Source organism: Idiotropiscis lumnitzeri, chromosome 17 (genome assembly GCF_059441095.1).
Source record: "Idiotropiscis lumnitzeri isolate Australia: NSW breed Sydney's pygmy pipehorse chromosome 17, RoL_Ilum_1.0, whole genome shotgun sequence".
NCBI classification, from domain to species: Eukaryota; Metazoa; Chordata; class Actinopteri; order Syngnathiformes; family Syngnathidae; genus Idiotropiscis; species Idiotropiscis lumnitzeri.
Window position 1 is genome coordinate 4,160,638 of NC_142407.1, and position 61,425 is coordinate 4,222,062.

Genomic DNA, 61,425 nt, shown 5'->3' on the forward strand with positions numbered 1-61,425 from the left:
GCGGGTGTCTGCTCATACGGTGTGGATGCGGAGTAGCTTCCCGCCGCCGCGTAAGCTCCGGATGTATCGTACGCTCCCGCCGCCCCGTAGCCTCCCGATGCATCGTAGGCGGCCGAGGCGTTGTAGTTGTCGGAGTAGCTCTTCGACGCTGCGTTGTAGCTGGCGGGGGAGTCATAGGTGCCTGGTGGTCCGTAGTCTTGGGTGGCTGTGTAAGCCGGTGGTGCCGTGTACGTCCCAGGGGGCGGCGGGACTGAGCTGGAGGAATATGTGGTGGCTGGTGGTGGAGGGGGCGGAGGAGGATTGGTGTAGGCGTACTGGAGGTATTGGTACTGCTGCTGGTATTGTTGTTGGTACTGTTGGTACTGATGCATCTGCTGGTAATATTCTGTGTAGGACCTGCAGTTATAATTCAACAAGGATGCATCAGAAAGAAGCAAGAAAAGTTTCAATTGGCATTCTTTTTTTAACACTTTGGTTCAAATCAAACAATGTTGATAAAAGTCATAAAAGTCAAGATATTTCCTATAAAGGGTATTCCACGGCACCAGGGCTGTGGTATAAAATTTAGGCAACTGACACCATAACGTAACGCGTAAACGCGCTTGTGCATAAAAAGTGGACAGATGTTCAGTCTACGGTTACAGGCCCGATGTGATAATTTTTTGGGAGTCAATACGCAAATCTGTGCCTGGTTGTTTACCTAGCAACAGGATCTGTCCCTTCAGCAGCTGCAGCGGCGGGGTCTTCGGCTACCCCGGGCGGCGTCGGCAGAAGAGCTCGTCGTTTGGTACGATTCTGAGTGAAGGAACCGGGAGACGGGTCCGGAAGTAATGGCGTCCGGTTTCCTCTGATTGGGCTGCGGTCCCTCTCCGTATCTGAAGTTCCTGTGGTTGTCGTCGTGGTTGCTGTTGTATTTGATGCTGCTGTTGTTTTTCTCCCTGCCTGCTGCTCGGCCAGAACCTGACCCAAAGAAAAAAAGTCAAACACTAAAAAAAATTAAAAAAAATAAAAACAACAAAAGGTTTGTACGGTTCTGAAGTTTCTAAATCTAAGACCTTCTGTCCCTCCTGGAAGAACTTGGCTCTTGCGGCCTCAAAAAGTGTTGTCGGATCTGGCGTGCTCTGAGCCTCGTACTCCTCAGCAGCTGTGGGTGCAACTGTGTGATTGGCTATGTCCTGGTACACTTGGTCGGCAACGGATCCGTACACCTGGCTGGCGAGAGCGCCATATATGACGCCGTCAGCGCCTTTCGAACTTGTAATGCCTTTCAGGGCGGCATAGGTGGGATCAAAAGATGTGGTGTTGTAGAATGAGTTATGAACGCTTTGTTGAACCTGCAAAGGGAGATAGGGGAAAAAAATGTAACTGCAGACTCACTGCTGCTTTCCGGAATTTCAGGTCTCGTGTTTTCTTAACTGTAAATTACCAATAACATGGCTCACAAGAGGGTGAAAAGAAGCCCTGCTACTGTTATTAAGAAGCATTGGAACATGAATGCGGTTGTTAGCTTAACTGTCCGCTTCTGCATTGCCGGAGTTGCACTACAAGGAAGTGTGAGAGCTACAAGGCACACACTTGCCCGCACCATTTAAAGACAAAACACACCATTGTACTACAGTGTTTTTGTGTCAATTACGCTGCATAAAACCAGACCATATTTTACATGCTCTTTTAAAATGCAGTAAAGTGAAACCCCGCTACTTCGCGGTTCACCTTTCGCGGGTTCAGTGCTTCGCGTGTCTAAAAAATATTCGGGGGCATTGTAGTTTCTCCGAGCGGCACAAGGGGGCGCTGAAGCGGTTAGACGGCCGGCGTGCGCCGAAGAGGAGAGTGGACGAAGAAGAGAGTGGACGAAGAAGAGCAGGTTCCCCCGGGCACGATTGGTGGCGACGTTTCGCGCGGTTCGGACCGTATCAGAGCTCCGGCCGGCGTGCGTGGCAGTTAAACCGTAGATGAGCACCTTCCCCGGGCACGGGCGGTGCCAAACGGCCCCTAAGTTTAACCGAATGGGAGCTGCCGAGGAGGAGGGCATGCTCGCGTCACAGTAAGCCGAAGAGGAGCACCTTCCCCGGGCACGGGCGGAGCGCGAGGCTGTCAGTTATGAATGAATAAATAAATAAATAAATGAAGAATGCCACCTTTAATTTCACTGTCATGATCCGTGCCTGTCATGCCGCGAGTGTTTTTGTTTTTTCAGCTGTGTGGGCGTTCCTCCAGCGATAGTCTCGCGCCATGCCGTCAGCTGCTGCGAGACGCGCTGATTACACTGACTATATTGTGATTATAATAAATATTGTAACGTTGTATAATAAATCAGGCCAATTTGTCCATCAGCGAACGCTTTTATTATTAAGCCAAAAACGGCTGCTGTTGGCCGCAACCACGCCGATCAGAGAGAGAGAGCAACACAACGACAACAACATAACGTTCACTCCCCTGCTGCCTTCACAGCCTCCACAGAAAAGAGGAAAACACAGAAGCCTTGAACCATTTACAAAGTCGCTACACTATCTTTGTATCTTTGTCTGCTGGAGGATCATAACATTCACAGGGCACACCGGACGGCGTACCAGCAGGTAAAAGTCGAAGTAATTAAATAAATACAAAAAGAAGTAATTGAATAAATACAAAAATAATGGCTGGGGAATAAAAACACAAGTTTTAATAATAATTTGTTTTTTTTTTGTTATAACATGAATTTCACTCTCTCTCTCTCTCTACCCATATATATATATATATATATATATTTTTTTTTTTTTTTAAGCATTTTTGAAGGTGTGCCGCTACTTCTCACCTATATATATTTATATATATGGGTGTGAAGTATATATATACGGTGTTTTTTTTTTTTTAAGGTGCGACGCTACTTCGCGGATTTTCAGTTTTTGCGGGTGGTCTCTGTCCCCATTAACCGCGATAACCGGGGGTTCACTGTATATCAAATTTAAATATTTGGCACAATAATCAATACAATACAAAGAAAATTTGGCTGTGTGAATGTTGCATTAAAAATTTAGATTTTGCACCAGGCTAGCCCACACAAACAGATTGGTGTCAATTTTAGCAAAATGCAATTATATTTGCAATAATCACAAGCTAGCTATATTGAAGCTATTGAACGGCTTTTGTAAAGTTTTGTTAGTGGTTCCTTTATGTACTGTACTACTCAATTGATGAAGTCAAATTGCACTTCAGGCATAACTTTAACCATTTCCCTACTCTGCAAGAATGAGTGGACACTCTAGTTGTGTTTTCTGCACGGCTCTACCTTCTTTTAGGGGCCAAAAAGCACATTAGGCTCAGCAATAATTAACATTTCAAATGATATTGACTATATGAAATGTTAGCATGGTTTATTAATATACCATTCCATTCGTAATATTCACATACTTGTATTGGAAGTCCGGCGGCAGCTGCTGCAGCTGCCGCGAGCACAGCAGCGTGACTCTGGTGATGCTCCATGGAGCCGGCTGGCCGCGGAAGCAGACCCTCTCTACCACCTGCAAGGAAGAAAAGAGCATGATGGTGTCTGGTGCTTTTATTTGCAGCATTGTTTCAAAACCTTACATGCATACATAGATAAATAAATACAAATAAAAAGTTACACACCGACTGAATTCCCGGAAGTCATAAGCTGGTTGACCAACGGTTGAGCTTTGGAGAGCTCTACAGCCAGCTGACGGCCTTTGAAAATGGTCCCGTTAAGTGCGTCGATGGCTGCCATGGCCTCCTCTTTCCTTTCCATATGCACAAATGCATAGCCCACATTTGAACATAATCGGGCTGTAGGAGACAAAGAACGCTGTTAGTGATCAGAAGAAAACAGATCAAACGTGATGATCTTCACTGCAGGCCAAGTACCCAATTCCAATTAATAGCCTGCACCCGCTTTTTAAGAAACTATTTCCTTCAATCGTAATTGTGTTACTTGAACCTGTGTTACAGGCAGCGTATACAGGCTAATATTTTTCTATACATAAAAAAGCACACTAATGAATACCCGACATACAGTAATCCCTCGTTTTCCACAGGACTGGAACCACCCAGCAAAAAGTGAAAAACAGCTAAGGAGACACTCACATTTTAAATGATTATTTTCATTTAACTACATTGAAGTTTTACAAAGCTGACAAGATCAGATAATTAATCTCTTCAAAGCAACATGTCTTTTTGCAATACAGCTGTAATTTTTCTTTCTTTTTTTTTTTTTTATTTTGGAAAAAAAAACGTGAAGCACTGAATCCACAAAAAGTCAAGCACTACGTGGCGAGGGTTTACTGTATTTACGAAACTGATTAGAATTCTTTGCATTTGGATAATTGTGGATGTCACCTTTGACTTTGTCACAATCTAACACTCTCCCAAATGTAGAGAAGAGGCTGTGCAAGTCATCGGCAGAGCATGTCGCACTCAGGTTCCCCACAAACACTTTAGTGGAGTTAGGGGGACGTGCGCGTGACTCCTCCACCACGAGGGGTCTGCCTCGGTACTCCTTCCCATCAAGATGCCGGATGGCCCTGTGGGGAAAAAAAGAGGGAAACATGCTATTAATCCCTTATCTCACAGGTGTCAAACTCCAGTCCTTGAGGTCAATGTCCTTAGTCATCAATCTACTTCCATTGTGCAGTTCCCCCTCGCTGTTAAGTAACGGTTCTTCGTCCGTGTTTGGGCAGATAGGGTGGAGAAGATCTAAAGCCACTTCAAGCATTGGCCGAGGCACTATCATGTCAAAGCCAAAAGGTAAATAGAACTTTACTTTTAGTTCAGATTAGCTTTAGCTAATGACGATATGGTCATGCATCTCAGTATAAGCGCATCAGGATGGCCGAGTGGTCTAAGGCGCCGCGTTCAGGACCCAGTCTCCCCAGGAGGCCTGGGTTCGAATCTCGAATTTCCCCATTGTGGGACTAATAAAGGGCAAATTATTATTATTATTATTATCAACTGCTACCTCCACTTCCGAACATACAAAAAAAAACGATTGCGGTCTTTAAGTAGCATAGTGGCCGTGGTGAAGCACATTTGCCTGACGAGTGAGGCTTAGGGTTTGAGTCTATGCTTCAAGGTGATAGTACCTGTCAGCGGCTCCCTCTCCCTTCAGGGTAACAAAAGCATACTGTCTGAGCAAGGAGCAGGTGTTGATCTCCCCGTAAGGTGCAAAGAGCTTGTTGATCTCGTCTTGGGTTGCATCAAGCGGAAGGTTGCCCACAAACAACTTGACGTTGTCGCTGCTCATCTCTGTAACAACCAGACATCTGTAAGCAGAACATGGGGTACATGTCATCAATGTAGAAATGGTGGATTAATAAATTGGATGAGGGGTGCCCATTTTGTCGACCATCCATCCTCACTATAACATTTGTCATGTGACGAACACGCAAGACAACCAATCCAACACATTTTCTGACAGACAAGTCAGCCTGTATGTTCACAGTGCCAGCAGCTGGAAAATTTAAGAAAGCTAATAAAATGCCCTATTAGCTTAATTTATTTCTACTAAATTTATGAAAACGTGTTTCGGGTGCTGAAACAAGAGGCCCAAAACCTACCACATCAATATGGAACGGAAGGAGAACAACAATATCATATATGAAGCAAGTTTGCCTTATCTGCAAGTCTAGAATTGCTTTTCATCATAAGGAAAAATGGGGAAATGGGTTGGATTCTGACTAATTAGCGTGGGGGTGCGCAAGACGGTCTGTGTAGTCTCTACAATGTAGAGCATAGTGTAGCGTGCTGCTTTTATGAAACAAACTAAAAGTTTCTGTGTTCTTAAAAAAAAAAAAAAAAAAAAAAAAAAAAACATTACACCTCCTACAATGTGACTATTGCGCATGCGCCCATCGCAATCGCGATGTTAAAACCGCATATCGTGCAGGCCTAGTAGACATTAGTATAACAAGACAAAATTATAAGATGTATTGTTCATCATAGGTTCGTGGAGCTAGACAAGGCAAATCAACATATACTGTACATAGTATGAATGAATGTACCGTATTTATTACAATTGTGGCTGTTGTGAAATGCGCTATACAAATCAAGTTGTATTGTATTCAAGTAACTTTCTGCGGTGAGCTTCTGAGGACTGAAACCATTAACACTCAATGACATATTAGAAACAAAATGATTTAGGGCAATTTAAGTGAATTAATATTTAGTTGTTTTATTTTTCAAGATTTAATGTCAATGAACAATGTCAGCGTTCAAGATACGCATAAATTACAGTAATTTACGACCATATTAAATATACTTCATAGAAGGACCGCCACAGTTAAACGTAGCTCTGTTTATTTTTTTAGGGTAGTACTTGGTATACAAAAGTTTGAGAACCACTTCAATCGGCTACAGTTAATGACTGCCGGTTCCATTCGGCTAAAACAACGATGACGTTTATTACTGCTACGTAGGATTATTTCAAAACAAAAATACCCAAAGTTGAATCAGAGGGAGTTGACTTGGGCTAACAGGTACATTAGCTAAGCAAATAACCCCGCTAGCTTCACGTCATCGAGACAAATGTGGGCCAAATATGCAAGTGAGTGGGTGCGCACACTGAAAACCCTTACTTGCGTCAAACGGGGGGCATAGTAATAAAAGCAGTAAGGAGAAGGAAGTAAGGCCGGCGACGCGACGGCTGGTAGCGACATCTTGTCGGAGTTGGCTAACGTTAGCTAAACTAGCTTAGGTCTCCTAGCTGGATCACAACGTCAGGGGACTACATGAGGCTCTTTTGTGTGTTTTGTCCTAAATTGAACCACAAAAGTAAAATACACAATTCGGATTTGCGTGAACAAATTCCACAATAACGCAAATTTCTCACGAACAACGCGGGAATAGCAACGATTTTAGCTTAGCATTTAGCTGACAGAGTGCTTACCCAACGCGGTCCCGCAGCTGTATTTCAAATTGCACATCCGGCTTGGTTTTCTTTCGGGCGACAGGGGGCGCACTTTCGCCATAAAACAGGACCGTTCTTACGTATTTCTCAACACAAAAAAAGAAGGCTAAAATTAATACAAATGAAATAAATTACAGTAACATGTTGTAAGTTGACTTGTTAGTTTATTGTTTTGTCATGCGTCCTCAAGACAAACCAATTAAAAAAATAGCGTGTCTGACTCGGAAACGGAATGCAGTTACGTCACAATTAACGTGCGACAACATGTATTTAAGAAACATTTCATTAAAATATATTTCAACCCACAGCGTACGGCAATCACAGTCTCTCTACATTTCAATATTACAGTCAGTTATTTTATGTAAGTGTTGTAAATCCAGTCCACGAATGTTTACAGGTAATCAGGTGAGAGGGGAGGAGCTACCGAAGTCGAAGAAGGAAATGAAGTGGAAAAGGAAGGGAGGAAGTCGAAGCAGGGAAAAAAAGAGAAGACAGCTCTGGACTTGGGAACCCACGTTATGACAGGCCACAGTGTTACTTTCTTTTGGAAGTTTCTAATAATAATTAATATTAATAAAAATAGGAACATGTGTTATCCAAAGCAACTAGAACGGGTGAAAGTGGCAATCAGGTAAAAGAATTGCTTTGTGAGTAAGTTTGAAGCGTACCTTAGATAATGATGTTGAAATATGAACTCGATACATGCCTCACTCATGTTAAATAATGCATTGTACTGTAATATTATTTTGCCTTGTATGTGTCTGCGTGAGTGTACACCGTATTTTCGCATTTCCACAGCTCCCCATAACTGTCTGCACTTGAACCAAGTCTGAACTTGCTGACACGGTCCAGGATTTATCACACAGGTGTGTGCAGTGTTTCCTGTTGTAAAAGTTAGTGTTGCCGCTGGTTGAGTTTGTATCAACTACACTTGCTGCACTTGGGGGAATTTATTCAAAACTGAAATATTGGACAATTGGATATGACATCAAAAGTCAAATTAAGTTGACCTCTGAAGGTTTTTCTCAAATTTTACCTGAAAGCCCAATACATGGAAGTGATTTCTTGATTTTTGTAGATGGCACAACAAGAGGAGCCTCTTTATGATTTCCCGGAGCCCAGCCAAGGGTCAGCGTGCAAATTGACCGGCCACCAACGAGGAGGCGGGTCTCTGAGGAATGTCAGCGTCCTGGACCGTCTCTTGTTGACGGTGCCCGTCTGGCTGCAGTTGTCAATAAACCCTGCCACCGCCTTGCACATTCTGCAGAGGGAACCTCCTGGGGTCAGACACTAAGAAAAAAAACAGCCGTTTGTTTGGCTTTTTTCGCCTCTCTTTTTGCAGTGGACATTACAGTCATGTGTTGCCTTGCAGACATTCCTGGTGCGAAAGTCTCGCACATCCCAGAGAAATGTGTTGTGCGTGCGCCTGGTAGATGACAGCGTGCCGTCATTTGTGCAACAGTTTGGCATCAGGGAGGAACATTCGAGTAAGTCTTGATAATTTCGTCATTTGATAGACTTCCAAGTTGTTCTTCTAAACATTTTTAAAAAATATTATAGATGATCAATGGAATCAATAAGCTGCAGTAATATTTGTCCTTTTTCCACAGAGGATAAAGAATATATACCTGTGAGTTTTGTTATAGTGTGTTTGTACATATGTTGCTCCACCATTTGTGTTTAAATGGTTATAAATAACACCACAACACTGATGCTGTTAATTAGCGTTAGCAGTGTTGGGGGGGACACAGGAAGTGCTCTATGGCTACTTTACACTTTCTGGGGCAATTTTGTCAGAAATGTATTACTTTAGGGGTTTTTCCACCACATAGTGCACTTGAGATATTGATCACCGATCACTTGTCAATCTCAGCTCTGTCTCTGGACACATCAGCGATCAGTTTTCCAGATCTTCCGAGGCTTGTTTCATTCTATTGTGTCAGCAGGTAAAGATACTTTTACACACATTCTATCATGCTATATGTTGTGTTATATGGTCAGTATAACTCATGATACTTTTGTAACAGAGATGTATTACCCTTTCCTCTGGAACTTCCTGAGGCCATCGCTAAGGCAACCTCTCACAAAGAGCTGGAGTCCATCTCTCACATGGGAATAGGTTGGTTTCTCAAAAAATATATTATCATCAATGTAAATTTACGAGTTAAACGTTTAGGGTCTTTTTTTTTTAAGCTGCTTTATTAAGGCCTTCTTTGGCTCACCGTGTTTATTATTCTCCTATTGAATTAATTGCCTTTTTAAGGATCTCAATATGTCCCAAGATAACTTGAGTGCATGCAGCCTGGTGAAAATCTATGTATCCCAAAAAACTCTCCCCAAAACATTCAGTAGGAAGTTAGAAAAAAAGAGTGTCGCCCTTTTCAATGATTAGCTTGGTATTGGGTGGACCTATCTATCGTAACAGGATGCATAAAAAAAGTATAACGAACCCTTCCCCCATATTGAACAGGAAGTCAGTCATTTTGTTTTAAAGTAGTCATTTTGGGCGCAAACTCCAAGAAAAAGGGCCCTGGAAAGCTAAACAAATAAAAAAATAAATTGATCATGGCACCTGTTTCACCAAGCGACATGAAATTCTGTTGACATGTCGATCATAAGGGGATGCATGAAGAAGTCTGTAACCATGTACTATATTGAGCAGGAAGGAAGTCATTTTGTTTTAAAGCAGCAATTACATTATAAGGAGATCATTGAATAAAAAGGGGGCCTGGGACATGAGGGGAAAATATAGCCCACATATTAGTTGCACATTTTGAGATGAAAGTTGGTCGATATGTCTATCAGAACAGGATACATGAAAATGTATCAAGGACCCATGGCCTGACAGGAAGTCAGCCCTTTTGTCATTTGGCGGGTAAATTCTATGAAAAAGAGGCCTGGAAAGTATTCAATCTGTTTTGCCCTAGCACTATATTGCATCAATCAACATGAAATTCTGTTGACGTGCTTATCACAGTCAAAAAAGTCTCAAGGACCCATTTCCCATATCGAATAATAAGAATGCCGCCATTTTGTTTTGAAGCAGCTATTTTAAGGGGAAAAAATCATAAAGGGGCTTTGAAAGTTAGGAAAAAAAGTAGCGCTCGACACCAGTTCCACAGATTACATGAAATCTGGTGGACGTCGTGTCATCCTCTACACCGCTTATCCTGTAGAGGGTGACGCGGAACATTGGTAGACATTTCAGTTATAACCTTTTGCAATTTCTGTGACTAAGCACCCATCATCATGCCAACAACTCAAATCCTACAACAAAACAGTCAAACTGGCAAGAATGTCTTATTTTTCAAATCTCATTACAATTAATAAAAACAACCCTAGATATCTCTTCTCCACCTTCAATTTTTTAACCGGCTCTCATTTTAAAAAGTCCTCACAGACATCAACAGACGCAGGAGGTCTTCCCCACACTAGTGGTGAAGACCCTTCTGAAGAAGAGCAATTCAGACCCCAGTGTTTTAAATAATTACAGACCTGTACCCAACTTACCATTTTTAAGTAATAAAAAATGTTTTTTCTACAGTTAAGTTATTTTTTAAATACAAATAATGTTTAAGAATAATGTTTTAGAGAAATTTCAATCTGGTTTTAGAATGAACCACAGTACAGAGACAGCTCTTTTAAGGATTTTAAATGATTTCAGGTGCTTTGCAGATGCAAAAAACTCACAGTCTTGGTGCTATTGGATTTAAGTGCAACTTTTGACACAGTACATCACCACATTTTATTAAATAGACTTAAAAACCTAGTGGGCATCTCTGGTACTGCTTTTAACTGGTTTTATTCCTATCTTACAGACAGACGTTTCTTTGTAAGTGTGGATACATGTTCCTCCAAAACCCATGAAATTAAATGTGGGGTTCCCCAAGGTTCAATTTTAGGCCCAATACTTTTTAATCTGTACATGCTTCCTCTTGGGGATGTCATGAGGAGACACGGCATCAGCTTCCACAGCTACGCTGATGACACACAGCTGTATATTGCTGTGTCTCCTGATGACACAAAGCCTATTGATACCCTTTTAAATTGCATTTTAGATATTAAGTCATGGATGGCAGAGAATATCCGACAGCTCAATCAGGACAAAACAGAGGTTTTAGTTATCGGTCCTGAAGGTCAGAGAGAGAAGCTTTACCAAAACTACAAGATTTTAAACCCTCACAATGTGTGAAGAACCTGGGCGTCATTTTTGACTCTGAGCTCAGTTTTATTCTTCATATTAAAAATGTAACCAAGATTGTTTTTTATCACCTGAAGAATATAGCCATAGTCCGTCCGTTTCTCTCTCAGGCTAACACGGAGATGCTGATGCATGCTTTTATTTCCTGCCGCTTCGATTATTGTAATGCCCTGCTCTCCAGTCTTCCCAAAAAGAGTATTTCCAGTCTACAACTACTTCAGAATTCAGACGCACGGGTGCTGACGAAGACCAGAGGGCGGTCACATATTACACCAGTTTTCAAATCGCAGCATTGGTTCCCCGTGTGTTTCAGGATTGATTTTAACGTGCTTCTATTAGTTTTTAAATGTCTTAATGGTCTTGTGCCTTCTTATTTATCTGACCTCTTCTTGTATCAACCCTCGCGGACCCTGAGGTCCCCTGGCACTGGCCTTTTAGTTATTCCTAGGGTGAGGACCGGAACACATGGTGAGGCTGCATTCAGCCATTCTGGTCCTCGTCTATGGAATAGCCTGCCGGAGGACATCAGGTACGCAGAGACTATTGATATTTTTAAAAGGAGGCTCAAGACTCTCCTTTTTAGTGTGGCTTTTAATTGATTTATCTTAGTCTTTTGATTCAGGACTGTAATTTTATCTACGATCATTGTCTTTCATTTTTAGCTTCTTTGTCTTTTAGTATTATCATTTTTCTTATATATTTTCTTAAATATTTTAGCTCTGTTGTTTTATATTATTGTCTTTTAATTTTTAGCTTCTTTGTCCTTTAGCATTATAATTTTTCTTTTATATATTTTGGCTCCAGTGTTTCCTCAAGGGTGGCCACCGCGCTGGGAGGTGTGGCTGGCCTTCTCACGGGGGGCTTCATCCCAGAGGCTCCTTAGGCCCGGCGGACCGGGGCCGTCTGCACTATTTGTAGGGTCTACCCCGGTCAGTCTGGGCCGGGGGTCTGTGTGTTGGCGGAGCTCCCTGTGGCCGTGGGCTGTCATCCCTCTCAGCGCGGAAGACCTACCCTGGGTTCATTTTCTCATATGGTTTCTCTTTGCCTTGCCATGTCTTTCTGTCTTTCTATTAAGACAGTTTATAAGGTTGTGTGAATGCGAGTGTTCTGTGTGTATGCGAGTTCAGGCGTGCATGTGGACGTGTCTTGTGTTTATGTCGGTTGGTTGGAGTGGGTATTAGTTTTTTGTTGTAATTTGGATGTTTTTATTGTACAGCACTTTCAGCTGCATTTTGTGTGAAAAGTGCTATATAAATAAAATTTGATTGATTGATCATTTCCTTACTAGAATTCTGGAGCTCACACCTCAACGTCCGGGGGCCACGGGAGCCTCCAAAGACTCGGATGAACAAGGAGAAGACACCAGACTCAGTCTCAACCCCACCTGATGCTACCACGCAACCACCCTCTTCAGCGCTGCCCAATTCCGCTACTCAGCCCGACACGGACAACCAGACGACTATCACTGAATGTGACCAAAAATCGGGCCCAAATTCTGTCCTGTTCCGCGAGTTTTGCCCGATCGAGACACGCAGCCCCAGGGAACTGGACTGTGGCTCGGGCCTGGGGGCGCTCTGTTTTATCAACCCTCTTTTCTTGCAGTCTGACAACATCTTGTCCAAGCGGCGCCTAATGAAACGCAGCTTTAAGGTGCGGGTGTCCACAGAGACATCCACCCTAATGTTGCCCCCACTCGCTCCGCCACCCCCGCCCCCTCTTATGCCCAAAACTAGAGGAAGACGTAAAGCTCAAAACTTGACTACGCCTGCATCGCAGGACTGTCAATCATCACAAGCTGTTCACCCCTCATCGGCAGCGGAGGAACAAGCAGAGGTCAAACTCCCCTCATTGGTGGAGGATCCTACTGAAGACTGCGACTACATGGAGCCATCGTCAGCCATCACATCCTCCGTCTCTCCCTCGCTCTCTCCTTATCCCACTGAAACAGTACCGCCACTTCCACCCAAACTGTCGCTCACCCCTCGCAACCCTCCCACCACTTCTCCAGGATCCCCTTCGCAATATAAATTCCCATCCGTTTCGCCCAGGGCTCCCCTCTCCTCTTCTCCCTATCAGTCCCCATCTTCCTCGCCTCAGGTACCCTTCTCTCTGTCACCCTTCTTCTCGCCTTCCTTGGCTCAGCTGGTAGAGGCCAGTCAAACACTGGAGACGGAATCCAGGTTGGCAGAGGGAGCACATGAGGATAACGTAGTGGAGGAATTACACAAAGAAATAGCATCTGTCTCTCTGGATGACACAGATAGCTGCAGTTCCTTCAGTAGCCTTGAGGCGGAGGCAGAGATGCCACAACAAGGCAATGATCCTATCCAGCAAACGTCATCTTAATAAATTACGTAGGTATTTCTAACACAAGTTATAAATGGACACAGTATTGAACATTGCACATTTTGGTGTTAAAAATATATTCAACCAAGTGAAATAATGTATAATTTGGGTAACTGAGTAAAGAAAATACGTTTGCGAATATTATGTCAACTTTTTCTATTAAATGATTGGTGTAGGTTTTTTGTATTCACGTTTAAGTATTTTTTTTTATGCAAGATGGTCCTTATTTTGGCAGTATGGTGGATTAGTGTTTGCCTAAATTCTGAGGTCTTAAATATATATATATATATATAAATATATATATCTATTTGTAGCATGCCCTCCTGGTTTATTTTTGAGCAAGATGTATCCATAACTGAGTAACCTTAAAACCGAATCACCGTAAGAGCTGAAACACATTTCAAAACATACGCATACAATTAGCTGACATATTTCACATTCAACACTTAATATTTACAAACACAAAATACTTATATCCATCGTTTACACACCTTTTGCCTCTTCTGAGGGGTGCTAGAAAAATCAACGTCCGTTTTCTGAGGCTCAATCTGAAACCTTTTGCCGTACTCTTCGTTAATTTACCTTAAGTGTGAACAGTACTAAACAGGAAGTTCACATTCAAAATAATAGCACATAGCTTAAACCGGAAACAGAACCTTTCAATGCAAATTTAAAATAAAAATAAAATACAATAAACAAAATCACCGCTGCTGTTCACAAAATATGAATATGGTTAGTTACACTCCCACCAAAATTATGAGTCTAAGTGTGCATTAACAACTGTAACAAATAATTTTTAACAACTAATTAACACTTCTAGTCATGAGCTTGTAAACATTCCAATAACAAAATTAACTTTTGCACAGGGCGCTCTACAATAGAAGGCCTACTAGTGCGTTGTCCTTTGTCATTCAGTTTCTTATCTCCAATGGAGATTTTCACTCTTCTCACGAGTCCGTCCTTGCCACTGACAGTCTCCAAGACTCTGGCAAGTCTCCACTCACCTCTGGGTAACTGTTCATCAATATCCAACACAACATCGCCTACTTTGAGATTTCTTTTCGGTGTGTGCCAGCGCTGCCTGGCGATGATGTTATGCAGATACTCGCGTCTCCACCAGCACCAGAATTGTTCAGCCAAAAACTGAACACGACGCCATCTCTTTGCGCTATACAGGTCCTCCTGTGGGAACACTCCGGGAGGGGGCAGTGCTGCCCTTGATTTCAGGTGCAAAAGATGGTTAGGAGTGAGAGGCTGCAAGCTGTCAGGGTTGTTGAGGTTGTCTACAGTCAATGGACGACTATTGACGATGGCCGTGGCTTCATAGATTAAAGTCCTTAGGAAGCCTCGTTGAGTCGTTTTTGTTGTTTTCTGTCCGCTGTTTTCCGCGAGCTGTCGCCTTACCGTGGTGGAGGGGTTTGCGTGTCCCAATGATCCTAGGAGCTAAGTTGTCGGGGGCTTTTGCCCCTGGTAGGGTCACCCATGGCAAACAGGTCCTCGGTGAGGGTGCAGACAAAGCACGGCTCACCAAACCCCCTTATGATGCTCAAAATTATTGGACCATGGTTTCCCTTGCCCGGACGCGGGTCACCGGGGCCCCCCTCTGGAGCCAGGCCTGGAGAAGGGGCTCGTCGGCGAGCGCCTGGTGGCCGGGCCTGTACCCATGGGGCTCGGCCGGGCACAGCCCGAAAAGGCAACGTGGGTCCCCCTTCCCATGGGTTCACCACTTATGGGAGGGGCCAAAGGGGTGGGGTGCAATGTGAGTCGGGCAGCGGCAAGAGGCAGGGACCTTGGCGCTCTGATCCCCGGCTACAGAAACTAGCTCTTGGGACATGGAATGTCACCTCTCTGGCGGGGAAGGAGCCTGAGCTGGTGTGCGAGGCAGAGAAATTCCGACTAGATATAGTCGGGCTCACCTCCACACACAGCTTAGGCTCTGGTACCAGTCCTCTTGAGAGGGGTTGGACACTCTTCCACTCTGGAGTTGCCCAAGGTGAGAGACGCCGAGCAGGTGTGGGCATACTTATTGCCCCCCGGCTTGGCGCCTGTACGCTGGGGTTCACCCCAGTGGACGAGAGGGTAGCCTCCCTCCGCCTTAAGGTGGGGGGACGGGTGCTGACTGTTGTTTGTGCTTATGCACCAAACAGCAGTTCAGAGTACCCACCCTTTTTGGAGTCTTTGGAGGGTGTGCTGGAGAGCGTTCCCCCTGGAGACTCCCTCGTTCTGCTGGGGGACTTCAATGCTCACGTGGGTAATGACAGTGAGACCTGGATGGGAGCGTGATTGGGAGGAATGGCCCCCCCCAATCTGAACCCGAGCGGTGTTCTGTTACTAGACTTCTGTGCTCGTCATGGATTGTCGAAAACGAACACCATGTTCAAACATAACGGTAAGTAAGTAAGTTTCGTATGGCTACACCTCTATTCATAGAGGTGTGGGTCCGGGAGCGAAACAGTTTCGGTTCGGACGGCGGGTTTTTGGATCATTCTTGGTTTCCCCGTATGGGTACTCTGCCACCGCACGACGACAACGTGATGATCCGGCGCGGCGGAAACATAAGGGTGTTCATATGTGCACTTGGCACCAGGACACCCTTGGCCGCAGTTCGATGATCGACTTTGTAGTCGTGTCATCGGATTTGCGACTGCATGTTTTGGACACTCGGGTGAAGAGAGGGGCGGAGCTGTCAACTGATCACCACCTGGTGGTGAGTTGGCTCCGATGGTGGGGGAAGATGCCGGTCCGACCCGGCAGACCCAAACGTATTGTGAGGGTCCGCTGGGAACGCTGGGCAGAATCCCCTGTCAGAAAGAGTTTCAACTCCCACCTCCGGCAGAACTTTGCCCACGTACCGGGGGAGGCGGGGGACATTGAGTCTGAGTGGACCATGTTTCGTGCCTCCATTGTTGAGGCAGCCGATCGAAGCTGTGGACGTAAGGTGGTCGGTGCCTGTCGTGGCGGCAACCCCCGAACCCGCTGGTGGACACCGGCGGTAAGGGATGCTGTCAGGCTGAAGGAATCCTATCGGGCCTTTCTGGCCTGTGGGACTCCGGAGGCAGCTGACAGGTACCGACTGGCCAAGCGGAATGCGGCTTCGGTGGTTGCCGAAGCAAAAATTCGGGCGTGGGAGGAGTTCGGTGAGGACATGGAAAACGACTTCCAGACGGCTTCGAAGAAATTCAGGTCCACCATCCGTCGTCTCAGGAGAGGGAAGCAGTGCACCACCAACACTATTTATAGTGGAGATAGGGTGCTGCTGACCTCGACTCGGGACGTTGTGAGTCGGTGGGGAGAATACTTCGAAGACCTCCTCAATTCTACCGACACGCCTTCCTTTGAGGAAGCAGAGCCTGAAGACTCCGTGGTGGACTCACCTATCTCGGGGGCTGAAGTAACCGAGGTGGTTAATAAGCTCCTCGGTGGCAAGGCCCCGGGGGTGGATGTTGTGGGGCTGTCATGGTTGACACGCCTCTACAACATTGCGTGGATATCGGGGACAGTGCCTCTGGATTGGCAGACCGGGGTGGTGGTCCCCCTTTTTAAGAAGGGGGACTGGAGGGTGTGTTCCAATTATAGAGGAATCACACTCCTCAGCCTCCCTGGTAAGGTCTACTCAGGGGTACTGGAGAGGAGGGTCCGTCGGGAGGTTGAATCTCAGATCCAAGAGGAGCAGTGCGGTTTTCGTCCTGGCCGTGGAACAGTGGACCAGCTCTACACTCTCTACAGGGTCCTTGAGGGTGCATGGGAGTTCGCCCAACCAGTCTAGATGTGTTTTGTGGACTTGGAGAAGGCGTTCGACCGTGTCCCACGGGGAGTTCTGTGGAGCGTGCTTCGGGAGTACGGGGTACCGAGCCCCTTGATACGGGCAGTTGGGTCCCTGTACCACAGATGTCAGAGTTTGGTCCGCATTTCCGGCAGTAAGTCGGATTCATTTCCAGTGAGGGTTGGACTCCGCCAAGGCTGCCCTTTGTCACCGATTCTGTTCATAATTTTTATGGACAGAATTTCTAGGCGCAGTCGGGGCGATGAGGGGATCCGGTTTGGTGAACTCAGTATTTCAGCTCTGCTTTTTGCAGATGATGTGGTACTGTTGGCTTCGTCAAGCCGTGATCTCCAACTGTCATTGGAGCGGTTCGCAGTCGAGTGTGAAGCGGTTGGGATGAAGATCAACGCCTCTAAATCTGAGACCATGGTCCTCAGTCGGAAAAGGGTGGAGTGCCCTCTCCAGGTCGGGGAGGAGATCCTGCCCCAAGTGGAGGAGTTTAAGTATCTTGGGGTCTTGTTTAGGAGTGAGGGGAGGATGGAGCGAGAGATCGACAGGCGGATCGGTGCAGCCTCCACTGTGATGCGGACGCTGTATCGGTCTGTCGTGGTGAAGAGGGAGCTGAGCCAGAAGGCAAAGCTCTCGATTTACCGGTCGATCTTCGTTCCTACCCTCACCTATGGTCACGAGCTGCGGGTCGCGACAGAAAGAACAAGATCTCGGATACAAGCGGCCGAAATGAGTTTCCTCCGCAGGGTGTCTGGGCTCTCCCTTAGAGATAGAGTGAGAAGCTCGGCCATCCGGGAGGGACTCAGTGTCGAGCCGCTGCTCCTCCACGTAGAGAGGAGCCAGATGAGATGGCTCGGGCATCTGTTTAGGATGCCTCCTGGACGCGTCCCTGGCGAGGTGTTCCGGGCATGTCCCACCGGCAGGAGGCCCAGAGGACGACCCAGGCTGGCCTGGGAACGCCTGGGCATCCCTCCGGCAGAGCTGGAAGATGTGGCTGGGGAGCGGGAAGTCTGGGCTTCCCTGCTGAAGCTGCTGCCCCCGCGACCCGACCCCGGATAAGCGGCGGATAATGGATGGATGGATGGATGCCCGCTGTAGTGACAAAAGGACCAAAGCAGTCCATGCCGCAGTATGTGAAGGGCATAAATGGCTCTAACCGTTCAACAGGTAAGTCGCTCATTCTCTGTCCCTCTGGAGCTCTGCGAAGTCTGCGACAGATGACACATTGGCGGATAAAAGAAGCAACTGTTCTGCTCATGCCAGGGATCCAGTAGCCACTGGATCTGATTTGATTGATGGTGAAGCCTTTTTCTTGTTATACCTCTTCATGACAGTGAGCTATTATAAGCTTGGTCACATGATGTTCCTTTGGAATCACAATAGGGTGCTTGAAAGAATCTTTGATAGGTGACAGTCTCCCTCCCACCTTGAGTAGACCGTGTGCATCCATGAATGGATCAAGGTGTACCTTTCCTGCAAGATCCTTTTGCCGTTGAGCACATATGGCACCAAGAAGCCAAGTGTGTCATAGATGGATGCAACAGTAGACAAAAATCGGGTTGCTGGTTGGTCTTTATCTTCTTCAATACTCCACAGAATGCCCAAAGTTCTTTCTTGTGGCGCGTCTTTAAATGTCAGGTCCTTTGCTGTTTGTTTGTGTCTACAGAACATTCAGAAGGAGGAAAACTCTGTAGAACAGCATGACTGTTCAAGATGAATTCATGCAGACGAAGCCCTCCTTGTTTGCATATTTCCGTGGCCTCTCGCGCATGTTGTATTGCCTTTTCAACAGTGTCTGTGTTGCCGTTTTTCCACCAAAGGAAACGCAGGTAGTCTCTATCACACTTGTCGCCATGAAACTGGTGGAACATCTTCTCTATATCGCACATCAGAGCAATAGGGTGTTGCCTGAATCGAAGTAAGATGTCTGTTAGATTGTTTATTAGGTCTGGCCCTTGAAGAAGATGATCGTTCAAACTTGTTCCCATGCGTCTCGCAGAACAATCAAACACAACACGTAGTTTAGTGGGCTTTTTGGGGTGATAAATCCCGTGATGGGGGATGTACCATTGCTCACCATGCTTCTCGTCATTCTGTACTTCTTCGACATCACCCCTTTCAATGATGTCTTTCATGTATGCAATGTAGTCATTTTTGTATTTTTCGTCTTTGAATTTTCGCTTCGTGTGCAAGTCTGATTTCAGCAAGTTTTCTGTTGTTTGGTAAGAGTGGTCTTTGTTTGAATACGAGAGGAATCTCACAGTGTCCTTGTTCGTGTTTCCTTATTCCTTCTTCTAGCTGGTTCAGAAATATGAGAAACTGTGAAACTGTTTTGTCACTTGCTTTACAGTCCTTGAAATCTGTCCCTAGCACTTTAATTACATCCATGGGAGTTAATTGAGGTTGTTCTTTTATAGTAACTCTATGGCACAAACTGGATTCAGTTTCATTGGGCGATGTGGTGGAGCCACCAACAATACTCCACCCGAGATCTGTGCGGATTGCATATGGTTCATTGACTTCTCCTAGGAGAACTTGTTTTGGAGCTAACCTTCTAGGATAGTTGAATCCGATGAGGAGTCCAACGTCACAATTCAAGAGAGGTGGTAATTTGTCCGAAATTCCTGTAAGGTGTGGCCATTGACTTGTTGTGTCACAAGTGGGTATATTTTCATAATTCATTGGAATGGAGTCCTTTGTGAATGAGGGGGGAAGGTCAATGCGAATGTCTGAGTTATAACTTCTCACACACAGGCCAGGTACTTTGTGACTCTTGACAATAGAGTTGACACCAAGCATGGTAGTTAACTTTAACTTTACAGGGTGAGTGACTGTTTGTAACCGGTTGCTTAACTCTTCACTGACAAATGTACTATCACTTTGTGTGTCTAATAGCGCACACGCTAACTGTTCTTTGAATGGATTCTGGACGGTGGACACCCATACTGGAACTATCATGGATGTTATTTGAATGATCCACCTTCGTTACGTTGAGAGCAGTGGCGGCAGTTGTGTCGTTCGGGGTGTCGTCTGGAGCGTCGTTCAGAGTGGTGCTAACAGGGGGTGAAGGCCTTTCTCGTGCCTTATGATTTTCATTGTGCACAGAAGTTGGATGCCTTCCCTTGCCGATGTCACAAATCTGGCGATGGCGACAATCTTTGACATTATGGCCTGCCTTCAAACATCCATAGCACAGTTTATTTTCCTTGATATATGTGCGCTTCTCTTCATGAGGCTTATTCGAGAAGCTTGGGCACTTTGAACTGGTGTTGTTCATCCTTGCAGAGCATGCAAGGTGCCTTTGGTTTGGTGCTGGTGGTCCTTGCCTTTTCGTTGTGTACCATGGTTTGCATTGCAAATGCTTGAAAGGATTTATTTGGTTTAGAGTTTTTTGTGTGACTTTTCTCAAAGGATGAGCTACATGAATGAAGGGCATATGAAGAAGTGACAGGGTTACATGCGATCTCAGCCTCAACAGCTATGAACTGTGCAAAGTCCATGAAAGAAGGAAAATCTTTGCCTTCCATAAGTGTAACTGTGACCTGTCGATTCCAACGAGCTGCCAACCACTCTGGAATTTTATGCAACAGCTTTTGATTCTCCTCACAGTCATTTAGTATTCCGAGACCCTTCACATGTGGTGTGGCTTGTAGACATGCATTTAAAAAGTCTGAAAATGTCCTTAACCCTTCTGCATCCTTTGAACTTATCTTTGGCCATTTTGCTAATTTGTCTCGAAAAGCCTTTTGAATAGTAAAAGGTTGTCCATAACGTTGGTCAAGCTTTTGCCATGCATCGTATGCATGTATGCATTGTATGAGTCTTCATCACTGCGATAAAATGTGCCTTCAAGACAATTTTGTGCTGAGCCTGAGACGTATCCCTTTAGCAAATGAAGTTTCTAAGCTGGTGAAATGCCTTTGCAGTCTATAAGTGAAACAAATTGTTGGAGAGCCTCAGGGTGGACTCTATAGGTGACTTGGTTCAATTGGGGTATGCTCTTTTCACCCCCGGGTGTCGGTCAGAACACAAGGGTGAGTCCAAGATTTTGGGTTGGCAGTTTTAATGGTGTATCTTCACCCAACATGTAACATCACAAGCAACAGGCGGACAAACATGGGCACAGATGAAAATGAGGTGGTGATGGACTCATGCATGCAGGAATGCATGTGAGCTAGCAAGAGTGTGAGGGAGAGTGGGAAGCAGTGAGCGTGTGAAGCAATGAGCGAGCGAAGCAGTGAGCGTGTGGTTCTGTAACAAAAGAAACAGCACATAAGTAGATGGCTCAACTCAACAAAACGGCAGCTATAAAGTGTACTTGCATGCGCAAGTTACATAAGTGCAAATGAGACATCGACTGTGTCAAACAGTTGCCAACTACGGCTGTGGACGGCGCACAATGGCGGCGGCAGTATGGAGTGCGCACTACCTAGGTCACAGCAGACCTGACGCACATAGGTGTATAAACTATACGAAAACTATACAAAGGAGTGCGCTTTAGTGGAGTACTACCTCCTTTATATAACTAGCACACCGAGGGGAACATTTAGACATTCACACACCGAGCTAAAGACACATTCAGTGACGCGGCGAACTTCAAAGGGAGCACGGCAAGAAGCATGGCGGCGACGCACGACGACAAACCGGACTAGACAGGTGTAGACATGACGATGCACAGCGGCGCGGTGAATAAACGCTGTAAACAAATAAATACACTAGTGTACTCACTTGCGGTCAGGAACGCACACGGACACTGAGGCATCGAACACGTCACATGCTAGTGGTGGTCGGCTAACAACTGCTGCGCAACAAGTAGTTGTTGGTAACCCGTATGTGGGCGCTTCTCGTGAGAGCTCGGCACCGACGCGACTCCAATCACACAACAAGCACACAAACGATGACGACATTCAACCTAGGAACCTTTCTAACAGCCGCCCCGGAAAGTTCGAAGTACATTCGCTCCTAAAAAAGGTGATAGAGTCTCGAATGTCTCACGGCAGGCTGGTCTTGATTGTAGCAACGTCCTCATCACCAGCCGGGAGAGCTGGCAGAACGACCAACCTGGCCACTGGTCTGGTGTAGTTGCGCTCGCCGATCTGCACATCAACGGAGCGGACGTGTCCATCAGCGCTGGGATGGATTTGGGTGACATGGCCCATGGGCCACATCGCTCTTGGCAGCTGGGGGTCCACCAGCATCACGACAACGCCCTTGACGATATCGGCTCTAGTGGATTGCCACTTCTGGCGTGTCTGCAAGTTTGGTAGGTAGTTACGCAGGAAGCTGGACCAGAAGTGGTTCGCCAGAACTTGGGAGTGTCTCCAGTGGCGACGGCTCAGCAGGTCAGTCTCTGGATACACAATCTGGGGTAATGATCCATCCGGCCGCCCCATCAACAGGACGTTGGGTGTCACAGGATCGAGGTCATTGAGGCTGGATGAGACGTATCCTAGTGGCTTTGAATTGAGGATCCCTTCCACTTCAAGCAGTACGGTCCTTAGTACTTCCTCTGGGACTGGGTGGCCTCCCACCTTGGTGTACAAGGTTGCCTTCACTGAACGTATCTCCCTTTCCCACGTCCCTCCGAAGTGGGGTGCAGCTGGTGGGTTGAAGTGGAAGCTGATTTTCTGCTTGGCTAGCTGTTGCTGTAGATCTGGGGAAAGGGTAGCGAACGCCTCTCGCAGCTCTCTTTCTGCTCCTCGGAAGTTGGTTCCCTGGTCCGAATACAGCTCAGCGGGTGTCCCTCGGCGTGCAATGAACCGCCTGAGGGCCATCAGGAACGAGTCGGTTCAGAAGGTCTAAGTGAACGCCTCTGGTGGTGAGGCCCCACCTCTTCTCCGTGCGTCTTCCCACCTTGACCTGGAATGGCCCGAAACAGTCCATTCCAGTGGAGAAGAAGGCTGGCTTGAAGAGGCGTAGCCGAGCAGGTGGTAAGTCCGCCATCTTGGGGACAGCAGGTCTAGCCTTCCAGCGTCGACATTCTGTGCAGGTATGTTGGTAGCGGCGTACTGCTTCACGGCCACGCAGGATCCAGTAGGCGCGCCGTATCTCCAGGAACACTCTCTCTGGTCCGGGGTGATGCAGACGGCTGTCAAAGTCTCGGATGAGGAGTCTAGTGGAGGGGTGGCTGGGATCCAGTACGATAGGATGAACGCCTATCTGGTCTAAATCTTCAGCGTGACGAAGCCTACCTCCAACACGAATGACCTCCTCTTCTTCATCCATCTCAGGAGACAAGGTGAGTAGGCGGCTGCTGGATGAGACAGGCTTGCCGGCCTTCAAGAGCCTCAGCTCGTCTGGGAAGCTGTCACGTTGGGATTGCTTGAGGATGAGGATCTCGGCCCTGCGGTAATCTTCAGCAGTATGACCGCTGCTCTGATCTGCCGCCCCCTGCAGCTCCTGCACTGTAGCATGTAACAAGTCCTTCCAGGTGTCATATCTCGTCGCTTCTGCGGTGCTGACTGGGACTGTCGTGACTCCACAGAAGGCAGACTTCCTTAGCTCTGAGGTATCGTCGTCCTTATCAAGCTTAGGCCGGACTGGCCAATCTTTTGGGGGTTGGAGAAGGAATGAAGGTCCTTGACTCCATCGGTTGGGCTTCACAAGGTCTAGCAGTTTCTTGCCCCTTGTGATATCATCCGCAGGATTCCTCTCTGAGTCTACATATCGCCGGGCATCAGGGCTGGTGAGTTCCTGGATCTCTGCCACTCCAGTGCCAACAAAGACCTTGAAACGGCAGGACTCCGACTGCAGCCATGTCAGAACCGTGGTGGAATCTGTCCACAGGATTGTCTGGGTAATCTTCAGCGTGAGCTCCCTCCTGACGAGCTTGGCTAGTTGGGCTCCTGTGACAGCTCCGCACAGCTCCAGTCTGGGCATAGAGAGGAGACGCTTGGGTGCAACTCTCGAGCGTGCAAGAAGGAAAGACAGGTGGACTTGCCCTTGCTTGTTGCTTGTTCTCAGGTACGCCACTGATCCATATGCTTGTTCGGAAGCATCTGAGAACACGTGAACTTCATGGGTGACACTTGACGAATCTACCTTGGCAGGTAGGTAGGCTCTTGGTAGGGTGACTTGAGGAAGGAACCTTAACTCTTCTTTCCAGCTGTTCCATGCTTGTAGGAGGTCTTGGGGGAGAAGAGGATCATCCCAGCCTCTGTGCTTCTCCCAGAGGCGTCGGACAAGCATCTTGGCTCTAGTGGTGTATGGGATCAGGAACCCTAAGGGGTCGTACTGACTGGCTAAGACGCGGTAGATGTTCCGCAGCGTTGGCACGCCATACTCGATATGTCGGTGTTTGTAACTCATAGTGTCCGTATGACAGTGCCAGCTGAGTCCTAGCGTGGATTCAGGGGAGTCTGCCTGGTCGTGGGGAAGGTGGAGCTCAAAGCTGTCTGATCTTGCCTGCTTGGGTAGGTGTTCGACAACACTCGGCATGTTACTTGCCCACTGCCGTAGGTCGAATCCGCTAGCAGCTAGGAGCGTCCGGAGTCTGTCCACCAGACGACTGGCTTCTTGAGAAGTAGGAAGACTCTGCAGGAGGTTGTCCACATAAAAACATCTCTCAATGGAGAACCTCACGTCATCTTCTGGTTGGCTATGTTTGGCTACATGGTGTTGCAGGGCGAACGTAGCGCAGCAGGGGCTACAAGTGGTGCCAAAGGGAAGAACTTGCCACTCATACACTTCTGGAGGGTCACCTTTGGCCATGTCACGCCAGACGAACCGAAGGAGGGAACGGTCAGCAGGGAGTAGGCGGACTTGATGGAACATCCCCTTAATGTCTGCAGTAAGGGCGACAGCGTGTTCCCTGAAGCGCAGCAGCACTCCCAAAAGCGATGCTCCGAGAGTGGGTCCAGGCAGCAGTGAACCGTTCAGGCTCTGGCCTCTATACTGATAAGAGCAGTTGAAGACGATTCTGTTCTTGCCACGATGGCTCACCATGTGGTGCGGAATATACCACTCTTCTCCCTCTTGGTTAACTTCTTGATGGCTTAACTTGGAGACGGAGCCTGCATCCACCAGCTTCTGGATCTCGATGCCTTAGACCTTGGCACGCTCTGGATCTTTGGCCAGTTGTCGTTCTGTGCTCCGCAGACTGGGGATGACGGCTTCTTTTGGGGCGCGGAGAATAGGCATGTCTCGTTTACGCAGAAGGGGGGTGGCATAGCAAAGGATCCCGTACACCTCCAAGCATCTGGTCCTTTCTTCGAGCAGGGCCACGGCTGCTTGATCCTGCTTTGACCTCGTCACGATCTTCTCGCTTCTGTAGGGAAGAGTGTCGAGTTGCCAGAGTCTTTCGACGTGTCTAAACAGTTCTGTATCGACTGGGGATACTGATGTCAACAAACACTCATGTGGACGTAAGGGGTCCTGGATGACCTTCGCTGGACCCTGGAGGACCCAGCCTAATCTGGTACGTAGAGCTACGGGTCCACCTGGAGTGCCCCGTCTGATTGGCTCGACAGCGGTAATCAGGTGTGGGTGGTCGGACCCAATAAGCAACAGTGGCCTGGCATTGTGAAAGGGCTTGATTGGTAACCCAACCAAATGAGGGTACCTCCGTTGGAGTCGATCCATCGGGTAGGACTGGTCTGCCAGACCAAGGCGTATTGCAGTGAAGGCTTTGGAGACTTTGACACTGGTCTTGGGGTCAGCAGTGGGAGAGATGCGGAAAGACACCGTTGAGCCCCGGAGAGTCTGAACATCCTGTCGAATGGTTCGCAGTGGGAGGTCCTCCCTCGTGCCTTGTATGCCCAGGTCCCGGGCAGCTGCTGACAGAAGCATTGTCCTCTCTGACCCGTCGTCCAGGATGGCATAGGTAGTTATGGTGCGGTTGCCGTGATGAAGAAGCACTTGAGCGACCTTTAGTAAGACCCTGTTTCCCTCTCGGGGCGGTCGACGTACAGGACTTCAGTAGTGGGGCTCACTTGCTGACTGGTTTCGCTGTTCGAAGATCTGTTGTCTGTCGTTGACTTCATGAAGGACCTGTAGATGCTTTCTTTGACACAGGCTGCAGGGCTTCTTCAGATCACACTGGGCTGCTTGGTGATGCCTTGCACAGCGCCAGCACCTCCTGTTGTTCTTTATCCAATCTGTGAGTTCTTCTCCGCTCAGCTTGGTTACTTTGGCGCACTGACTAAGAAAGTGCTCTTCATTCTCGCAGAAAGGGAAGGAGGGCTTGGGCCTCCCCTTCTTCCTTGGTGAGTCCTTCACCGGTGCGCTGTTCTCTGTGCTCTTGGCGCCGTGGAGAATGGCAACAGTTCGCTGTCCTTGGCGGCTCTCGGATTTGGATGCTTGCTTCTCTTTTGCCCCTTTGGATGCTGTTGGCCCATCGAAGTCCAGACACCACGATTCATATTAGAGCCACTGGGCCAGATCAAGCAGAGTGGGAACGTTGCCTGCTTGTCGGAAGGTGCACCGACGGAGGTCGGCTCGCTGCTCTGGAGGTAGTTTGCTGAGCAGTCTCACCACATGAGAGGCGCAGCAGAGTTCGACGTCGCCGGCGGTGCCAAACGTCCTCAGGAGACCAACCAATGCTTGGACATGAAGGGCGAACCGTTCGAAGGCTGCGGTGTCACCACGACGAACATCGGGTGAGTCAAGTACACTTGCAATTTTCTTGAGGGCTATTTGGTGGGGCTGACCAAACTTCTCGTTGAGGGCTAACATGGTATCTGTGTAAGGCGTACTTGAGTTGATGTTGGAATTGGCAATCAACTTGGCCTCTTCTAATTTCAGATGATCAACCAGGATTTGGTAATTGAAGAGCTCTGTCCCTCCCACTGGTAAGAGGTTCTCCAAAGCCATCTTCAAGCGTGCAAACTCACATGGATCACGGTGGCTGAAGTAGGGTATGGAGGGGCGTGGCCCTTTGTAGCTCTGTTCAGTGGTGACGGGTGGATCCTGGTGCCGTGGAGCTGGAGTCTCCCAGCCTTGTCCTGGCGTCCCGTAGCTTTGCTGTGTGGGTGCTGGCAAGTACGTTGACTGTTGAGGAGTACAGGTCGCAGCATAGGATGGACATCTAGGAGGTAGATGGTGTGAGTGCGCAGGCAGGTGGAGGTTTGGAGGCTGCTGAGGTGCATAAGCTGCGGCATAAGGTGTAGCCCTAAACGGTGAGGGTTGGTACGCAGGCTAGTGCTGGAGTTGTGGCAGTGGTGCCGTAGCAGCTGGATGCTTTGGCCTCTGGGGTAACGCCCACTTGATTGTCGGGAGGTGCTGCGAAGGTGAGAAGCTATGACTCCACTTGTAGTGCTGTGACGCAGTGGAAGAGGAAGTTAGATGAGGGTGGCCGGGCTCCGCGCTCAACTGCTGGGATTGGCGGCGCAACGGCTGACTGCTGACCTTGACTGGCGACACTTCGCAGTGGCTAGATGCTTGTCTCTTCATCCGATGTAACTCTGAAATCAGCTCTTCTATTTGCTCAGTCATCGTTGGAGTCGGCGGGTTGTCACAGTCTGCTGTGTCAGGCCATGGCGGGGGGTCAGGCCAGTCCTCTTCATCTTCATCTACCGAGTGGAGGTCATGACTGCTGACGGAGTGTGACATAGCTTGTTGAAGACTGAGTACTGTGTTGGTGAGCCTCCTCATTTCAGCCTGAACCTCTTGGAGTGCAGCTACATCGGAATGAAGGGCTTGCTGTGGTTGATGTAGCACGACCTTCCCTTTATGGATGTCCTGCGTGTCGTCTCTCAAGGCGCGTTTGTGCAGCACAGGGTGGGGGAGTGTGGTTCTCGGACTTCCTCCCTGGGATCTCCCTCTGGATACTGCAGGTGGGCTAGCTGGGAATCCGGACTGTATATCCTCCTCACTGGGTGGTACAGGTCCGCCTCATGGAGGTCAGCATCCCGCCTGTGGTGATCCGTATAGGGAGTGGGGGAGAAGTGAGGGGGTGTCATCTTGGCTGCTCCCTCTTCGTGAGATAGCCACTCCTCTTCGTACCCATGCCTGTCTCGCTGCCTGTGCCCGATATATTGGACATGATAGTTGTCTAAGTGGGTGAGGGGGCGTGTTTGACGCGTCGGTCGTGCTCCACAATCTTCGAACTCCATGTTCATCAAGGGTAAAGAGAGCATCCGGCTCAAAGGACCACAATGTTGGAGAGCCTCGGGGTGGACTGTATAGGTGACTTGGTTCAAATGGGGTATGCTCTTTTCACCCCCGGGTGTCGGTCAGAACACAAGGGCGAGTCCAAGATTTTGGGTTGGCAGTTTTAATGGTGTATCTTCACCCAACATGTAACATCACAAGCAACAGGCGGACAAACATGGGCAGAGATGAAAATGAAGTGGTGATGGACTCATGCATGCAGGAATGCATGTGAGCTAGCGAGAGTGTGAGGGAGAGTGGGATGCAGTGAGCGTGTGAAGCAATGAGCGGGTGGGAAGCAGTGAGCGTGTGGTTCTGTAACAAAAGAAACAGCACATAGGTAGATGGCTCAACTCAACAAAACGGCAGCTATAAAGTGTACTTGCATGCGCAAGTTACATAAGTGCAAATGAGACACATCGACTGTGTCAAACAGTTGCCAACTACGGCCGTGGACGCCGCACAATGGCGGCGGCAGTATGGAGTGCGCACTACCTAGGTCACAGCAGACCTGACGCACATAGGTGTATAAACTATACGAAAACTATACAAAGGAGTGCGCTTTAGTATATATATATATATATATATATATATATAGTATATATAGTATATATATATATATATATAATAAAAAATATCACCATGTAATTTTGTGTAGTCTATTATGAATTTCTTTGAAAGGACTAAACACAATGTTAAGTGAATGTAAAAGGGGCAATTAATACAATTTTCTAATGGTTTGGATAAAAGAAAAAAAACAAGACAAGTTCTATGAAACATTTTATTTTTGCAGATCGTATTTTCTGTCTCAAATACTTAGTGAACACTGTCATTTGATCAGGACAAAATATGCATTTTGACAACTGTCCAAGATAAAGAAGCTATGGCGGTCTTTAAACATGTAAAATTAAAGCAGGATCAATTTTTTTGACTGTAATTTGTTTTGTTGTATACTAGCAAATATGTGTAGATGCAGTATTTGTCAGTAATTTGAAATACAGGTTTTGTGTACAATAGCAACAATGGACCAATGCTGAGGTACTGTTTACAGTATATCTGTTCTAGTTTTGTGACTTAGTGAATGAGTAAGTCGGTCATGAAGACGAAGAAGCCTCAAAACTAAAATTGAGAGGGAAAACCCCGTCCTCCCCATCAACACCAACAGGAAGAATCCATTCTGCTCAATTCCAAGAGGTCAGCCTCGAGTTTCTTGCTGTCTTCGAAGCGCTCAATGAAGGATTGAATTAAGCCTGAAGCGCTTCCTTCATACTCTACCAGCTCGACACTATCCTCTGGAAAAGGACAAAGATACATCCCCAAAAAGTCAGTCATTTCATCATCGTCGTCTGTTTTTTTTTTTTTTTTAAACAGAAAAATTCACAACTCTGAAACAGCCGGGGTTTACTGTATTCACACAAATTGCGAGTGTGATGCTAATACATGGTCCTCTGCTGCAGGGTGATAACATACCACTGATTTTTGTGTTGGCCTGGACAAACATCTTGCGATCCTCCTTCCGCAACAGCACTGTCTCACGAAGGCGCAAGAAGTTGTGGGCGCCGCTCTCGCTCACGGTGGAGTATCCTTCATAGAGGGCCCGGCCTTTGTCCACATCTGCTGTCGATTTGAAGACCTGCAAGATGGACGATGTGGGATAAAGCAGGTTTGGTAGGTGTGACTGGGGAAGGGGCGCATGTATGAAAGTTTGCAAGAACTAATTTTTTTTTTTTTTAATCCATTATGTACGGATGCGTATTGCATTCACTTGAGAAAAAACAAACTTGTTTTTCTGAGTAATTTTTTTGGGCCTTTGTTTTTTTGTTTATTTTTTTCTTCACTGTTTTATGGAGTATTTTTTTCTGTTTTTATGAGTGATTTTTTTCTCAGTTTTTCTGAGTAATTTTTTTTCTCTTTTTCAGATTATTTTTTTCTCTGTTTTTCGGAGTAATTTTTTTTTTACCTCTGAATTCCAAGTGACGTGTTGCCGACTCGCTTATGGTGGACTCCTCCCCGCTTTCCTCAAACTGCCTTCAACTTTATACTTAAACCGGTTGAATTAAGGTAAGGCATGTACAGTAATTAGTAACGCAAACATTTGTTGCGTTTTGTGCTTTTTAACAGTATACTTTATGTAGTAATACGTATTTGGGACTACATGTCCCATAATGCTTTGTATTGAAGTGTTGTGGAAGAAACGTCCGGGTGATGACTAAACGAAGTGTTACACTATTGAAATCGTGTCACTTGACATGCAGCATAAAACGATAAAATCTTTTGAGTAAAATATACTGTTAAAAAGCACAAAACACAACGAATGTTTGCGTTACTAATTACTGTACATGCCTTACCTTAATTGAACCGGTTTAAGAACTAAACTCATAAAAACAGGAAAAAAAATACTCCATAAAACAGAGAAGAAAAAAAATTCTATAAAAAAAACAAAGGCCCCCAAAAAAATTACTCAGAAAAACAAGTTTTTTTTTTTTTTCTCAAGTGAATGCAATACGCTTCCGTAATTATGCCCTCAGGGTTCAATGCAAATATCAATTTTTAATCACCCTATTCATTATATACAAATGATGGATTTTGCTAAACAATTTCTAGTCATGGGAATGTGAATAAATACCTGCAGTTTACAAAGAAACTTGTGGATTGCGTCCTTGCCGACGGTGTAGATCTTGCTTCTGTCTAGTGTGATGCAAGCATCGGGCTTGCCATCGGCTCCCGTGACCTCCTTCAGGCCCACCAGACCCTCGCCGGCTTCCAGCAACACACGCAGGATCACGAAACGCGCCTGCATGTGAGCCTGAAACAAGACAGCTATGTTTCAAGTCAACTATACACAACATAATAATCCCCAGTCTTAATTGACTCACATTTCTACCATACTATAATTTGAGATGCACCTGTATATTTATTATTCTGACTGCACTGAAAGCAGTTTACACCAACAAGGACAAGGACACCAAAAGCTTTCAGTAACAACATCCATGTTACACAATGACAAGGTTCTTCATTGACAGTTCACCTGTCTCCAGTTCTTGCTCTCCGGTGTGTAAAATTCCAGGCCGAGCAGTCCACCTCGCACCATGCTGAGCCAGTTCACATAGACCACATCGTCAGCATCTTGGCCATCATTACCGAAAATACTGCAGCACAAAAAAAAAAAACAGTGGCAAACATTGAATGGCTTCCTTTGTCTTAAAAAAAAACTGTCAATCACATCACCCACCTAAGTACATCCTTGTTCAGCGACAGGTAGAGTCCCACACACTCGGCTCTACATTCTTCGTAAGAAGAGGCGAGGGTGGAGAATTTACTGTCCCAAGTCTCGCTGTCCTGGTACCAACTGGAAACCTAAAAACACACACACGATATGCGGAACACCTTTTATAAAGGGTTAATTTGCATTACAATAGTAGAATGTATGTCACGTAAAGGCTGGATTTACACAGCAGCTCCAACAGCCCGATTTCAATTTAATGCATTTTTTTTTCATTTGTGTATTTTCATGTACACGTACAAGTCGCTCTGATAAATAATGGATTTTTATCTCCATTTGGAAGAGGCCCAATTGTAGATACTCACCAGCTCACCAGTTTCCGGGTTGATCACGTTACTCTGGTCAAAGTTGAACTTGCCCTTGTTGTCCTGTAGAGGGAGCCGCACAGTCAAATGGACAATCACTTAATTTACATTTTGCAGCTAATTCCAGCAAATAGATAATTTCAAGTTAAGTGTTAGAAATAACAACGCTCTCAATTCTTTCAACATAGGAAGTCTTGTAACGCGTCTGTATCATTCTAATCAATTGTAGTGTAATTGAGCAATTTTACAAATTATTTGGGCAATTCGACATGATTTAGGAGAGGTGTTGGTGGTGCACAACAGAATTTGATATCAGCACAAGGAATATTCTTTTTTTTAATTCCTGAAATGCAGTATTTTTGGAGGTATTGTGATGGCACCTGTCAGAGAGTATTTGTCAAAAGTACAGATTAATGTCCTGTTGACAGACCTGGACAAACAACTTGCCGCTTCCATGGCCCAACAATTCATGAAGACCGACTTGCACCTCAAATGATGGACTTTTCCACTTGACAAACAAATCCTGGCGCAAACACACACATTTTGGAGAATGGGATAAGTGTGTGTTACACAGTTAAAAGTGGATTAAGGCCTGATGGCCATCCTAGGTGCCTCACCTTGTCATCTTCCTCCAAAAATGTCAGTTTTTCTTTGTTCGTAGAGTAAGCTACAGCCAGCACATTTCCTAAGGAAACATTTTTAAAGCCCTCCGACTGCCTGATGTCGTCATCTGGTTCCAGAAGTACACACATGGTTTTTGAATGTAATAATGTTGAAAACATCGATATTTACATATTAGCATACGTACAGTTGGGAATGTTGATGCCAGCTGGAATGCCACTGCCAGCAAAGGTGAGGACGTCAAGGGAAGTGAAGTCTGGTTTAAGGAAAGTGTCTTTCTCAAATTCCCTCGGCCAGGGAAGCTCAGGGAGCAACACTTCGGCCGAGCTTACAAGTTTGGCAAAGCGCTCACTCATCGCCTTGTTCACGACTGCCACAAAACCTAAAGTGGATAACACGAGAAGGTTGCTAAGGATGAAAATACCAGCAAAAAAACAGAGAACCCATCAGCAAGCTACCTTCAAACTCTCCTCTGGAGCCAAAGGGATCCCTGTAGCTTTCAATAAAGCCGATGTAGCTGTCAGGAGGGTGGGGGCAAAAAGAAAAATTCCACAGATTATCACCAGAACCTGACTGGGTCATCAAGTCATACAATATATTAGAATAGGTAATACATTATACAATGTTTCCCGCACCATGTCAATACTTGGACGGGCCGCTCAAGAGGTTTTCAAGAGAATTTAATAAAAATATATTTTTTAAAATGCCCCCTCGAAAAATAATAAATACATACGGGTTACAACCGGAGATACAGAATGCAACGTTAGTTTGCCGTCACTTAAGCCTGGTTTATACACTGTGGTGTGTAGCAAAAATGTGACGAATTGGCCAATTTGTCGCTCTCACTGTGCGCTCCACACCTACGCGGCCACTTTGCAGCGTACCTCACCAAAATCCAAAGCTGCCGGGTCCATAGGGTATTAACAATGGATATATCAATTTTGCTGTCATTCATTACCACCAAATTGCCAGGCGGGGCATCACCTGGCTGCGTGTCAAAGGATATCACCAAATGGACAGGCACCACAGGACTTGCCCAACCAGGAGGCTTTGGAGTTTTTTTTTTTTTTTCCAGAAAGCCTCGCAAGATTCATTGTGTGAATATGCTGTGCAGTCTGTGCAAAGAAAACCAGTCTATAGGCATCACTATTGCTCTCTCTAGTATTCTCTGAAAAGCAAACGTTTCTCTGTTCTGATTAACATTCGATGCAGCCAGCCATGTTTTTTCATTGTTTTACTTTTTTCTCTGTAGGGTAAGAAAACCCTTTAAAGTCGACAGACAATCACAACAGACTTTTTTTTATTTTAAGACAACACAGAGGTAAGATCCGGCCTGGCAGAGTTTCCATTCAAACTTTTGTCAAAAGTACAACATCTCAACTACAAATGTTTTAATGGTCTCAATAGCCAAGTCGATCACACCATATTTTAACATGATTTTTGTCACGTTCGATAAAGAGGTTGTGGTAGCAGTTCTGCTGCATGGTTATTCAAATTTTGCCCCCAGACTCTGTGCACTTCATTCTTGCAAATCATTTTGGGATACACGGTGTTGTATGTTTTAAGGCTCAGTATGTTTGTTTTTCGCTGAGGCCATCCAGTTTTTTTGCTCTTACGATCCAATGGCAGCCTTATTTTGTTAATATTGTTATTTTTTTTATTTAAATACAAAATAAGAGCAAAAAATGTGGTGTCACTCAATAATGTGGTAAAATGTTTTACTCTGAAAATTCACTAGAAGGCACGATCTGAAGCGTAAAATAACAACAAATAAATACATTTTTAAAAAATTGCCCGACCCCTGCAGACGTCCACCCACCCAAGTAGATTTCAAATATGTGGAAAACACTGCTATTATGACCAGTCAGTGTCTTTGATCAGGCCCACCATGAAAACCTAAATTAAAATAAAGCCTGAGAGTAACCTCAAAAAATACTTATGACATATTTTATCATTGCATTATAGATTTCCTCTTAAGTATGGCCCTTGGAGGAATTACTGGTAATAAAAACTGAAATGGTCTGAGATATGTTGTCTGTGTTGTAGCCCTTCATCCGCTCACCAATAGCATTATGGTTCAATGAAAATTGACTTTAGAAAAAATGTCTCAGCATTTGTAGAGGTAAATGATAATTGAAAAATAATCTGAATCTCCACAGTTTAATGTCACAAGATGACACCTCGGAACAGCAAACTCATATTAACACTTATGAACAACTTTAGCATCGTCAATGATGAAAAAATACATGTTTTCATATTTGAGAGGAAGCCGTACTAAATGTCAGCAATTTCAAACGTCACCTTTTCCTGTTCGCAGTGATGAATGGTCCTATCATTAAGTAGGCTCACCTCTCCACAATTGGTCCCTTGTCTTTGATCCAGTAGCGCGAGCCCTCCTTGTGGGCTTCCACCGAGCCCAAGGTAAAGCTCTGCCTGTACTCCTCAAGCATTTTCTTCTGGTTCTCGTTGGCAGCGTGGGCCTGTGTTTGGTTTGAAACGGTAACCAATTTCAAATGAGGATCAACAGTGGCAAAATACTTGGGAAAAAAAATTGATTCTCTCACTCACCTGAGCCTTCTGAAGATAATAGCAGACCCTCTCCATGAGTGAAGCGTAGTCCCCCCTTTTCACTGAGAATTCTTTTCCCTCAAAGTCAAAGCACCCGCAGCATGATTCACATTCGCCATCCACCGTGCAGTCTGTGCAGCAGTCATGGAAGTTAATACAATGTCCTGCATTTACCTTGTCAACATTACAATGACCCGCATTGATGCCATTTTGATTATTTCATTGGACGACTGACCTTTTTTCACAGCGGAGGCCAAGCGCACCTCGTAGCAGGTTTTCTCGCCTTTTTCGCTTTTAAACAGCCGGGTGTTGTAAGCGGACAGTTTCTGAAGAACACAAGTAACAGGCATATCCGACAAAAAAAAAAGAATTCGTTTGGACATGGTTTATACCAGAGGTGGGCAAAGTATGGCCATTGGGCCGAACACAGCACACAATTTTTTTTTTTATCCAGCCTACCAAATATTTGCATTATAAAGTGTTCTGTAATAATTGTTGCATTCAATTAGCCATCCACCCAACCCAAATCACAAATATAACGTGGAATGTGACATGTGCGGTAATGCTGCTTGATGATGTAATCAATTTTAACTTGATTAATGAATGAAGTAATTGATACAATAAAAAATTAAAAAAATAGACAGCTGCAGCCCTAATTCCATCTCCGTACGAGTCAGGCTTGCCTTTGAGTCAAGAAACTTCTGCGCCAGCTCAGCATCTTCCAGGCAGCAGTTTCCTGAGAAGTAGGTGGTAATTCCCTGTAGAAAAGCACAGAATAACAAGAAATGAGCTGAAGTATATCCAACAACACAATTTTTCTTGTAATCTGCATTTTAAAGGTTACAAGCTCCCACCTTGTCGCCAAGGCCCAGTTGTTTCTGTTTATCTTTCAGGGAGTACATGAGACATGAGCAACTGTCCCACAGCGCGCCCATCTCAGTGGGGTCATCCTGAAAAGCCTGACTGGCCCTCACTAGAGCATCCAGCTTGTCCTGTGTGTGGTGTAGCAAAGATGCTGATCAACACATTCAAATGTATCACAATAACAAGATAACACAGCAAGCATTAGTGATCAGTGCCAGTACATTCTGCTTTTGGATGTAAGTCGGTAATCATTTTTAAATCAACAATTCACTCGGTTGACATGTATTACCCCTCTTACTATTCTATTGAAGCCCCACCTACCTGGACGGCATGACTGTCCCGCCATTGGATGGCTTTTCAATCATTGTTGAAGTGTCTTTTGTGTAAATGGTTTGCAATTCTTGAAAAATAGGTTACTTAAAAGGGGCCATACGTGCCAAAAACAGAATTATGATTTGGCATCAATGAAAATGGCCATGGCCAAGCATATCACTTTTTAGGAACCGTTTTCTGTGGCACTGCAAAAAAAAATAAAAAATACCAGTAGCTGATTTAGTAAAAAAAATATTATCTGTTTTTGGTATCGTCGCCGTGTAAAAGGCCATTGGCTTCAGTGAGGTAGCATACTTGACAATTCCCCTGCAAGTGTGCAAAAACAATTTTTACCTTTGGCAAATTTGGGACAAACTTGGAGTCTCCGAATGACTTATAGTTTCCCATGTTGGCGTAAAGACCTGCTGCATACACCAAGAAGGCCTGAAAACAAACGATATAAAACACAGTGCTTGAAGCGCAGCGAAAGCAAGCACAGAAACTGCATTTTAAAAAAATTAAAAAGACGACGAATACCTGGTACTCCTCTGAGGTCAGTCCGGCTGCTGTTGCAACAGCTTCCAACTTTGCAGGTGACTGCTTTCGGAAGATCCTCTGCAGAAGGACGAAGATGACAGGGGACTCTGGGGATGTTTGCAGGAGCACAGCGAGACCTCCATACCTAAGACATGAGTACTGGTTTATTTATTTGACATTTAGGTGAATTTGATTTATTGCATAGTGAGCTTCCGCCCAGTCGCTATTCCCCATTTGCCCCCGTAACCACCAGACCTTCACGTCAAGGCCTTGTCTCTAACTTCCGTGAAAAGTGACTGTTTACTATATAGCATACGCATGTAATCTCTCAAACAACAATCAACACATAAGGTGCACCATCTGTTCAAAGAAAACGGTGACGTCCATACTTACCAAGACGCACGTGACAGGTAGTGGGCATACATCTTCTCCTTTGGGGAGAGCAAGCGAAAGGCCTCTGCGCAGTCGAGAGCAGAGATGCCGATGTCATTTGGTAGGAAGTACTGAGGGTCCACCATCTTTGAGTGTGAGGTTGTCACTGACGAAAAGTAATTTAACTCTGGAAGGAGAACGGAAAAGAAAAGGAGAGAACATGTAGATGACTGTTGTGGATTTTTTTAATTATATACTACAGTGATTATTAATGTGTGGCAATATCAAAGAACAACATTTAGGATATACTCCATAAACTATCTATTATAAGGCTTCCAAACAGACAACAGACCATAATTATTTTAGCCAGTAGAGCAGGAGCACTGTCTAAAAAAGAATGTTACATATTTCAATGTATCCCCATTTATAAGCAACAGATATAGGCCATATGTTTCCATTCATGCTCATGCAATACATAGTGTTTACAGCCCCCATTCTACACTATTTCATAGTGGTTTGTTAGGAGCGCAGAAAATCGAGATAAACGGGCAGAAAAGACCAGAGGAAGCAGTTATCGCTTTCTTTCATTTCATTTGACAGTGAGGGTAAAAATACGCGCCTCGAAACATAAAGAAACTAATCGATGCCTACACCAACAGTTGTTGACCGTAAATTACGATCAACGTTAACCAAGAAAGTAAATATCATATTTAGTGTTTGGCGTGTGGAGTAATCGTATCATGGAAGGAGGTTTAATCGGCAGCCGCTAGAACAAACATCGTAGAACTAGCATTCATTGTCTTTTGTTTATTTGCTTTCACTTTCTAGCGTAGAACAGAACCAAACTTTTGCAAGACGGAACTCGAGTCAAAACCACTGTTTAATAACCCGTTAAAAGTACAATGCATGTTGAATGATTTCCTGTGGAGAGTTAGAGATGAATGATCGGGAGCAACATCGTGTTACCTTGTTTAATCTCGACAGCTCCTGCTCATGTCAAACTGCAGTCTCACGCTGCACACTTCCTGGCTATATCCTGAGCCCCGCCGCTTGGCCTATCACAGCTTGTACGTTGGTGATCGGCGGCAAAAAGGACCAATCACGCCATGCCAGTACCGTCTTTTTCGACATACTGCACGTACGTTTTGCTGCAATACGTTAGTGAATAATTTACATTACGTATTACACATTAACATAAAACCCAATTCAAAATTTCAGCCATACTAGATTATCATGAATATTGGTATAATAGCATAAATGTAACGACGGATAATATATTAGCACATCCCGCCTCATAACCTATCACTGCTCGTAGAATTGTGATGAACAAATCATTTAAATGATGATGGATTTTTTTGTATCCGTCTCACAGCAAACAAAATGGAAAGGGTTTACATTACGTATTGTTACATATCATAATTTAACTCTAAAATTAAAATGAAAGCCATATTATATGTTTATAAATAAAGTAGTACATATTAGTATAGTAGTTGATCAATGCTTGACAGAGAACACCTGCCTCTTTACCAATCATGGTTTCAACATTGTGATTGGCAGCAAAAATGACCAGTCCCTGCATGACAAGCATCTTTTAATATTTTCCACAACAAAAGGTTAGGGTATTATCATTAACACAATAGCATACCACCCCATTAGAAATTAAAACACATAGCCTTATTTGATTATTAGAAATACTCCTAAAATAGCTTACATAAATAATCAATGCTATGACTGCTATTAAATCATGTTTTGGATAGATACGGCATCCTTCACCAGTCACACTGACTGTGTGTTCTATTTCCATTGTTCTTTAAACCAAATCCAATGAATGTAAATTTATTCATCCGCTGGTGGTTTTCCACAGAGAACACAAGCACAGAATCACCATTCTTTTTGTCTTTATTTTTTTGCTGTTTATCAGAAGTCTGAAGGTTTTGTGCGGACACTGACTATTTCGAACTGTTCATAATTCCTTCCAACTTGCATGATGCTGCGATTGACAGCAGACTCTCAGCATGGTATCCTCTTGGAATTAAAAGGGTAAAAGTAATGAGTTTTCATTTGACCATAGCAAAATCTCCCAAACCAATGTGGGGAAAATGACTCATGAGCAGTTTGAAATCGGAAGGAGTGTTAACAAAACGGCAGGCTTCTGCTTTCCTATAAGGAAAAGTACACAACAATATCAGGAAAAGCCTACTGGAACATCAGAAACACATTTGTGCTTAATCAGTGGCATTTTAAATGGTGGAAAGTGGAAAGTGATTGGTTAACTCTGACAGCAAAGCAAGGCTAGGTAATTTTATATTTATTATTTATACAATTATAATTTATATCTATTTCACACATTTCATACAGAAGGCAACTCAGTTTGCTTCACACAACCAGAATCTCAACACTTAAGGCATTTACAGTACAAACAGAACCGCTGAATATATTCGCAAAGCAAAATAATATCTATTGAGTTGAGATGCTATAGGTCACTTCAATGGTGGAAAAAGTTTTTAAATGATTTCTAATTATTACATATCACAAAACCTGACATTTGAAAAATGGTGTGCAGACATTTCATATACCACTGTTGCCAGGGATTTGGCTACCAGAATCAACCTTATATTAAAAAAAAATGACTCCTTTATATCTGCATGAAAAGTTTTCACAGCATCTTTGATGCTATTCTGCTTCGTCAGGGCGGGTCGAGAGAGAGGAAATGCTTCCACTTGTCTCTTTGTGTCTCTCGATCTCTCCCCCCTCCCTCCTCGTCTCTCTCTCCAGGCTGCGTGCAGTGAATTGAAGTGAAAGAAAGAAACATTAACGGCGGGAGGAGACTCTGCGGGAGGGGAAAAGGAGGTGGGGTGGCGTGAAGGACGGTGTCTCGCATAGTATTTATAGCCGGCGGGATGAGGAGATAGGACGAGAGGAGGTAGGGAGGGATCAGCCAGACACAATAAGAGAAGAAGAGGAGGAAGAGGAGGACAAAGAGACGATGCTGAGGAGGAAGAGGAGCGTGTCGTTCGGAGGCTTCGGCTGGTGAGTGAAGCGTTACGGGGCCTGTTTTATTGGTCACTTCTATCACTCATGTGTCAGGGTCTTTGAGTTCATTTCCAGGATGAGTTGTGCTGCAGTGACATCACTGTGACATCACATCACAAGACCAGCATGGCAGCGGCTGCTCTTGGGATGGGTACCCCTCACATCCATCCCAATTGCATGTAGCTCATTTATAGTGTTTCACAAACTTAGGCTCACAACCCAAAATGTGTCCAAGTCAGGTGTTTTATTTTATCAATTTTTTGGAGTGAAGAGTTTTTTTCTTTAATGTTTGTTTTGTTTCTTATCATTCATTCATACACTCGGGGATTTACTCATTTATTAGGCCACCTGTCAGGAAGGCAGCATCCAGCGTTGTGAAGTGCTCTAAATGATGGTCTCAATTTTATTATTTTGAAGAGAAATGAGGAATTTAGAAATTAATTTGTCTGCGCGCTTGCATCAGGAGTGTGCATGTCTCCAGGAAAAGATGATTCAGTATGTATCGCAATTCATGAGATGGTTCGATTTTAAAGTAGAATAGTCACCATCAGTTCTAACAATTCAAATATGGAACGGCTCAGTTTGAGAGTGTGTGATGCAATTAGATTCTTGTTGTAATTTTACATAGATATGAATCAACTTGTCAGTACTGTTAATGTGTCATTTCCTTCAAAGATATAGCACTCCAATAAAAAACAATTTGATGTAGCTCAATATATTTAAGTGATAGGATTTGATTTGGTTTGATTCAATGCCCTCTTTGAAATCAAAATACATTTTCCAATTCAAATAGTTTCTTGTTACACCCCTAATATATGTATTTATATATGGTGAAGGTTCACCGTATTATAATAGCAATACTAATACAAAAACACTAAGCTAACCCCATCCTCGTCACCTCCAAGTTAGCAAACAAACATGTTATAGATATGACCACGAAGATGTTTTAACAAACGTAGGCGGAACTATTTCACCACCAGTTGCAGAAGTTACTGTGAATGTTAGCAGCAGCTGGTTTGTGGGCGACTTTACAAATGGAACAAAGTTTAAATTTACATCTTTGAAGAATAATTGGTGTGTTTACTAAAGTGTTCTATTGACAGCTTTGCACGTGGAAAAAAAAAGCTGCTGCGGTTAATGAGCAACTGGCAGTGTTCTTTGTGATGAGAATGAAAAGGTGTTCCTTCACTTTTTTTCCAATACAAAGTCCTGCTTTGGGATGGAAATATAGACTCTTCCTCATGTATTACCAAATTAAAACATAAAATGAACTGCTGCTATGTCAGATGGGCTCATTTTTTTATATTTTAAAATCTTTGGCTTTCATTTTTTAAATTATTCCGTGTGTCCTTTCATTTAGGAATATTTTTTGGCATTCATTTTAGTTGCTTCTGTTTGTCATGTTTTGCAAAAGAACTACTGCTGTCAAAATTAAAGCATTAACTCAGGAGATTAATCCAAAACATTTTAACTCAGTTAAATATTTTAACTCAATTAACTCAGTTTGATTTACTTCAAATATAATTTGCATACTTTGCAAATATTGTGCCATATTAGCTGTACATTTTGAGCAGGTCTCAGAACAAAACACTGTGTTCAATTTACCACTGGGCCTTGTAAAACAACACTGCTGGAGTGCGCTTGTGGGCAGTTTTTAGAAATGTTTAGAAGAAAAATGCCTGTAAAAATGTCTCCATTTAGATTATATTTAAGAATCAAAGAAAGCTATTAGAACAGTCTTTGAATTAAATATACTTTATATTTGGTGATTTTTGCATCAATTCCAAGATATTATTCAAGTAAATATCTGTTCCAAGCGTCACAAAAAATAATAGTTGAAAAATGTGATTAATCACAATTAATCATGGAATTTTTTGTGATTAATTAGTTAAAAAATTAATCACTTGACAGCACTAAAAAGAACCTTTATTAGTAGTACTTTGTTTTACGGCCGTTGTTTTTAAAGTGCATTATAAATAAATCTGATCTATTGATTGACAATTGACTAAGTATTTGATAAAACGCTTAGCATTTTTCCCTATAATACAGAAATCAAGAAATATGAATAGGGCCAAGAAAAGAACAACCACTCCACATTCTATTTGAAAGGAATTCTACAACAGAAATATGTGCTGGTAATATCATGTTTCAATCTCGACATGCATTAAGTATGAGTCTTACAAGCAAGCAAAATTAAAATTGCAGTTCAAATTGTCTGCCAAGATGAAAACGGAGTCAATGTCTTAAATTCCCCACAATTTACAATTACAAAAAAAACTCCAGAAACAAAGCAAAATTCTGACAAATGAGTGAGTGTACAAGCTACAGCAGCTACAGTGTGTGCCATTGTCACTTGACTACATTTCAGGGAACAAACAGCAGAGTGTGGAAACTGTTATGCAAGCCCCTTCTTTCCGTCTACACCTCCTGCTGCCCATGCCACCTTATCGTTTTCTCCACATATGCTCCTTTGCCTCCATCGTTTCGCTCCACTCTATGAAAATGCCAAGCAGTTTCCTCTCAGCGCACCTCGTCCCTTACGCTTGGGCAGAGGTAATAGAGTTGCAATATTGAATAATTCAGGAGCGGCTTCGGGGAAACTGCTCACATGAAATAGTCCATTTGCAACAACAGTCCAGCTCAATTTTAAAATATTCTACAACACTTATATATATTAGGGCTGTCAAAATTAAAGCATTAACTCAGGTGATTAATCCAAGAATTTTTAACTCAATTTAATATTTTAATTAGTTAAAGAAAATCACTTGACAGCATTAAAATAAAAAATAAAAAAAATAATAAAAAAAAATATATATATATATATATATTTATATATATATTTATTATTTATATATATATATATATATATATATATATATATATATATATATATATATATATATATATATATATATATATATATATATGTGTGTGTATTTTTTTAATCTATTTATAAATATATGAAACAGACGGAAGTTTTTTCTGTCTCACACACGCATATTATGTTTTGCCTGGTCAAAGACATTGCTTGACCTCCGCCCCCTCAAACCCGCCCTCTGCACAACCCTGAGTTGGAGCCGTGCATCTGCATTTGCTCGAGAAGCGGAGTACGCCGAGGACTTGTCGGCAGCCAATTACAGCAACAAAGCGCTTGTGTTTTGTCAATGTGAAACCAAATTGTTAATGTGTATGGCCGAGTTAAAAATCTAACTCCAAAGACCATTTGTGAGATTTTAACACTCAATGGAAAAAAGTGGAATTTTGTACACACACACACACACACACACACACACACACACCCCCACACCCGCACACCCCCCCACACACATCTGTATATATCATTACCAGCAAACCACTTAAAGTGTTGAGCCTTTTATTTTTTTGCACAACAATAACATTTGTCTACTGTCTCAGGTTTCCCAGAGTCCAACTCTTGCACAACCACACAACATATAACTTACAAAATTTGGTTAATATCAACAATCTGTTGTAGATAGATCGACAGATAGATTTTTGCCCAGTGCTACCACACATTTTGCACATTCCAAGAAAGCTTGGAACATTGTCAAAATTATATAAATATTGCCTGTAAACATAATAATTTTCCCCGTCAGTTTCCCTCATCACGCACTCTTTGACTCTGATTTTGTTGTGTTTTAAGACCAAACGTCTGAATCTGAAAATGAACCCATGCAAAACCACATTGGAACAAAGACATCTTGATGTTACTTTCTTCTTGGATTGTGTTGTTGTTTTTTTTGCTTGCTTTTAACCTCCACAACATGATGGGATTTAATGGGGGGAAGCACTTTAATAAATAGTGCTTTTATTGCCATTCGCCTCAGCAATCACACCTCTTCTCCACTCTGCTGCTAAGGTTAATCTAGTATGTGTAGATGTTAATATGCCCTTCACTCCTCAGACTTATCTTAATGCACATTCGCCTCGCACTTCTATCCGAGTGTCTGAGTGCAATTTACCTTAACTATATGTCTCTTTCTCTCTGCAGGATTGACAAGTCTTCCGTCAGCGCCCTGAGAGCTCGGTGAGTGAAACGTTATCTAACAAGAAATACTGTAAACACATGTATTGGTGTTTTGTGTGGGTTTTTTTGTTTTGTTTTTTTAGCTGTAATGCGACCATAAAACGTAATTTACAGACACATCAATACACATCTGATGGTAGTCAGTTATCACCTGTCCCTTTTTTTTTAAGTTCTTTGTAATTCAGCCTCCAAACACAGCGGTCAGTATGTGTTTTCTTCTCAATTTATACCACGCACTTGAGCAGTCTTAACTTTCATTGAACAATATGTGGTAATCATGACTAATGACTAATACAGTGCCTCAACGCTATTTGTAGGGGATCTGAAACGTGGCTGCCCAAATTAGTGGAAATCCACATATAATTGACTGCCATTATAAACACATTTAAAAAAAGTAATTAACTCATACAATTCTAGAAAAAAAAGGGCTTTAAAAATGGGGAACCCCAACCAAACAAAAACTGGAAAAAAAAACGTAATTATATTTTCTCTCAGTTGTAATGTGTGTGTGTTTCTTAAACCGCTGCTTTGTTTCTGATTTTAAAAAGGCTAATATATACCCAATGAATCGGTTGGGCCCTCAGAATAAACATTACTGCGTCATATTTTCTCCTTCTGCCTCTGCGGGTATGGAGAGTTATTTGCACATTGCATTTTTTTTAAATCACTATCAGCTGTAAGTGATGGATATGATGTCATAAATTGTAACCAGTCACTTAGTGGAAGCAATAGAGAGAGTAGGAAAGTGCGAGCAAGCAAGAGAGCAAGAGAGCAAGAGAGCGAGAGAGAGAGCGAGAGAGAGAGAGAGAGAGAGAGAAAGAGAGAGAGACAGGGAGAGAGAGAGAGAGAGAGATGCTGCATCTCATCAGAGTGGGATGCTCAGTTACCGACGGCAACGGGAACAATGCTGCATGACCACTGGTGAGTCTGGCATTTGTCCTTACCTCCCATCTGTGCATGTGTGTGTGTTCTTTCTTACATTTGAAGGCAGTGCAATACAGATTTGTTCATGTTTAAATGCTTTCAGGGATTTTGTGTGTGTATTTGTAGTATATTTAAGTGTGTGCAGTACCGTTTATTAAAAATCATTAAAAACACCCATCAGTCACATCTTCCATCATCTCAACACCCGTAACATAAAAATGGCATTTCATTGTCATACGACCGCAATATATGAGACTGTTAAGATAAAACGGAAAAACTTGAGTGTGTGTGAGAGTGTGTGTGTTCCTAAAGGGCAGACCGCCTGCTCAAGTACAAAGCAGTGTGTTTTCTCCCCGCTGCTGTGGTTATTTTGGATGTTATGTATTTGTTGTGTTCTTCTTCTTCTTCTTTAGGTCGTTGTTGACCTAAATAAACAATTCTGCTCCCAATGAGAACAATCAACATTCTGAAAGATAAACACCAAAATAAGGCATGTCTGCAGAGGATGCCCCTGCAGGTGGAGCAGATTTACTCTGTTTGTGCGCGTGCGTGTCGGGGTGCGTGTGCGAGTGTCTGTGTGCGTGTATGTGTGTGTGTGCGTGTGTGTGTGTGCGTGTGGCTAGGCTCCAAAAGTGACATAAGTCTGCGTGCACGTGTGCATGAACATGTGATGCTAGACTAATTTGAGGAGCATCGTAAAGAGCAAAAACATTGGACATATAACATAACTTTCATTTTTGCAGGTTAAATTGAATGCAATGGGGATGGTGATTTTTGCACTATATGCACCTATCCTTGAATGTATGGACTATCACATACGATAATATTGTATAATGTAAAAGTGCTGATTGTTCATCCTGCCGTATTAGGACTAAAAATGTCACGTTTGCACATTTGACTGTAATTCCGTTGGCATGAGAGTGAGCGCTTCAGGTGCAATGAGACATCTTATGGATGTCAAAAGAGCTGACACATCACTTACATGATTCATTGGGTATACTTGGACAATTGAATGAGACCAATGAAAAATAGTGTATGCTGTACTAGTAGTTGACATCTGCCGCATAGTTCTGAGGCCTGAGGTTTGTGCTCCGTCCTATGTGCAGTTTACTTCCTCTCTCCAATGGTAGCATGGGTTTTCTCCGTGTACTACCTCTTCCTTACGCATCCCTAACACATATTAAAACATTGTCGCAGCACATATTTTTCAAAGCTCTTTAAACACACAAAAATAATACAAACCCATTTAAACACATCTGGTGTTTACAGTAAACAAATCCAGTATTTTCCAAACTAACTAACTAATCGCTCAGTATACGCCAATAAATATGCCCAAACATGTGCAGTATAAAAATAGGCTATAGCTTCCTACACTTTCTTTAGCGTAAAACGCAAGATTAACAAGGATTTCTCTTTCAATATACAATAGCTCGTTGCTAGCTAGCTCGCACCAAGCTTGTCTTGACCGCTGACTACTCGCGTGATGGTGATGTGAACGATGCTCAGCAAAACTTTTTGGAACTGTCTTCGAGGATGATACTCACTTTGCTATTCCATGTGTTTTGATAAAATGCAAATGATAATTTTGCCTCACTAACTGAGATGCAAAACCTTTTATTACAAGTCTTTGGATGGATAGATGGATAATCATCACTATTGTAACGTCCATGTACTGTAAATTGATGTGTGTGTTCAGTCTTGGACTTGTTGTTGTTTATGATATTGAAAAAAGGTCATGATCTACGTCAAGTGGCCTTCAGCAACATTTTGACATCACGTTAATGTGTTAACTCGGTTCGACATGACAAGATCAACGGTGACACGCAGCTGTCCACAGAGTTAATGAGAGATGACTTTAACACAAATCTATATATTATATATATAGCACTAAAGCTGCCCCAGAGGAGAGTTTGGTAGGTCGTGAACAATTCTGCAAAAAGCGATTCGTTTAGGCCGAAAAGACAATCAAGATTCCAATATTTGACAGAGTAAAATTTCGATAACCGATCTGTTGATCACGTTTAGAAAATGTAACACACAAAACAACGTATTTTTGGTCCCTGAACATTTGATTCAGTACAGATATCATTTACAGGCGGTACATTTGGCTGTTTAACAATAGCTGATCCTTTAATATTTGTTTAATTTTAAAAAGGAGAGAAAACTTGGCAAATGTCAGATTTTTTTGCCAGTTTTTTGCCTTGCTGTGATGTGTTAATATGTAAAAATTAAAACAAAAGAAAAATATCAGCCAATTTTCGCAGAATTTAAAAGGGATAAGGGATAACATTAGACATAGAAATCGGGCCTTTCTCATCACCCACTTTCATTTCTATGTTGATGAATATGAAATCTTTGTAGAACCAGAATTGCTGATGTAACTCTTACTAGATCTTGTGAAGTGTACCTAATTAAGTGTCTTGGGTGTGAATGACACCAAGATCATCCAAAACTCAGCTGTCACCTCAGCCAAGTCCAAACTGTCAAAATAACACTGCCGACAAATACCAACCTGTCCTACCTCTTTTTCTATTACACAATATGACACACACGCACGCACTCACACACTCACACACTTACACAAAGCCCCTCACCAAGTGTGACCTTTTCTCTCTCAGCAGGCCTCATGTCTCCACTGTCGCATCCCGGTGACCTTTTTGTTTAATCATCTCCTCATTTTTTTTAAGTCACCGACATGGCCAAAATTAATATGTTTCTGTCTTGTTGTTTTACCAACAACTTATATTTCCCAATCTAAACAAAATACCTAATTTTTGTGGACACTGTCTTTTGTTCTGTGCACCGCTGCTGGGTTAATTTTTTTTAATCATACCTCATTTGCATTGTGTCCCTTGTCTGAACCCGCTCTCGGCAGTTGACCTCTCTCTGCCCGACCACCAGCTGCTCCACTTTTTCCTGAAAATGACTGTGGGTATTTCAATGTAGGGTTGGGGTTTTAAAGTAGGGTTTCAAATTAGGGTTAGGGTTTCAAAGTAGGGTCGCAGTTTATAACAATGGTGTAAAAACTGAGTTACAAATATTCACCCGTCAGACTATGTGACCTAATTTTTCAAAATCATAGGAGCTTCAAAGTTTGTTTTCAAGTAGTGTTTCAAAAGAGGGTAAGGGTTTTATGTAGCAGGCAATTATGAAGTTCCAAAAGCCTACCAGAACATTTTCGTTTTGGATGAATAAGAGGAACTTTAAATGGTCGCAGGTGTTTGCTAACTCCCATTTAACACGCGTGTGAATGTGATAGTTAATTGTGAACACATACCCAGTTTTAAAAGAAAAGAGTGTGCTTACTTGTGTACAATTTCATTTGGGATGTATAGGTTTGTTTGTTTGTTTGTTTGCTTTGATATTTATATGAATTATAGAAATAGAATAGAATAGAAATAGAAATAGAAATCCCTTTATTGTCATTGTACTCAAGTGTGCAACGAGATTAGAGGGCTCCCCTCTCCAGTGCAATACAACAATAATACAGACAAATATATAAATGAGATAAATAAAGAATAAAGAAATAAAGAAGAAATATGCATTATATGCATTGTAAATCAATTTTGGTAACACAGAGACCTAAGAAGTATTTTTAAAATTATATCGTGTCCTGTAATCGGAAAATGGTAACAACAATTATGAAAATTAAGATAGGTAAACAATTCTGTATGCAAATTGTGCTCAGTAAACTTCTTCTGTGGGGTTTATTGGCGGTGGGCAAATCAGCTCAATGGTGCATTGCTGCCTTGATGCTGGATGGATGTTATCAAGTTTTCTGGCGCAGACTAGGTGAGGGTCTAAAATATTTTTCACAAATCGCAAGACCAAACAATTGGACAATTTTAAATATTTGTTTTAAATAAACGGAACAGTGATCAAATCTTATTGATCGTGCAGATTAGACGAATGACCCCCAAAAAAGTTATTAATTCCAATGAAGCGCAATAAAGAGGTATCTGACCTGACACAGCCTGAGGAAATGGATGGTCCTTCTGGCTGGTTGGAGGAGTTGATTACGCTTTGTGTGCGTGTGTGTCTTTATATGTATGTGTGTGTGTGCGTGTGTTGTGTGTGCTATGAAGTCATCCACAGTTGACTCTCTGGAGGCTTTGGGCAGATTGAAGCTCTATCTTTAGAGACACACTCATCGCTCCACTGTGACAAGTGTAACGATGATGTGTGACGCTCGGATAACTCAGGCAAACTCAGGATACACATGCTCACACAATGGAAAAGTGGATTGTTTTTCTCCTATCATGGATCTTGCATTAAAGTTGCACTTTTTCACTTGTTTTGATGACTTCGGCAAGTTTGACTAAGTTCTAAATGTGACTAATTGCTGTTTACATCTAAAGGCACAACTTTTTGTACAAATGTTTTGTACATTCATTAATGTAACAGATTTTCTTTAATTGTTGAATTTAATTAATTTACCATTTAATCGTGAAAAGGGATAACCTAACCTAACTCAGCTGCTGATGGTTGTTCCAGCAAACAGGAGCTCCAAGCTGCCTCCAATGGTGCAGACACCGACTGCCCCCCCTCGCCTCCCCGCACGGCACCCCCCACCACCAAGGTAAAAGTTTCCCTCATGTCCCATAATTACTAATGTACACTAAATGAAACTGACATTGGCCCATATCGTTGAACAGTGTCTATGTATTATCAGTTGCCATGGCTACTGGCGCCAGATGGCCGTTTGACACATAAATTAAATAATGACAATAATATCGATCCTGTTCTGTGTGTCCGTAGTCCGCCCATTTCTTTGACATGATGGACAAGATGGAGGTAAGTGTCGCGATGTTGGTCACGAGACACGAATGCCTAGTTCTTTGTTGCTGAGCAGATTAGTGAAGAACAATCATGTTCACAAATAAATAATATTAAATCTACAGATTGTTATGGATTAATCTCTCCCCATGAGCAGTTCGCTATTTGCGGATGCATTTATTTATTTTTTTAAATCTATCCTGTTTTTTGAAGTATGTTGGAGTGATGTGGACTGGGAGAAAAACTTTGTATGGTGGTTACGTTTATTTAGGTTTGTTAGTGGAAATTAGGAAAGCCTTTTTTCGTATGTACAGTACAAATGCATTTTCCAAAATGAAATTTGATTTTATGGGTAATGTTGAAAAATGAAATTGAATGAAATGAAAATGTGAATTACTTGCTTTCGCCATTCGCCTGAGGACTTGATTACTTAATTTTTCCAAACCTATAAGCAAAATGTAGAATCAAAAAGCAGCGATGCCTTGGCATCACCTTCAAGCACGTACTAAAATATCCAATCATAGTGCTCTTTATATGACAGTAGGCCTATTTGTATTTTTTTATCTAATCATATGCCTTAATTTATTCATTTTGTTGGACCTTTGTCTTAGCAACAGCGTCTTTAGACACTTGCCCCGCCGCCCCTTTGTTGTTCGGTCCATAGTCTAACAAGGTCAAACACAAAACGCTGGCAGTTTTTATTTTTAAACCCTCATTAGTTCACCATTGTGATCACTGATCAGAAAGTGACAGACAGACGGCAGAGAGGTTTGACTAAAAAAAGCTGTCGTCTGTAATGCAGCAGGTTCCGGAAGCGGCTGAGATGAAGGCCGTCCCTCCGAGGCAGAAGGCACGTCAGTCAGTGTGTGTCCTCAAGTCCGTCGCCAACTTTTCATTTGCCCATTTGTCGCCAATTTTGTCTTAAGTGTCATCAACACTAGTATGTCTGTTTTTAGGACAACTGCTGTGAATTGACCGCGTCTTGCCTCCTGTATCTCATCTCATCACATGACTTTTAAGAAGTTAGACATTTGAGCCACTAAAAACTAAAGTGGACAACTTTTTTTTGTCATTTGCCAATCTTTCAGACAAATACTGGTTTCATCCCAATTTTGACATATAGGGGTATTTCATTATTGTTCTCAGAACATGACCAAGATCGCTGCACCCATGAGACCAGGCTTCAACCCCTTTGAAAACATCTCAGAAAGTGAGGTTCACGGATTGATAGCAGACACCGGACACTTTCTGAAAGAAAAAAACTAACAAAAAAATAAATAATTAAAGAAAAACTGTACCCAGAACATGTCATTGTCATGCAAATCAGTATTAAAAAAATACAAACCTTCCTCCTCTAACACAGACTCCACCACCCCTCCCCCATTTTATTAGAGGCATAAAAGTCTCCTGCAAATTGTCAAAAATGGAGTTACCCCACTTTATTTCTTAGTGGCTCATTTATTTGGACAATTAAATCTGACAACTCTCTCTTTCAACAGGATGACTACATCCCTTATCCAAGGGTAGAGGAGGTGAGACCTTCTCACATGAGCGTCACGGGTTTTGTCCTCATAGGGCCACCTATGATGATCATGATGTTTGAGTAAAATAATTTTCTCTCTCTCTCTATCTCTCCCGCTCTCTCCAAATTGGCTTAAAAAGAGTGTTTTTTTGCTGCTGAACTCATATTCCTCAAATGTGGTATTAATCAAAATGCATAGAACAATGTTACATAGAACATATTATTACAAAGAATTCTAGGGGGGTTGACTTCCCCTTTATTCAACCAGTTTTAGGGGGGGGGGGGACAGCTCAATATTTTAGGAGTCCTGATAATACGGTAGCCTGGATTAAAGAATGTAGTGGGCCATGTGTGGCCCTGAGCAATAATTTGCCCACTTGTGTTATACACAAATGTAACTGCAACTGTGTGTGTGCGTGTGTGGGGGTGTGTGTGTGCGTGCGTGTGCGTGTGCGTGTGTGTGTGGATGCAGGTGTTGGAGAAGGGAGGACCTTACCCACAGGTCATCCTACCCCAGTTTGGCGGTTACTGGATTGAAGACCATGAAAGACCTCCCCCGCCTGCGCCTCCCCCTGCTACCCACGAGGCCATTGCGGATGACGAGCGCGAAGGAGGAAGAGGAGTAGGAGAGGTCCAGGATAATGGAGACTGCGGCTATCGCCTGGAGGAGACCAACGAGGCCGCACGGGCGTACAGGAAGTTCTTCTTGGGCAAGGTGAGCTGCAGCATTAAATGTACATGATGAGGTTCCAGCTGCGGGAGATAATACTTCCTAAATGTATATATATAAATATAGACAAAGTTATAAATAGATGAAAATTCATTAAAGTATGCCGAAGTTTGCACATTTTCTTATGGGGTAGCATTCAGCTACAAAGTCAGCACTTGTGAAAATGCTGACAAGTAAACGTTCACATTTCCTGTGTAGTTGTTGACATGATTTCTATTGAGAGGTTCTGTTATAATTACAATGTTTTCACATTTCTATAGTTAAAACAATTTGCAACAAGGGGTGAAATCACTTTCAACTTTCAACCCTTTGAAACCAAACAAAAGAGAACTTTACTTTTTTGACATTTTAAATCGCTCTGTTTCTCTCTTCTTTCTCTCTTTTAAAGGAGCATTTGAACTTCTCTTGCCCTTCCAGCAGTGTTGGAAATGTGCTGCTGTCTATCAGGCATGAAGAGGAGAATCAACAGGAACACCTTCACGTCATCATCAGGTATATCTAGCGAACAATCCATGGTCCTATTGTGTGTGAACTGAAAACTATATATACAAATGTATTGAGACCATTTGTGCAAGTGTTCATCATACGGCACTTGAATTTGACTAGTGAGCATGATTGTGCTTTTCTGCACCTTCAGATCCAGAGTGAAGACAATCTATCAGCGACTGTCAGTGACGGAGCTGCCTGATATACCAAGTGTACAAGAGCTGGCTAAGGTTCATACACACACACCCCCGCACACCCCCACACACAAAACCCTTCAGATGATTTCCTTTGCGTGTAACTTGCGCCTACATGTGTTTTTTTTTTTTTATCTTGCAGCTGTTGTGTGACGATGCAGCTGGTCTCCGTTTCAGTCCCGTCCTCTACCCGAAGGTGAGTCTCTAGCAACGATATTGGTTATTGATTGACAGGACTGTGGAGTTAATTCTTTTTCTATTGTATGCGTCTCTCAAGGCGTCTCAGCTAATTGTCAACTATGACGAACATGAGGTCAACAGCACGTTCAAGTTTGGAGTCATTTTCCAGTGCTTTGGGCAGGTAAAAACATGCAACGGAGTATTAGATTCTGTTCACTCAGTCGGCACATGTTATTCCTCTCACTCTGACTAGGGTTTCTCATTAAGTCCTGTTTATCCCACCAATGGTTGGGTTTTCAGTGACTGTTTGACAAAATCTTATAGCAGCATTACTTTGAGATAGTTGGGAACTACTGTAATGGCTTGCGCCTTTTCGGTCAGGTGTCCGAGGAGGAGCTGTTCAGGAACAACGAGGAAACGCCGGCGTTCCAAGAGTTCTTGCAGCTGCTTGGCGACACTGTGGAGCTGCAGGACTTTAAAGGGTGAGTTAAGCACTCATCGTATGCTGTTCAGCAATTAGCACAGAGTGCAATTGGCATTGGCAGAGTTTCACAAGAATAAAAATACATCGGCATGCTTGTTTCAAACGCTTCCTTTTCCCTTCTCATGCAATGGACTATTCTACCTTGCCTTTCTACTGCACATGTGCAGACTTGATTCAGGAAGAGTGTATTTTTTTGTGTTGTCACAAAAATGAAGTGGAGTTATTGAAAAGTCAAGAGGAAATTTATTTTTAAAATGATCAAAATTACCAAATGCTTCAACCTTTATAATGGTGACACTGGATGTGCGTAACTGAAGCAGAAAAAGCCAGACACTCTTGCTAGTTGCAGTAAAACTGCTTCCAGTTTCAGCTGCGGAGATATCACCCTCACGGATTCAGACTGCCAATAAATGCGCAAAGTCGCCACTGGCTAACTTAACTGCTCTCCTGTCAGTTAACTAATCTATGCTGACACTGCTGCTGTGTTTTACCTTTTAGCTGTGCCATAGTGCTCAGATCACTGTTTGAAAAGTGACTATTTTACTTTGGACAATAGTTCAGTCTAGTTGCCTTACGTAAATTAGGATTGCATTACGTAAATAAGCCTCATTGTTGCATCTTGCTTCCAAACAAAGCATCAGAAAATTAAAAGAAAATGTACCTTGCACGATTAAATTTCACACTTGATGGGTGGGCAGGCAATCCAAAGAACAACTAACTATCTAAGCATTTCAAAAATCATGATTCCATAATATGTACCATTTTAAGTTGGGAGGAAGACATTGACAGACTGCTCCTGTCACAGGTTTCGGGGAGGTCTGGATGTGTCCCACGGCCAGACTGGTTCTCAGTCCGTGTACACGGTCCACAGACAGCAGGAACTCATGTTCCATGTCTCCACCAAGCTGCCCTTCACTGAGGGAGACACTCAGCAGGTAGACATCCGCTAACAACTGATTTACAATCACCTGGCATAGTCACATAGGCAAATATCATCACACCTGAGCATTGTCATGCAATAACTCAAATCATCTTAGCAGAGGTGGGCTAAGCCGCATACTGTATGTACAAGTCTTAAGTAAGACTTATGTCTTAACCTTCAAGGTTCAAGCAAGTTAAGTTGACACCTCATTAAATTTCACTCAGAGTCAAATAATTCTCCCGCTGTCAGGGTTCGCCGTTCGGCGAGGTGGAGAAGGACCCAAGATGCGAGGAAGCAGGGAAACGGATAAACTTAAAGGGAATTTATTAAATCAAACAAACAAGGACAAACAACGTGGCGTGGACAAACTAAACGTGACTAAATACAACGAAAGAAGACAAGTGACGAGGATCGTGACAAAACACAAGGGACCGTGGGCATGAGCGAGAAGTAGGGTGGTCGTCAAAAGTCCATACAGCGGCGTAGCAGGAGAAATGTTCCGACGCTGAGCTGTCGGCAAGGGGTGGATAAATAGTCCGAGTAATCAGGGGAGCAGATGGGAATCAGGTGCGTGATGGTTGACAGGGAACAGGTGTGTGGCTGGTGAGGACGAGAAGGCTGAGAGGGAAACGCCCCTACACAGCTGACAAAACAATAACAAAAAGGCACATGGCAGGAAGGAGGGAAGAAAACAACAACAAAAACACAGACATGCCCGACACGGGTCATGTCACCCGCATTAAAAAAAAAAGGCCACACATTTTCCACCTTCCACTAAGTATTAGAACTGTTGTTAGAACATTTTCTAGGATGATCACAGACAAGTCTCTGTTACTTTGCGTTCACAATTAAATGCACAACTGACAGCTGAGATAATCTTTGACTATAGCTATCAATGAGCTGAACTGTGAGCTTTACTGTGACGGATGACATTAGTTGTTGTAGTCTTTTATCTTTGAGTTGCAAATTGTGCATGTTGTCATTCTCTTTTTCACATTTTTATCCAAAATGTATTCCTTGAACTTAAATTGAATAATCTTTTGACCTCCCTCCATAATATTTGCTTCATGGCGAGACTGATGGGTTGCCAGAAACTTTTAGTTTTTCTTTCAAAAAATAAAATGGCATACAGATTTTCAACTGTAAATGGGAAAGCCTTATCAGGTCACATGTTTGAAGTCAAAGTCAGGTTAAGCCTTTTTTTAGCCAAGCAAGTCCAGAGTCCAGAAATTGGTGACATAAGTCTGAGTTGAGTCAAGTCATGTGAATTGAGTTCCCCATCTCTGCAGCCTAGTGAAGTTACTTGCCTGCGTTTGATCCGCCTTCAGCTCCAGCGGAAGCGTCACATAGGGAACGACATCGTAGCTGTGGTTTTCCAGGAGGAGGCCACACCCTTCGTGCCAGACATGATCGCCTCTAACTTTTTACATGCCTTCATCATAGTTCAGGTGGAAGAGCCCTGCTCTGAGAACACCAGCTACAAGGTAAACCCGAGTTCCAAATCCTAGGTGGTGGGGTACAGGTTTTCCATTGTCATAAAATTGAATTTATTCTTTGACAGGTGTCTGTTACAGCACGAGAGGATGTACCGCCATTTGGCCCTCCTCTCCCAAATCCGTCTGTTTTTAAGAAGGTGAGAATATGCATTGATTATTTTGGTACTTGTCATTATAGGTGGGGCAGGTAGGCATCCTAGTGGTTGGAATATGAATGTAAAGAAATGCACTTAAAAATGGTACTTCGGTACTCAGGAACTGCAGCTTCCTCCCACATTCCTCAAGCATGGATGTTATCATGTGCATGAATAATTTTAACTGCTTAAACGTTGGCTGTCATTCAGGGTCCTGAGTTTCGCGAGTTTCTACTCACTAAGCTCATCAATGCAGAGCTGGCCTGTTACAAGAGCATCCGCTTCGCCCGACTGGAGGTAATCCTGCCTATTCAATATGATAAAATTAATAATTGAAGCAGTTCGGTCAGGTTCTTGAACCTATGGTGTTCCACAGGGTTCCTTTCTAGTTCCTGCCGTTGATTTTGATTTAGTCACTATTTTGTTGTCTTAGGAGCGGACCAGGGCTGCTCTTCTGGACACCCTCCACGAAGAACTACAGAGACGTTCCCAGAGAATGCTGGGATTGACGTCTACTCTTGATGAGGAGACGCGAGCTGAAAATGGACACGCCCATGGAGGTCTGCTGGAATCCATCAAGGTAGCTCAAAATTTGGGATTTGTTACCTGTTCTCTAGTAACAATATGGTAAATTTGTAACGCGGTATATGTAGTAGCCTATACTCTTGTAAAGTCTCCGGCTTTATTGAGGCAAGTAACATATTTTTATTCGAGATAATCTTGCGGCAGTCTTAGAAATGTCACAGAGAAGAGTTTCCTATGAGATCTATCCAGGTTACTTGTGTTTCAATATTTAACTTTTGCATGTTTCAGAGGGCTATGCGAGGGCGCAGCGTCTCCATGGAAACAATGTCAAGAGGTGGCGGGGGGCTGCCCACCAGTTTGAGTGGTGGGGGGTTGGCACATATCAGTGCTGAGGTGAGCACAGGTTATTTTTCCTGTACTGCCATGACGGTTTTTTGATTTGCTGCTTGTTGAATTGAATATTATTAATAGTTGTCTAATTATTTGTGTTTAATACATTTATGCCCCAGTGTAATGTAAAATCTCCAGTGAAACGACGATCGGGTCTGTTCCCCCGATTGTTGAGTATTGACAGCCAAACAGATAAACACAGCCAGAGAAGGTAACCACCAAGTTTGAAAGTAGATTCATACATAAGCCTACAAAAATGTCACTCAAGTTGTTCTGTTGTATACTTTGGTTGAGTCAGTTTCCTCGGTGACCAGAAGAGCTTCGATGGTTGCCAGCCAATGTTGGAGGTGAAGTCAGAGCTCCCGTCCAATCCCAGTTCTCCAGAGGCGGGTCAACGAGACAGGTGAGCGTGTGTGTACAATCGCCCCTTTCCCAATACCAATTCCCAGCACTTTTTTTCATAATTTAGGAGTTCTAACGTGTTTTAATAACATGTCTGACAGTTGTTCATTCCAAACACAAAGGATCAGCAATCAAATTAACTAGCATGAGAGGGCGGCCCTTCATGTGGTTCGAATTCAGAAAGGCAACACCCAATGATTTGTTTCTGAGTCTCGCTCTGTCCAAAGCAAAACATTTCCATTCATAGAGGCACTACTTGAATCACAACAAGTCATTAAAAAGGTTGTTTTCCATAATGTGCCAACCATCTGTTTACTATTTATGTGATTCTTTTCACTGATGTTCTTTTCTACTGAATTTGCAGAATTTGCATGAAGAAGGATAGCAGTAAAATTTCCAGATCCACTTCTAGCACATGCAGTTTCAGCCTCCCTGCAGATGACACTCACTTGGTGAGACACGCACACAGTAAAAGGGGATTATTTCCCTCACTTATTCAAGCAGTTACTTTAGGACTTGTTTGTTTTCTTCTAATGCATAACAGAATACAGTAACCAGCAATAAGAATGAATTGAGTAATTGACACAAAATCAAGCCATTTTTACTGGCTGGGCTTCTTAATGAAACTTATTCCCTTCACTACAGTCTGGAATGGAAGACATTTTCTTTAAAAATACAAAGGAAGCAAGCACTTTTTTGTCTCCTCTATGTCTGCAGGTTGTCCATGCTGTGACAACAGAGGGTCAGAGTTCAAGTCCACTCACCATCTGTCGAAGCCCCACAGGTTGACAGCTTGACAAACTAACGAGATACTCTGCTTTGCCTCTCATTTATTGTGCATGCTTGCATTTCATCTCTTCCAGCTACTTTATGTCTTCCTGTTTATATTTTACTTTGCTCTTGTTTTGTCTTTTTGGCACCTTTCAGAGATGAAAAACAAAAACTCCCCGCGATCCAATCTCAAGTTTCGTTTCGACAAACTGAGCCACTCTGCCGCAGTAAGTCTGACTTTTGTGGTCATCTCCTGCTTGCTTGAGTTTTATTTGGTTCCTCATCTGCATTGTTAGCAGGGACACTAGACTGCAAAGACAGGGAAAAGGTATGTGTCACTGAGAACTCTACATCTTCACTTCCAATATACGTCATGTTACACTAATTTCTTACTCACATCATACAAGTATCCTATATACACCATTTTATACAAAACATGCAGTGCATGACATCATCTATAATGTCATACTTCTGTAGAGGCTATAACATGCCATAATATGGTACTCAGTGGCGGGCCGTGAATTTCACACTTAGGTGTTCAGTGAAGTCATACTTAATCACATTTGAGTAAATCCCCCTCATATTACCATCATTTATGTTGTATAAAGTTTAATTATTTATGTGTGGCGGGAGAAATAATATATAGAAAGACACTTACGTACTACTGAGTGAGTGTTGGACAACCTAGCTTCTCTCCATCTTGAAAATGGCCTCCCAAGTGTATCTGCAATTAAATCCACACTTTTCCCTCCTTGGGCCATTGTGGTTTAAAAAAGCAAGAATGCTGCCCCCTGACAAGTGAGTATCCAATCACAAGATGCATTCATCACCTTCAACGTAACGCCAGCGAGAAGGCCTTTCTGTCGTCACTTCGTGATCTGATTGGCTATGGCAACTGTCTGTCAACTGTAAAACTCCCTCACTCACACAGACCTGACGCCCGCACGATTGTATCTGGCGACTGGAAATATGAAATCTGCCTGGCAACACGGGCGAACTGACTTCTGATATAATATGACAGTAATGTGAAGAATATGATCACGATTTCTTGATTATGTTAGGCCAGCAGAGAAGGCCCTGGAGGCCCTGACCTCCCACCACTGATCGTACTAGACATAGTCACCCTAAACACTGTATTTTATTTTGAGTACAAGTGCACATCTATATGCCTTAAAACAAGTTCAGACTGTTTTCTTTTCAATGAGTAATTCTGTTTCTTCAAACGTTACAACCTCAAGCGGTTTCATCAGCCAGAACAGCAGCCGGCATCACTGAAGATTGCGACGACACAGCACGGAGACTTTTGCTAACTGGCTTCAATCAACTGGTCTCTCTCATCACTTATGATTATGATCGGTTCGCACATTGTGTGAGATTCAGCCCCATGAAATTGGCCAATGAATGTGTCAGGTAAGTGGAAGTAATCCCAATGATGTCACAGCGCCACCACCGGCTCAGCAACACTGTCTTGGAGGCGAGTAACTGTTTACCAAAGGAAGAGGCTCAAATAAGAACACTATCCAACTGAGGCAATGGAAATGTAAGACAATTTGATGCCAAGATGAGCTAATTCCATCATTCCGATCTTCTTCTAAGGTCTTTCCTGTTAATTTTTCAAATATATGATAATCCCTAGCACCTTAGAATCTGATTTGCTCAGTCCGTTGTAACACTTTAATCAACGGCAGCAGTAAAACCGCCATAGATGGATGCAGTCAACTGAAAAATCAGGGATAGAACCCAATGAGGGTGTACACTGAAAATTGTATTTTTGTGTGGAATATAATTGACTAAAATTGACAAGCAGCACTTTCCCCTGCAATAATATTACATATTATTATTGCTCAAAAATAACATTTAGTTTCTGTCTCAAGACTTTTATTCACAAATTTGTGAACATTTCTACATCCCAGAGTTGCATTGGACGTGTACCCTTTATTTTAAATCAGATTGTTTGACACGTTGTTGTAAATTGTTCCAAATCTACAAGTTGAGATGCCATTTGAAGCAAAAAACAAAACGGTAATGGAAAATTATGTTGCACTATAAAAACAAGTGCTTCTTCCCCATGTAGGTGTATAAACCAGAGGTCCTTAGACTTTTAGCATCCAGAGTGCGAGAGAGCTCAAAAAGCTGCACTCATACCAAAATCGGAATCATATTGGGGTATTTAAATGGCCTACAGCTAAGGTAGAAAGGGGTGATTGGTTTGGTACCGTATGTTTGTTTTACTGGTGTGCTGGTCCCCATAGGTACAGTAGATATGCACTTTTTAAAATGAGACGACATAACTAATTATTTATTCCAAAATATTTATGGATTACCCCAATTTGAGAATCACTGGCGTAAAATCAACAATGTCCAAAACTCGATCTTTGCACTGAAAGCACACCGTTCCTAATGTATTGTGTTTGTGCATTCTCTCCCATGCATTTCGCTGTATCAAGAGGATGAGCAAATGTAGCATGTTTGTTTGTCTCATGTCCCTACATCCAGATTGTTATAATTTGTGTGTTACTTTCAATAAAAATGTTCATCTGTTTCTATGAATCCAAAATGCACATATGTAAAATAGCTACACTTCAAGGCAACAAACGTCAATAAAGTTCCATTAAAACTGTTTTATTGTGATGTTTAGTGGCAATTAATACAATGGGATATTAATTGTAAGGTTGTGACATTCACATATTAAAAGTAATGTGTGAAAATGTCTCATTTCAAAAGTGTGTATAAAACTGGCATCTCTTTTCATGAATCAGTACCCAATAGGTAACTCTCACTTTCTAAAACATTGGCGACCCCTGATCTACAGCTGTTCAAAATCAATAGTTATTGCAAAAAGAAAACATTTGAAATGCAACTCTAAGTTGGCTGAAAGAAGTTTTCTTTGACCAACCAATCAGAAGACAGCAAAAATAGGGATGACATCTAGGGTGAGCTTGTACAAATCTGAATATTGATGGGTTGAAGAAAAAGTCCTACTGCTAATATGGTGAACCCCCACAACAAACTATGTTAAAAAACAAAAAAACAACACTTTATACCATTTCCATGAGCCATGCCTGGAATAGCACAAATCCACAAATAATTGACCCCCCAAAGCCTTTAGACGCCACTGGATGGCAGCAAAGGACTACTTTTCTTCAAATGAAGCTTCTCAAAGTACTTCTGCAAGAAAATGCCACGAGATGTTCGTCTCCATGTGCCCTGCGATTGGCTGGCAACCAGTTCAGGGTGTCCACCG

General features: G+C 43.3%; 4 protein-coding genes across 12 annotated transcripts in view; 2 read left to right on the top strand and 2 right to left on the bottom strand.

Annotated features, from left to right (window-relative positions):
• The window catches only part of rbm14a (RNA binding motif protein 14a), an 11,361-nt gene extending 4,438 nt beyond the window's left edge, over positions 1-6,923 (bottom strand). For 2 of the 3 annotated variants that reach the window (XR_015839548.1, XM_088278838.1), the window contains exons 1-8: positions 6,878-6,923; positions 5,076-5,255; positions 4,333-4,517; positions 3,610-3,783; positions 3,391-3,500; positions 1,056-1,334; positions 701-960; positions 1-396 (exon numbers count right to left, since the gene is read on the bottom strand). The exon at positions 1-396 is cut by the window's left edge. Coding sequence is in view for 2 of the 3 variants with exons in the window: in XM_088278838.1 (XP_088134964.1) it covers positions 1-396; positions 701-960; positions 1,056-1,334; positions 3,391-3,500; positions 3,610-3,783; positions 4,333-4,517; positions 5,076-5,236 (1,565 nt within the window). In the remaining variant the exon portion in view is untranslated. The remainder of the gene's footprint in view (positions 397-700; positions 961-1,055; positions 1,335-3,390; positions 3,501-3,609; positions 3,784-4,332; positions 4,518-5,075; positions 5,256-6,877) is intronic. The other variant, XM_088278839.1, reaches the window with a different exon arrangement.
• Positions 6,924-7,383: 460 nt separating this feature from the next.
• Positions 7,384-13,631, top strand: LOC148319773 (ras and Rab interactor 2-like). Its single transcript, XM_088279960.1, has 7 exons — positions 7,384-7,529; positions 7,697-7,764; positions 7,977-8,180; positions 8,271-8,385; positions 8,772-8,844; positions 8,926-9,017; positions 12,388-13,631. Exons 3-7 carry the CDS (start codon positions 7,977-7,979, stop codon positions 13,443-13,445), a joined length of 1,542 nt encoding a protein of 513 aa, XP_088136086.1. The 5' UTR covers positions 7,384-7,529; positions 7,697-7,764; the 3' UTR covers positions 13,446-13,631.
• A 15,441-nt stretch (positions 13,632-29,072) lies between these two features.
• On the bottom strand, positions 29,073-37,352 carry dpp3 (dipeptidyl-peptidase 3). The gene is made up of 18 exons (XM_088279343.1): positions 37,189-37,352; positions 36,796-36,940; positions 36,613-36,702; positions 35,937-36,074; positions 35,766-35,840; positions 35,318-35,408; positions 35,083-35,213; positions 34,864-34,994; positions 32,973-33,031; positions 32,702-32,896; positions 32,511-32,623; positions 32,324-32,416; positions 31,894-31,956; positions 31,538-31,662; positions 31,334-31,454; positions 30,932-31,111; positions 29,776-29,938; positions 29,073-29,597 (listed from the first exon to the last, which is right to left on the bottom strand). Exons 1-18 carry the CDS (start codon positions 37,311-37,313, stop codon positions 29,458-29,460), a joined length of 2,178 nt encoding a protein of 725 aa, XP_088135469.1. The 5' UTR covers positions 37,314-37,352; the 3' UTR covers positions 29,073-29,457.
• A 2,653-nt stretch (positions 37,353-40,005) lies between these two features.
• On the top strand, positions 40,006-60,723 carry LOC148319775 (rap1 GTPase-activating protein 2-like). Of its 7 annotated transcripts, none has more exons than XM_088279336.1 (25): positions 40,006-40,197; positions 44,210-44,245; positions 49,664-49,748; positions 49,928-49,963; positions 50,751-50,795; positions 51,445-51,477; positions 51,940-52,182; positions 52,586-52,689; positions 52,835-52,913; positions 53,020-53,073; positions 53,155-53,238; positions 53,439-53,539; positions 54,347-54,476; positions 55,792-55,947; positions 56,025-56,096; positions 56,304-56,390; positions 56,527-56,673; positions 56,907-57,011; positions 57,128-57,219; positions 57,307-57,411; positions 57,775-57,862; positions 58,128-58,194; positions 58,338-58,408; positions 58,478-58,509; positions 59,420-60,723. In XM_088279336.1, exons 1-24 carry the CDS (start codon positions 40,154-40,156, stop codon positions 58,487-58,489), a joined length of 2,076 nt encoding a protein of 691 aa, XP_088135462.1. In that variant the 5' UTR covers positions 40,006-40,153; the 3' UTR covers positions 58,490-58,509; positions 59,420-60,723. The 7 variants fall into 7 exon arrangements, with proteins under 7 accessions (XP_088135462.1, XP_088135461.1, XP_088135463.1 ...); XM_088279335.1 differs by having other exon boundaries at positions 40,007-40,197; positions 50,748-50,795; XM_088279341.1 differs by having other exon boundaries at positions 40,008-40,197; positions 49,671-49,748; positions 50,748-50,795.
• Positions 60,724-61,425: the final 702 nt, after the last annotated feature.

Bases quoted from the DNA above. Each gene is read 5' to 3' on its own strand.
- LOC148319775 (XM_088279335.1), top strand. From the start codon at position 40,154: ATGCTGAGGAGGAAGAGGAGCGTGTCGTTCGGAGGCTTCGGCTG. The intron at 53,239-53,438 runs GTAAAAACATGC...CTTTTCGGTCAG, and splicing joins TTTTCCAGTGCTTTGGGCAG to GTGTCCGAGGAGGAGCTGTT. The intron at 57,412-57,774 runs GTGAGCGTGTGT...CTGAATTTGCAG, and splicing joins GAGGCGGGTCAACGAGACAG to AATTTGCATGAAGAAGGATA.
- dpp3 (XM_088279343.1), bottom strand. From the start codon at position 37,313: ATGGTGGACCCTCAGTACTTCCTACCAAATGACATCGGCATCTCTGCT. The intron at 32,897-32,972 runs GTAGCTTGCTGA...TATCCACTTTAG, and splicing joins CTCCAGAGGAGAGTTTGAAG to GTTTTGTGGCAGTCGTGAAC. The intron at 31,455-31,537 runs GTGGGTGATGTG...TTTGTGCTGCAG, and splicing joins CTGAACAAGGATGTACTTAG to TATTTTCGGTAATGATGGCC.
- LOC148319773 (XM_088279960.1), top strand. From the start codon at position 7,977: ATGGCACAACAAGAGGAGCCTCTTTATGATTTCCCGGAGCCCAGCCAA. The intron at 8,845-8,925 runs GTAAAGATACTT...CTTTTGTAACAG, and splicing joins TCATTCTATTGTGTCAGCAG to AGATGTATTACCCTTTCCTC. The intron at 9,018-12,387 runs GTTGGTTTCTCA...TTTCCTTACTAG, and splicing joins CATCTCTCACATGGGAATAG to AATTCTGGAGCTCACACCTC.